General features: G+C 47.4%; 1 protein-coding gene across 3 annotated transcripts; it reads left to right on the plus strand.

The window, feature by feature from the left end:
- The first annotated feature begins 19,984 nt into the window (after positions 1–19,984).
- On the plus strand, positions 19,985–59,982 carry FXYD6 (FXYD domain containing ion transport regulator 6). Of its 3 annotated transcripts, none has more exons than XM_003253205.3 (8): positions 19,985–20,570; positions 54,201–54,263; positions 54,946–54,984; positions 55,108–55,182; positions 55,782–55,818; positions 56,577–56,626; positions 57,128–57,177; positions 58,681–59,982. In XM_003253205.3, the coding sequence occupies exons 2-7, from the start codon at positions 54,206–54,208 to the stop codon at positions 57,154–57,156; spliced, it is 288 nt and encodes a 95-aa protein (XP_003253253.1). In that variant the 5' UTR covers positions 19,985–20,570; positions 54,201–54,205; the 3' UTR covers positions 57,157–57,177; positions 58,681–59,982. The 3 variants fall into 3 exon arrangements, with proteins under 3 accessions (XP_003253253.1, XP_012351383.1, XP_030685515.1); XM_012495929.2 differs by having other exon boundaries at positions 54,949–54,984; XM_030829655.1 differs by lacking the exon at positions 19,985–20,570 and adding an exon at positions 28,799–28,983.
- Positions 59,983–68,500: the final 8,518 nt, after the last annotated feature.

Below are 68,500 nucleotides of genomic sequence, written 5' to 3' on the forward strand. Positions count from 1 at the left end.
CCTGGCAGACTCTGACTGCTCAGCCAATGGAGTTGGGCAACTCAGGTCTATGAGGGGCATTCATCTTCAGCCCCCACAACTCCTCAATCCACAGCCATCTCCTGCCCCATCATACCAGTATCTGGGAGACCTTCTTAGTCTTCATCTTCCTGGAACCCTTGCAGCATCTAACCATCGAGTGCTTCCTACTTTATGACATTGCCATGACCTCTGGGACATGGACTTTCCCAGGTCCCCTTCCTGCCCTCTGGCTGTTCTTTCTCAGTCTTCCACAGATTCCAAAATTGTGTTCCCAGGAGATGTCCCCAACTCTCTTCTTTTCTTTTGGTAAATGGTAAATGCTCACCCTGGGCCATCTCATCTATTCCCAGGGTTTCTAACATACCCTATGGAGCCAGGAGGAATTTGCTCCACGTCACTAAAGCGTAAAAAATCTCACCTTTCTTTTTAAAATCAGATGAATCTGACTTTGAACTGCTGCAGCCTAGCTGAAAAACATCCCTTGTCACCTTCTTCCCCAGAAGAACTTCTTGCCCATTGCTCTCCAGGTTGGGTACTCCATCTGCAGCCCTTGTGGGTACCCCTCGGAGTGCTGTACAGGTAAAGGGCATAGTTTCCAAACCTCTGTTCTCCATGCCCTCACACTGAGGGACCTCACTGTTCCTGGGTCAGACTGAGGCTGCTCCCCTATCTTCAACCCTCAAATCTTCTTCCCCTAGCAGGTAGTTCAGGCCTGTCTCTTTTATGAACAGTGCACAAAGGCTTGTAAATTCTCTATGGGATCAAAGCCATTCCTTCCTGATAAGATCATGACAGAAATCAGGATGAGTATAGAATTCAGTAATTGTGTACACGTTTTCATGTGAATGTAAGTTTTCATTCCTCTAGGATAAATTACTATCAGTGGGATTGTTGTATCCTCTGGTAATTGTGTGTTTAACTTCGTAAAAAACTGCCAGGCTTTTTCTATAGTGGCTATACAATTTTTCATTCCTACCAACAATATAAGCATTTCGTTTGTTCCGCATCGTCACTGGTATTGTCAGTATCTTTTTTTGTGGCCATTCTAATAGATGCAACAAGATACAATGCTATCTCTTTGTGGTTTTAATTTGCATTTCCCTAATAACTAATAATGTTGAGAACCTTTTTTATGTGTTTATTTGCCATCTGCATAACCTCTCTGGTGATGTGCCTGTTCAAATATTTTACCCATTTCTTTATTGGGTTGTTTCTTATTGCTCAGTTTTGAGAGTTCTTTATATATTCTGGATACAGTCTATGTTGGACATGTGATTTACAAATATTTTCTCACTTTGTGGCTTGAATTTTCATTCTCTTAATTGTGTCCTTAGCAGACCAAACATTTTTCATTTGGTAAAATTCAACTTATCAATTTTTTTCTTTTTAGATTGTGCTTTTCTGTTGTATCTAAGAACTCTTTGCCAAATCCAAGCTCAGGAAAATTTTCTCTGATATTTTCCCTTAAGAATTTTATTTTTTTATGTTTTACATTTGGGCCTGTGATCCATTTTGAATTAAATTTTGAATACTCTTGAGGTCTAGATTAAGGTTCATTTTTTTTTGCTTGCAAAAGGATGTTTAGTTGTTCCAGCACCATTTGTTGAAAAGACTGTACTTTTTCCATCCAATTGCCTTTGTATTTGTCAAAAATCAATTGACCATGTTTGTGTGGGTGTATTTCTTGACTATCTATTCTATTCCACTGATCTACATGTCTGTTCTCACAATTATACCATGCTGTTTTAATCGCTGTAGCTTTATAGTATGACAAAATTGGGTAGAGTGAATCCTCCAAATCCATCCTTGTCCAAAATTGCTTTAGCCATTCTGGTTCTTTTACATTTTCATGTAAGTTTCAAAACAGCTTGCCTATATTTACAAAGAAACCTGTTGCAGTTTTTTATTGGGATTGTGTTAAATCTATAGATCAATTTGGAGAGAATGAACATGTTAATTATATTGAGCATGTTGCTCCACCTATATAGAGCTTTGATTTCTTTCATCTAGGTTTTGTAGTTTTCAGCATACAAATCCTGTACCTATTTTGTGAGACTTACAGTTAAGTATTTACAGGTTAACATGACATTTTTATTAAAATAACTATGTTTTTCAAATCAAAACAAATACAGAATTTTACATTGTTTACACTGCTTTACATTTTTCTAATCTCTTTAATGTCTGGCTTCATAAAAGATAACTGGATTCTCATACTTGGTTCTATATTCAATCTGTTGTTCATGTTGTTTTTGTTGAAATAAATGAAGAAAATGCAATCTCACATAGATATAGAGGTGGAAAGTGGAAGGGTATTTAAATGGCCCTTTCAGATAATTCTGGATCCTTTTTTAAATATTATACTTAATCTTGAGAAGTGGCAACTTCTTGAAGTTTAGTTGCAATGTGGAATCAGAAACCATATTCATTAATTTTTTGTATTGGGTTAATTTAAAATCTAATTAGACATTGGTCTGTCTTGCACTCCAGAATGGGTCTTTTACACATGCCTAATTTTATACCATCATTCATTCATCATTTGGAAAATGTTGGCTCTCTAAGTTATAAATGACTTCCAAATGTTAACACATTTCATTATACAATACCAAAAACTACGTGTATTAGTATCACCACTGGAAGTCCTAGCCAGAGCAAACAGGCAGGAGAAAGAAATAAAAGATATTCAAATAGGAAAAGAAGAAGTCAAACTATCTCTCTTCCCTGATGATATGATTCTATACCTAGAAGACCCTGAAAACTTTGCCAAAAGGCTCCTAGAACTGATAAACAACTCCAGTAAAGTTTCAGGATACAAAATCAATGTACAAAAATCAGTAGATTTCTATACGCCAATAACCTTCAAGCTGAGAGCAAAATCAAGAATGCAATCCCATCTACAATAACCACACATACACACAAAATCTAGGAATACACCTACCAAGGAGGTGAAAGATCTCTACAAGAAGTACAAAACACTTCTGAATGAAATCATAGATGACACAAACAAATGAGAAAACATTTCGTGCTCATGAATTAGAAGAATCAATATTGTTAAAATGGCCATATCATCCAAAGTAATCTACAGATTCAATGCTATTCCTATCAAACTACCAATGCCATTTTTCACAGAACTAGAAAAAACTATTATAAAATTCATATGGAACCAAAGAAGAGCCGAAACAGCCAAAGTAATCCTAAGCAAAAACAACAAAGCGACAGGCCTCATATTACTGGACTTCAAACTCCACTATAAGGCTATAGTAACCAAAACAGCATGGTACTGGTACAAGAAAAGTCACACAGATCAATGAAACAGAATAGAAAACCCAGAAATAAAGCCACATGCCTACCGGTATCTGATCTCTGACAAAGTCAACAAAAATAAGCAATGCGGAAAAGACTCCCTGTTGAATAAATGGTTCTGGGATAGCTGGCTAGCCATATACAGAAGAATGAAACTGGACACCCACCTTTCACCATAGACAAAAATTAACTCAAGATAGAGTAAAGATTTAAATGTAAGACCTCAAACTATAAAAATCCTACAAGAAAACCTAGGAAACACGATTCGGGACATCAGCCCTGGGAAAGAATTTATGACAAAGTCCTCAAAAGCAATCGCAACAGAAGCAAAAATTGACAAGTGGGACCTACCTAACTAAAGAGCTTCTGTACAGCAAAAGAAACTATCAACAGAGTAAACAGACAACCTACAGAATGCGAGAAAACATTCACAGACTATACATCTGACGAAGGTCTAATATCCAGAATCAATAAGGGACTTAAACGATTGAATGAACAAAAAACAAATACCCCTATTAAAAAATGGACAAAAGACATGAGCAGACACATCTCAAAACAAGACATACAAGCAGCCAACAAACATGAAAAAGTGCTCCACGTCACTAATCACCAGAGAAATGTGAATCAAAACCACAGTGAGACACCACCTCACACCAGTCAGAATGGCTACTATTAGAAAGTCAAAAAACAACAAACGCTGGGGAGGCTGTGGAGAAAAGGGAACACTTACACACTGTTAGTGGGAACGTAAATTAGTTCAGCTACTATGGAAAGAAGTTTAGAGAGTTCTCAAAGAACTTAAAAACAGAACTACCATCACTGGACATATATCCAAAAGAAACTAAACAGTTCTACCAAAAAGACACATGCACTCATATGTTCATTGTAGCACTATTCACAACAGCAAAGACATAAAATCAACCTAGGTGCCCCAAAACTGTGGATTGGATAAAGAAAATGTGGTATATACACACCATGGAATACTACACAGCCATAAAAAAGAACAAAATTATGTCCCCTGCAGCAACATGGATGCAGCTGGAGGCCATTATCCTTAGCAAATTAATGCAGGAACAGAAAACCAAATACAGCATGTTCTCACTTATAAGGGGGAGCTAAACATTGGGTACTCATGAACATAAACATGGCAACAATAGACACTGGGGACTACTAAAGAGGGGGGATGGAGTGGGGCAAGGCTTGAAAAACTAACCATTGAGCACTATGCTCAATACCTGGGTGGCTGGATCAATTGTACCCCAAACCTCAGCATTACACAACATACGCCTATAACAAACCTGTACATGTACCCCCTGAATCTAAAATAAAAGTTGAAATTATAAAAATATTTAATATAAAAAATAAATAAAATGTTCATCATGCTTAACAAAAAAAAATCACTGCTGATCTCATCAGAAAAGTTTTTACAAATTGGGAAGCTGTCAAGCTCTTGGTAAAGAATGTAGATTCTCTAAAATTCTAATTTTTATTTACTATTTATTTATTTATTTTTTGAGATGGAATCTCTCTCTTGTCCGCCAGGCTGGAGTGCAATGATGTGATCTTGGCTTACTGCAACCTCCGCCTCCTGGGTTCAAGAGATTCTTGTGCCTCAGCCTCCCAAGTAGCTGGGATTACAGACATGCGCTACCACATCCGGCTGATTTTTGTATTTTTAGTAGAGATAGGGTTTCACCATGTTGGCCAGGCTGGTCAAACTCCTAACCTCAGGTGATCCACCCACCTCGGCCTCCCAAAGTGCTGGGATTACAGGCATGAGACCCCGCGCCCAGCCTGAAGATTCTAATTTTTAATTGAAAGCTTAAACTCTATCATTAGTAACAAATATTGTCGTTTGTTTTCCTTGAGGTGATAAGCTCATTTTACTAATTTCTAAAAAATAATTGCCAGTTCTCAAGTCTGCATAATTATAATTTGTCTGTTGATCTTTATTCAAGTAAAAACGGTGTTTCGTGAAAAAAGCAGTTAGCTTAGCATGCAGCTAAAAAATACAAGTCTTTTTCCTTGAGAGAAACTTAGCACTTTGGGATGTAGCAGAGATCCTCTATGCATGCTTCTCATTTTGTCACACTAAATATTAAAAAGACATGTGCTCAGGGTTGAAATTTAACCATATTAATAATTTTTAATAATAATTTTTGTGGCTTCTTCAAGGATGTTCTTAAGTGAAACTGGCAAGTATGTGGAGGTGAAGAACAGTCACTACAAGTACCGTGAAGGTTGGTGCCACTGTCTGATTCCTGCTGAGGAGATTCCCCCTTGCTTCTGTGCCATTGGTGCAGATGTCAACGTGGTGAAAAAGACAAATGACATCATAGCATCATTATGAAAATAGTTTTGACCCTGCTGACTCCCTGAAAATGTCTCTGGCTCCCCCAGGAGTTCTCAGACCCTACTTTGAGGACTGCTACATTAGACCATACAAGACAAAAAAGCAAAGTCCAGAGATATTGATTTGAACTGTACTTCCCGGAAATTCTATTGGAATCATATCTTTATCTCACCCTCACTACTTTTTCCTACTCTCGGGGAAAAGTGAACAATCTGTCGTCTGAAGAGGCCTAAGTCTAGTCATCTTTATGCTGTGATGTTGGGTCTTGTTGAAGAAGATGGATGAAAATTTAACTGCAGTTTAATAAAGAGCACAGTGGGTGGGAGAAAGAAGAGTGGTTGGGAATTTGCATTTTCTTAACTTCCTGGGTTTGATGCATCCCAGGTGAGCACTCAAATTCTAGTTAGAAACACTTCAATAATTCTCTCTGGGTTTCAGGAAGCATATCTGATATAGTCAATATCAGCGATGATGTCTGGATGGGTTCGGGTTTTGTGGTTGGGACTAGAGATCAGAATCCATCAGTTCCTCTCTGATAATCCCTCTAATTGGACTAATAGATGACCCAAATTCAATTGAATTCAACAAATTGTCACAGGCACTTATTAGTACCAAGGACTGTCTGAAACGCTGGGAACAGAGGCTGAGGTTGGGTTAGAGGACACACACCTATCAGTAATTCATCACAGTATTCACTTAACTGGCCCTTCCTACTCTGGTCTTTTTTTTTTTTTTTTTTTTTTTGCTTGATTGTGTTTGTAATTTTGTAATTTAGTTCTCATTTTAGGAGCATTTTAAAATAATCCCAACTGGCTGGGCACAGTGGCTCACACCTGTAATCTCAACACTTTGGAAGGCCAAGGCGGGAGAATCACTTTAGGTCAGGAGTTTGAGACCAGCCTGGACATATTGAGACCTCATATCTACAAAAAAATTAAAAAATAGCCAGGCATGGTGGTGTCTCCCAGCTACTTGGGAGGGTGAGGCAGGAAGATCTTTTGAGCTCTGGAATTCAAGATTGCAATGAGCTGTGATCCAACCACTGCCCTCCAGTCTCAGCGATAGAGGTCCTGTCTCTAAACCAAAACCAAAACCAAAACCAAAAAAAAAAAAAAGTCCTGAAAATTACGAAAATAATATAAAATGTGCCATTTATGTGTGCCAAGCATTGTGCTATAAACTCATCACATTGTCACATACCTTATCTCAGTCTCTCCAAACATTATGAAGTAGGTACTGTTACAAAAAAGAAAGTAATCAATCCCACCATCTAGAGGTAAATACTGTTAGCATTTTGGTAAAATCTTTCTGGAACTTTTTCTATACATCCATAGATAGATGTCTACAGTTTTATATTAATGGGATCATATTATATAGGTTGTTTTGTATCTTGATTTTTTTTTCTCAGCTATATGAGATGAACACCTTCCCCATGAGGTTAGATATTACAAGTAGTCCTCCTTCATCTGAGGGGGATATGTTTCAAGCTCCCAGTAGATGCCTGAAACTGTGGCTAGTACCAAACCTTATCTCTCTCTATCTCCATCTATCTATCATCTATCTATCTACCTATCTACACACACACTCTCTCTCTCTCTATATATATATATATACACTCTCTCTCTATATATATATGTGTGTGTGTGTGTATACACACACTGTGTTTTTTCCTATACATATATACTTATGAAAAAGTTTAATTTATAAATTAGGCACAGTAAGATATTAACAGCAATAACATAATAACCTAGAATAATTTAATAATATACAATAATAAAAGTTATGTGAATGTGGTCTCTCTCTCTCTCAGAATATCTTCTTTAACTGTCCTTACCCTTCTTGCTGTGATGAAGAAGGGACAGAGCTTGATGGCACAAGGTTTCATCACACTACTCAGGATAGTGTACCATTTAAAATTAAGGAATTGTTTATTTCTGGAATTTTTCATTTAGTATTTTCAGATCTTGGTTGAACACAGATAACTGAAACCATGAGAAATGAAATCATGGGCCGGGTGCAGTGGTTCATGGCTATAATCCTAGCACTTTTGGAGGTGGAGGTGGAAGGAACACTTGAGCCTAGGAGTTCGAGACCAGGAGACCAGTCTAGGCAACATAGTGAGATCCTGTTTCTAAAAAAAAAAAAAAAAAGAAAAAAATTAAATCGTGGGTTGGGGGGACTCCTGTACTCTCCTTTGTAATGGCTTCAGAATATTCCACGGTATGGATCTATCAGTTTACTTAATCCATAAGTGGACATCTAAGTAGGGTAGTTTCCAGTTGCTAATAGTATTAATATAAACAATACTGCAATAAATTTCTTCGTGCATTCTGAAGCAATGATCTCCAAAAGGTAAATTCCTATAAATAGGATTGTTTATATTTCTATCCCAAATACAAAACTGTTTTTTAGAAGAGTTGAATTCACTTCTATTCCTCCAATGGTGTCTACCGTAGCTTCAAAGAACCCAAAAGGCTGACAGAAAAGTGCATGTGAATGTGTTCTTATATGGATACCTGTGTGTATATGTCAGCTTTCCACATGTGTGAGGATTCATTTATTCATTTAACATTTTTGAGTATCTACCATGAGGCAGAGAGTCAGGGATTCAACTGTGAGAAACTCAACATGACTCTAGCTCTGATGGAGTCAAACATACATCTTTTTAAAATAAAACAACTGCCATCAGTGAATGAAGAAAAATTAGGTAAAGATATGACTGCCTGGACCAACGGTCTGCCCCGGTCTGGTGATGATGTAGGGGAGATCAAGGAAGGCTTCCTTGAAAAGGGAATATTAGAGCTAAGCTCTGAAGCATGAGAAGGCATTCACTAGTTGAAGAGTAGGAGGAACCGTGTTCCAAGCAGAGAGAAAATTTTTATCTCTTGTTCCACCCTCAGCAGGAATATCTTGCCAAGCAAATCTACTGCCATTCCACACACACGAGCAGTCCTGCCTCTCCGCCTTTGTTCGCTGTTCTCCCAACTCTTTTTCCTCCCAAGGCAGGAGGCCGATGACTCAATAAATGCAAAGAAGCCTGGAGAGGCTGGAGCCCAAAGAGAGAGCGGGAGAATGAGGCCAGCAGGTACTGAAGATGTGCCTGATCTTGCGTGTCTGAGTGTGTACATGCAACGGTGCATGTGTGCGCATCTAAGCGCTGTTGGTAGGGGTACTGGTCACTGGCTATCAAGATGCATTCCCCTGACCAGAAGTATAAACATTCCTTTGGGCTGGACCCAGAGATCTGTGTTTTAACAAGCCTCTCAAGGTCTGTGAAGCATGCCCAAGTTTGAGAACCACTGGTCTGGAGGGCGTGTTTGTCTGATGGCACCTGTGTGCAAGAGGCTTGGGGATATTTGACTTGCAGGTGGAGATTTGCATCTAGGCATCCTTATGGCAGACAGCCCACTCTATCTCACTTGATTTTGCCCTCTCAGAGCACTCCTGAGGTTAGGGCAGGCACTCTGGGGCACTTAGCACATATTAAATGTTGATGGTAATGACAGCAGCCAGACATGTCTCCAGCTGAGCCCCCGTTTCTTACCAGTCCCTGGGTAGAGCAGCCACAAGTTGCCCTCCTTTTATCACCATAGAAATCTAATCTCAACTGTGCAGAAAGCAGGAGGTTCGCACTGGGAGAGCAGGAGAAATGGCCAATTAGGAGTGGGAAAACATCTTAAGCAGATTGCAGGGACAAAGGAAACCATTTCTGCCCACCCCTGGCTGATGTCTCTGGGTGTGCAGAGAGAGACAGAGAGGGCAGGGGTAGGCGTCCGGATCTCAGCCCCACCTGGGGCAGGGGTCAGAGATGGCCGGTGACTGAGAGAGGCAGTCCTTGTGTCACAGGATCAGGCATGGTGGGCCTCCTGTGGAGCGGGATCTCCTCATGGGAAGAAGGCACCAGGAGTGCAGAATGCCTGAAGGCTGTGAGCAAAAGTCACATCTCCCTCAAACAAAATCCCAAGCAAGTAACTGCTTTGCAACCAGATTCCAGTCCTGGGTCTGCCACTTACCAACTGAGTGACTTTGGGAAATTTGCTTCACCTCTTTCAGGCTCGGTCTCCTTGTCTCTGAAATGGGGATAACAATAAAATCTACATCCCAGGGCTGTTGTACAGATTAAATGAGATGACAAGTGTGAACTGATCAGTACCATGCCAGGCATATAGTAAATGCTCAGTTAAAGTTGGCTGCTGTGTTTGCATTGCTTTCTTGAGTCCTCTCCCGCCGAGAGAGTTACATTTGGTCTTCTTGCTCCACTCCCTGAACCAGCTCCGTGATTTAAAGTGGTATGGCCAGGGTCCCACAGACATGGGGATGGACGAATGGCTCTTTCTTTCCTCCTGGGGCACTTAGTTTCTGGGCACCCTGTAAAGGTCTGAAGTAGTAGGCACATTCTCTGCCCCCCAGTTTGTGATGGCTTGCATCTCCTGCATCCACTATGACTTTACAACATAATGGTCTGCTGCGGGGTGAAGTTCACCATAAAGAGAGTCATGGGTGAAATGGGGATAAGTAATGCCCAGCCTGCTACATTGTCTAGGGATAAGGTGTGGGACATGCCTGGCTCCAGGCCGGGCACATAGTAGGTACATAATAGGTTGTTAAAGATTAAGTAGATTAAGTTCTATCTTGGGATGAATCAAAGTGGTCTGAGTTAGTATAAGAAAGTCAAGAGATGAATAGTTACTGAGCTACTATAGTTCTAGTTATTATAATTATCAGCCTGCAGGTCCCACCTAAGTCATTCCTACCTCTGTGCCTCAGCTTGCCTGCCCCCCCCCCAAACCCTCCTCCTCCTCCTTCACGGGTGGCTCTTCAGGAAGATGGCCTTGACCGGTCCCATCTCCGTTCTGATCCATCTCTTACTCTGGATACCTTTGGTAGTAAATATAGTTGTTAGAATTATCATTGCCAGGCACTGCAGCAGGTATTTTACCTGTGTTATCTTAACGAATCTTCCTAATTACCCTATGAAAGAGGTGATGAGTCTCACTGATATAATCTTAACAGAGGAGGAAACTGATGCTCAGAGAAGTTAAGTAACTTGTCCAGGACCAAAAGTAATTAAGTGGCAAGTCCTGGAATTCAATTAATGATTATTTGCGCTCATTCTGCTACTGCCCTACCGCCTTCCAAAAGAACCTCATTCTTTGGCATGGAAACTGCAAACAGCATTGTTGATCTCTCTGTTGAGCAAGAATTATTTGCCAAGGAAATAAATGTACCAACCTGGCTCATTTTGCCCACTCTGACCACAGGGTGAATTCTTCCCGCTACCTGAACTTGACCCTTCCTACTACAAGCAAAATCCCTTCTCTCTTGTTCAGTTCTCAGCAGGACAGCTGGAAAGATTTAAACAGCTTGCTCCATGACCAGCGGTTCTTTGGAGAATGGAAAACTAAAAATAAACTCTGTTGGGTGGCGTCTCCAAGGCCTCTTCCAATGACAAAAAGAGGCTGGACTTGGAGGGGAGGGGAAGGCAGAGAGCAGAATCTGGACACCAGGTTTGGAAGCCCTCCGCCTCGCTGATTTAGTGCCTGGATCTGGTCCTCTTCAAGGCCCTGGTGAGATTTCTTATCAGCACGTGGGGCCCAGGATGGCTGTGTTAAAGGCCCTCCCACTTGGGCGCCAGCCAGTCCTCTCCCCTCTCTGCTGGTGGAGGAACCAAATAAGACAAACGGACTTTGTCTTATTTGGATGGAAACTTTGAAACCCCTGTTCCTTCCCAGTAGAACTTTCTGAACCTGCCAAGTAAGCAGCCTGCAGGTCCCACGCAAGTCATTCCTACCTCTGTGCCTCAGCTTGCGTGCCCCCACCCTAAACCCTCCTCTCGTCCTTCACGGGTGGCTCTTCAGGCAGACGGCCCTGACAGGTCCCATCCCCATTCTGATCCCTCTCTTACTCTGGATACCTTTGGTAGTTTCACCTTGATTGGGACATTAATAATCAGCACTCACAAATACATAGGTTAGCTAATATTTCTTAATGTTTTGAACATTTAGGAAACTCCGTGTTTTCTCACTCCTCGGTTAGGATGCAGAAATCACAAGGGATGGATGGGGCAAGGGAAGGGGGACTGAACCGATACTCAGGAGATCTTGCTCTAGTCCTGACTCAGCCACTGACAAGCTCTGTGTGACTCTGAGCAAGTCAGTTCCCCTCTCTGGGCCCTGGTCTCCCAGTTTGTAAAACATTCTCAAAGGTCTCATCCAGCTCATACATTCCATGGCTCGGCTTCCTTTGACTCACCTCGCCGTGTCTGGTTCAGGGCTTTGCACACAGAAATCTCTTATGCCCCACGTCTTCCAAGCTCTGCTTTTCTGAGGCTGCCTGGTCTCTCTTACCACATGTCCCTGGCCCAGGCTGCTGTGGCTCAAGCTCACTGCATGTTCCAAGACTAACGCTCACTGTGCTGTCTGCGAGTCATGCATGAAGCAGCCCAGGGAAGAATTCAGTGGGAGCCTCAACTCATGTTCCCAGGGAGGGTCTGCTAAAATACAGATGCCCAGGTCCCATCCCTGAAGAATCATGGGCTTGAGGTGGGGCCTTATCACCTTGCTTTAGTCATCTGCTGCTGCACAACAAAATACCTCCTGATTTTGCATTTAAAAAAACAACAACGAACTTGCTCATTTCTGAGGGTTAGGAATTAGGCAAGGCCCGGCTGTGTAGTCTCTGGTCAAGGTAGCTGGAGAGGCTGCCTTCAGCTGAGAGCTGGGTTGGGAATGTCCCAGAAGACTTCAGGTCTCTCCCCACATGGTCTCTCTCTCCCCAGTAGGGTAGTCTGACTTCTTGTTTGTTTGTTTGTTTTTTCTGGAGATGGAGTCTCATTCTGTCACCCAGGCTGGAGTGCAGTGGCACAATCTTGGCTCACTGCAACCTCCGCCTCTCGGGTTCAAGCAATTCTCCTGCCTCAGCCTCCTGAGTAGCTGGGACAACAGGAGCATGCGCCACACCCAGATAATTTTTTTTCTATTTAAGTAGAGATGGGGTTTCACCGTGTTGCCCAGGCTGGTCTCGAACTCCTGAGCTCAGACAATCCTCCCGCCTTGGCCTCCCAAAGTGCTAGGATTACAGGCGTGAGCCACCGCACCGGGCTAGTCTGACTTCTTAAGAGGCAGCATTCAAACAGTGGAGGCAGAAGTTGCAGGTTTCTTAAGGCCCAGTTAAAAGTTATACAATGATAGGCCTGCCTCTTTCTGTTGCTCAGAACAAGTCACAGAGCCAGCCCAGATTTTCGAAAGAGAGAGGAAACAGACCCCTCTCTCAGTGGAAGCAGTGGCAAAGCTTCATTGCAGAAGAGCACAAGGGAGGAGGACCTATTGCTGAGGACATCTTTGGAAATATAACTGACCACAACCTTAAAAACACTTTCCAGATTAGTCTGATGTGCTCAAGGTCTATGAACCATGTCCCGGGAAGTCTGGTCCCACCTCCCCCTTTCTCCTTCCTGTCAGATGATGAGCAGCACCAGGCTGCCCCCAAGGCTGATGGGGAACTAATTATTGATGCATCTTGGTTTTCTCTGTCTATATCATTCCTATCTTTTGCATTCAACAAATATGCATCATACACCCACTATATTGACATGGGGGGAGGGGAGGGAGAGGGTTAAAAACACCAGCCAGACAGCTTTCCCATCCTCGGGTTACTTGCCATCTAAAAGTAAACAACTTAGCCAACTCTTGGGGCTGAGTCATTACATCCTTCTCCTGATTCCTAATTAGAAATTTCCAAGCTAAACTTAAGAAGATAACTGCGCATTCTCTTTTTAACAATGTGCTGGGAAGATGTGGAAGATGTGTTTTAGGGCTCTATAAATGTTTAATAATAAATAATAAGTGGCCAGAATAGTCAGTGTTTTACAGCCAGCACCTCCCACCAGCCATATCTAAAGTCCTTACAAGGTCTGAAAGGTAAAAATCAATAGAGATAACGTTTTAAATGGTGGACATCAAACATGCCTCTGGTCTGAGGAGCAATTACACTAACAGTATCATCAAAGAGATCATTAAATTACAGGAGGGTTGGGAGCGTGGAGAAGTCAATGGACCTAGGAGTCCATTAGAAACAGACAAGAGAGACAGTGCCTCTATGGCCACAGTGTTCTGCTGACCTGCCCAGCGCTCCACTTGAGCACCCAATGTCATCAGAAATGAGCTGCTTCCCCAAGACAGGCCAGGCACAGCCCTGGGATGCCAGGCCTCTGGCCACTGTTATACCTTCCTTGGAAGAAATGCAAGTTTGTCTACAGGCACTGAATTTTCCCTACAGGGAAGGTCCTTTCTATCCTCCCGGCAGTTAGACTGCAGGCTTCATGTGACTTCCTTATAAACAAGTTCAATGATCTACCAGCCCCCAATCATTTTTATTGTTTTTCTAAACTCCAGTTCAGGCTTTGGGGTGGAGGTGGGAGTGGGAGATGCCAAAGAGAGTAAGTGGATTCAAATCAGTCTTATTTGCCCAGCAAACATGATTGGGCAAGTGGGTTATTGTCTAGTTGCAAAGCTGTTCTCCAGACTGAATGGAGGTGCCTACTGGGTCCCTACAATTCCTCCTTGCTTAAAAACTCAGCTACAGCCTCTGTTCTGAGCCTGGAGCCAGTGGGCTGGAAGAAAGTATATGATGATAAACAGGTGCCTCTCCCCACGAACGCTGGCTCCAAGCACTCAGGGAGGGGCGGGGAGTTCAGGCGCCTGCTTATGCTAACAGGCTGTCAGCTTCTCCGTGCAACAGGAAAGCAGAAATACGAAGCTATTCTGGTCTTGTCTAGGGAGCCATTATGTCTTGAATTTCCAATGTCATCATCTCCAAAGGGCAACATTGCTCCGTTTTTCTCCCATTTGCATTCACTGGGAAAAGACAAATGGGTGCATATTTGCAGAGAGGAGGGGCTTGGGGGAGGAGTGGTCATGTGCTCTGATTTGGATCACCAACAGCTTCTGGAAGATGCGTGTTCATAATTAGAGATCCGCACCTCGAGGTGACATTTCACACTTATAAGACAAGTTTAAGTTAATCAGGCAGCAATTGGTTCTCTAGACTAATGGGACTGGGGTGGATTTTTCACTTAGAAACAAATCTCATCCGTGCCTTGGCATGCCTTGAATAATGCTTTTTCCTTACATATGTTATGGTTTCCCTGAGGGAAGACAGAGTGAAATTTTATTTCAGACTTCCCTCACTCTGACTGCCTTTGCTTTCTCCCTTTCCCCAAAATCAAGATTCTGATATAAAGGTATCTAAGTAAGGAAACAGACTGTGTAGGACCCATTCTACGAAGAGGGATGCCGGTGTTTATGCTTCTGCTGTGTGGGCACGTGTCAGGTGTGTGTTACTGGGCTGCAAGTGGCAGGTCAAGGACTTTTAGAGGAGAAGGACTTGTGCTGAATTTCTGCTTTCTCATGATGAAAGCCTGTCCTCCCCAGCTGTTCCAACCCACGTATATCAGTTAGGCTTGTATTGGCTGTATGGAACAGAAAACCAGCTACGGTCGCTTTATGTAATAGGAGTTGAATTTGCTCACATAACAAGGAATCTGGGGTGAAGCCATTCGATGTTGTTGATGGCTCTTACAGCTTCTTGCCCTGCCATCCTTACTCAAATACTTATTTTCTTCATGGTTGCAAAATGGCTGCTTCATCTCCAGGCATCACATCCATGTTTCTGACAAAGAAGAAGAATGAGGAGGAGGAAGACAGGAAAGAACAAAGGGTGGAAGGCAAAAGAAACACACCACTGTATTTTTCTTGGAGCAATTCTGTTCTAATCTCCTTGGCCAGAACTGGGTCATATGGACACCCAGAGTTGCAAAGGAGCCTGAGAAAGTGAGTAGTTTGAGTGCATTGCTGCTCAGTTAGAAAAAACGTTCTGATAGAAAGGAAAAAGAAGAGAACTGAAGCTGGCTAGGGACCGAGCAGTGTCTGCCACCCTATCCTGACAGCTCTGTGCGTAGTCAGGGAATACCTGCTTTTCATTCCCCAGGTCAGTGCGATGGTTACCTGCTCTTCCTCTGGAGGCAGTCTGGCCTGGGAGGTCCCCAGGACTTACCATTCAGGAGAAGGCCTTCATTTGGAAATGATCACAGCCCTGTGAGGCTCACTATCCATCTCTCCTCTGGCTGTGGCCTCGAGCACCAACTACTTCCGCTCTTCATCTTGGCAAGAGAAAGCAAAGCTAATGAATTTCACAAGTGTGGTCTAGGCACAGGGTATCAGCACTCAGGGAACAATTCTGAAGACTCTCTGAAGACTTATGGCTAAGACCTTTGTTTAAGCCAGGAGGTTGCTGGCTGGAGATCAAAGTGATGGTGGAGAAGTTGGTTGGAGCAAGACCAGGCAGAGTCCTTCAAGTCAACAACTACGATTCACTTAAATTCAACAAGTTATAAGTGGGTCGCCACACATGATAGTAGGATCTATAAGTGGAGTGAGAGGCCAGGTCTGACCTTAAGGAGTTCTCATTCTATTAGGGCAGCAGACACATGCAAGTAAACATAGCAAAGTTTAGGCTATGATAAGTGCAATTATAGACGCAGAGACACAGTGCTGTTAATTACAGCATGGATAAGACAGCTTTCATTTTTAATAAGGTAATATTTGAATTTAACTTTGCAGCGTAGGTAGAATTCTTGTAAGTAGAGAAAATAGGCAGAGGATGTAGGGGCAGAGGATGTTTCAAGCGGAGAAAACTATGTAAACAAAGATCTGGGGGTAGGAATCAGGCAGCATATTTGGATAACTGTGCATGGCTCTTTTGGTCTGGGACACGGCATTTACAAGAATTGGAGTGACAAGGGTGATGAGGGGAAATAGGGCAGGGAACGGGTCACAAGATGAAGCAGGAGAGGCAGGTGGGTGTCAGGTTGTAAAGGCTGAATGTCGTATTAAGAATTTTGACTTTAACTTGCAGAAAATACGGAGCCATTGAAGTTTTGAATCGCATTGGTATTGTGGAAGATAACTCTACCTAGAGGTAGGGGGACTGTGGCAGAGTCACCAGTGGGAATCTGGTGCCAGAGCCCTGACCTAGAACAGGAGTGATGGGCAGGAAAGGAGGCACTGGGAGAGAGTTCTGAGTGTGGCATGTGTTTTGCAGGGTAACTGGATTGGGGGCAGTGCCATTCATGAATTCAAGGAAGATATGAGAGGGAACGGCTTCAAGCCGTGAGAGGATGGATAGGGAGTGGACTGGGAGGATGGATTGGGAGTGGGCAGTGCTGACTCCCTGGGATTACTTGCCTGGGTCTCCTGGGGAGAGGACTGGGCTGGAGATTGCGGACTCATTCAAGCCTAAGTGGGTGGTAAAACCCTGGTTGTGGATTTAGATTGTCCAGCAACTGCATAAGATGACCAAGGACTCAACACAACTGCTTGAGGGAGAAGTTGGAGGAGTTTGACAAAGAAAGGTTGGAGAGAGAGGAAGGGACCCAGGATCAAGGAGTGGTTTGGAAGTGAGCAGAGCTGTTTCAGCCAAGGAGTTAGGAAACAGTTCTGTCCTAGGACTTGGGGGCTTGGCATTTGGCTGAGTGGGGAGGACGCACATTCACACCTGTGCAAAGCCAAGTGGGTATGCATGGACACAAAGTAGCAGTCAGATCTTGGGCAAGATCGGCTCCCTTCTGCAGCCCCACCCCAGGATGAAGTGGCACCCCAATTGCCTTCTGTGTCTATCTAGAAGGGATACCTACTAGGAGGGGTGAGGGTCTCTTCTAAGACTCCTGGTCTCTCCCCTTTAATTTCCCCTTCAGGCCTTCCGTGTCCTGTGTGACCAGGACACAGGAGGTCACTCTGTGACCTGTCCGTGGCTGTGTGATCAGGGCACTGACATGCGGAAGGGCTATTTTGCTGCAATACAAGGGGACCGGTGCAAGTGCTCTCCAGATGGGATTTTAGCTGCACATTTGTGAGTTACTCAGCCCAGAGCAAGCTTCAAAGCATGGAGCAGTCCCTGATGCTCCCAGCAGTGACACTGTCCTCTCCAGCTCCAGGTCTTCCCATGGTTCCAGTTCCGGCGGGTGGGGAGTGTTTCAGGAATGGTTTCCATCCTTTCTTATCCTACTTTCTCCATGGCTGCGCAGCCCTGCCCTGGATCTTTTTTTGCTCCTTGGGCTTGTAAAGAAGCAGGATTCTTTAGTGGGGATCAGGCTCATTTCTCAGCTTCATGTTAGTGCTGCCCCCACACAGCCCCCTGAACCCTGACTTGCAGGGTCCACCAGGAACATCTCAACCCAGCCTGTCACCAATTCTTGCTCAGAACAGTTTTCTTGATGCCCATCAGTGGCTTCCCAGGATAAAAGCTGGAATCACCAGGAATTGTTGGGCCAGTCCCAACCTGGCTCCTTTCACACCATGCCCCTTCGGCCTCAGGGCCTTTGCACATGCTGCTTTTGTTCCAGAGGCAGAATCATCTTCCCACCCTGACATCCCAATTGTTGGCTCTTTTACTTCATCTTCTTAACATCTCCTGACCTTTCTCAAGTGCTATATCTTCAGGGCTCTGAACTGTGTTTTAATTACACGTTTATTCATGGGAACATTTGCTAAATCTCTGTCTCACCCAGGGACCACATCTTTCCTCTCCGCAGTATATCCCCAGGTCTTGGCCCAGGTCTCAGAGAAGAGTAGCTCCTCCTGTCCATACGTGGTTGAAAGAATGGAACAGCTGGTGACCTCTTTTTATGAATGCCCACATTTTTCACGGGGGGTAGATGTGTTTCTTTTCCTGCTAGAAGGGAGACGTGACTCACCCTCGAACAAGCTTGCGTGCTGCTTTGTAGCTGTAACACCCCAAATTCTTCCAGCAGTACCCCTGGATGGAACGTGATGAAGCACTATTTGAGAGTCAAGCCATGGCGGTTTCTCATGCACATTTAATTCCTGTTATCCCTCTGCAGCCTGGGTTGGTCAGCATTAGGTAGGGGGACCTGGGAAGTCACTGGGCCAAACACTTCAGAACTCTCTGGCTGGAAATGGGGTTGAACCAAAAGGTGGAGTTCTGAACTAAACTTTCCCAAACAGGCTTGCAAAGCCTGGGCTTGATGTGTCATCACTAGTAAGTGCTCTAAAAAGCAACACAGAAAGGTGGCCAAAAGGCAGGATTCAAGGGCATTTGGAGGGATGAATGTACCTGCCTAAGGACAGGGGCCTAGAAAGGGGTGTGGTTTTAAATCTGCCACCTAGAACACATGAAAAGGGAAAAGGACAGTTGTAATGCTGTCCTCAGTTTATAGAGGAAAAGACAGGAACGGAAAAGGGTTAGGCATGCAAATGGGCAAGATTTGAGTCTGGCTTTGGAGAAGGAGCTTTAGCATTCACAGGAACCCCAGAGACTTCAGGACTGGGCCAGAGTGGCATCCATTCAGCCAAGTCCCATGATTAAGGGGCCAGAACTATCCCCTGAGGGGAGGCTCTTTGGGTGCTCTTTCTCGGTAGCTATTTATGGTTCCTCTACTGGTTCCAAAGTCTTCTTGAGTTCATGTATATTTCCTGCCTTGGGGTTTTGAGACCCAATCTTTTATTAAAATAATTAGATCATCTAGGGTAGAGCTGGAAGAGACCTCAGGATCATCTAGTCCATCTCCCTATTTTCACAAATGAGAAAACAGGCCCAGAACTGAGGGCAGCAGAGGCAGGGCTGGGTTTCTTCCTAGCAGTACCCATCATCCCCGGCTTGGGGTTTGTAAGGAAGTCTCCGTGGCCCTACCTAGGCTTGGACAATCACAGCCTTTCTCAGTAGCCCATCCCTCCACTCTGCTCGGCCATACACACACCTTAACTGAGGCTGGACAGCCTCCATCTCAGCATGGCTCCTGGCTACTGACACTTGTGTTTCTTTGGTTTCCACCGGTGCCTGGCCCCTGTCCCTTCCTACAAGCTCTGCCCCTAATAGTAAGAGCCAATTTCTTGAGCACTCACCATGAGCTAAGCCTCCCATGGGGTCAGTCTCTAATCACCATTTTCCCATGTGAGGAAATAGACTCAGGAGCTGAGTGCAGAGATATGCTCCAAGTCGCGTCACAGGCAGGGTTGCCGAGCCAGGATTTACATCTTCACATTCAAAGTTCGTCGTCATGAATTTTGACTCTTGGGGACTGGGCTGAGGAGGGAGTGGTACTGCTCCTGCCAGGGCCAGAGTTGGATGGGGCTTGAAAAGGGGGTTCATGGCAACAGATCTATGGTTCAGGTGAGGACCATCCCCCCTAGCTCCCCACCTGGCTCTAGCTGAAAATGACAACTACAACTGGAGCTGGCTCCTGCGCCCACGACACAGCCATTCATGCTTTTGGTGCACATTCCCCTTAATTACCAAGGCTACCAATTAACGTGGGCTGCTGTGTCTGGTGCTGGGTTATTTTCTCCTATTTTTCCGTTCCTCGGGGTTTACTATTGTAGAGAGACACCAGGTCTGTCACTGTGTCTGTCTTGCTCCCTTCCCACCCTAACCAGAGGGAAACCGAAAAGCAACAGCTGATGGCAAATCCGCTCCGGCGCTTGCACGCCCCCTCGGCCGCAGTCTCCTGTTGCTTCTCGACGCTTGACCGCCCTTTGGAAAAATCTCTCCGCCCCTCGAGAGGAGAGAGGAGCAGAGGACGCGCGCGAGCACGGAGCGGGAGGACGGGCAGGGAGAGGAGGAGAGGGGGTCTGCGCGCGGCCGCTACCCGGAAGCCAGCGGACGGCAGCACGGAGTGGGCTGTCCCCGAGCCCAGCCCCGAGCGAGCCCCCGCCCCCGCCCCCGCAGGACGCGCCTCCCAGCCCGCCCGACTCCTAGGAGGAGGGGAGGCGGGAAAGGAGCTCAAGCCTCACCCACCGCCCTGCCCCCAGCCCCGCCACTCCCAGGCTCCTCGGGACTCGGCGGGTCCTCCAGGAAGTCTCGGAGGGGACCGGCTGTGCAGGTAGGCGGCTGGGGAGGTGGGTAAAGTTGGCTCCTTTTTCCGAGGAGGGGCGAGGCTCGGTGGGGACCCATCTCTGGAGCGCCGGGAGCGCCGGGTTTTGTTTGTTCAGTGGGTGTGTGCGGTCCTCCGCGGTCAGCTGCGCCGCGGTCCCCGCCTGGGCAGCGGGAAACCGGGCTGGGGATGTAAACAAGGAGATCGGCGTCGGAAGAGAGAGGAACCTCTAGGGGAGGCAGGCTGTGGCGCTGGGGGTGACGCTGGTGGCTGGGAATTGCTCTCGGTGCTGCCTTGAGCTTGGGGTCAGGGTTTTCAGGAGAAGGGGAAAGGGCTGCGCCCACCCTTTATCCATGAGGAGTTTTCCCTTTGTTACTTGGAAGCTGTGGACACTTGGTGGAGCGTGGGGAATTACGGACGAGGGCGTGTGGCTGGGTGTGAGTGTGGACATATGAGCGACACAAAATGGAACTTGCTGGTTTGGTGCTTGGGGAAGGTGGGGCTGGGCAGTGGGCACAGGATGGGGGCGCAGGGAAAGAAGGATTCTAGCGCTCAGGGATTCATGAGAGTGCATCATTTTTTTCCCTCCTTCTTGTCTATCCATCCAATCCTGTTTCCTTTCCGGGGGGCCCTGGGGTCCGCCATTGCCCCCTTTCCCCAGCAGGGCTGGCCCTGGCAGAGCCTCCCCTATTGTGTCTCCCGGGCTTCCGTGGAGAGTTGGGTGTGCAGCCTGGGGCTCCCAGCGCTGGCTTCTGGCTCTTACAAGTGGTGGCTAGTAGAGGAGACACCCGAGGGTGGGAGCTGGGAGCAGCCTCGCTGGAAACATGGGCCTGCCTCATTACCTGCTGCAAGCCTGCACGTTCGCGGGACCGTGGCCACTGGAGGCTTCTCCCCACCAGTGTGCCCTCTGCCACTACTTCCTTTGTCTCTGTGGCTTCGTACTCTCTGGCTGGGCTAAGATTTCCAGCTTTGAAGATGGATCAGTGGGCATCTCAGGCCCTCTCTGAAAGGAGCCCCCTCTGGGGATCCAGCCACCCTCATATTATGGACGTGTATGTCTACGTCCGCAACTTAGCCTTTTGCACGTGACTTGCCTGGTCGTTGCCATGGAAACTCCTCCATTTCTCAGCCTCCCTCTTTCTCCTGCCCATTCCTCACCTCCATATCTCCTCCCCTCCCCCCAATATGGTTGCCTAGATACTGGTTATCCCTGGCTAGGAGACCTAGATATCTGGCTCCTACACGCAATTGCAGTGGCCCCTTACTCACACCACCCACTTCACACACACTGCACATCACCAACACCACAAACACATACAGACATATACCACACTATGCAATCAACACACCCTCACACTCACACCACACATACATGTACATCATACCTATACACACATACACACCAAACACACCGCATATATACCGCACCACCACAAACCACCTACAATGCTACACTGACACCCTACACTTGCACTGTGCATGCACACACACACACACACACACACACACACACACTACATCTAAATAAGTCTCAGGCTGGGCTGAGGCAGGGGAGAGAGAGGGCAGTTTCCTTCCTTATCCAGCCACCTCTCTAGGGGTGTAGAGGGGAAGATATGGAGGCTCAGGAAGCCCAGAAGGAAAACCCTAACATCTCCCTGGGAACCCTGCAGAGGAAGGTGGAGGGAAAGGCACTGTCAGATTCCCTCAAAAGAGGAGCCCCTTCCCTAAACCTGGAAGGGAAGGTTGGATAAAGAGTGGGCGCAGCCCTTTTCCCTTCTCAAAGCCCTAGTCCGGAGCTCCAGGTGTTAACGAGAGCCATTCCCAGGTGCTGGGCTCCAGAGGCTGGGCACTGACCAGAATTTCAATCTGTCCACTGCCGCTGCTCTCCTCCCTGACCCAGAGAAAGCCTGAGGCTCTGGGAGTCATCCTCACCAGCAGAGGATCAGGCCAGCTCTGGGATCATTGGAGGCTCTGAGCCCCCACAAAGGAGAGAAGGAAAAGTGGTTACAGTCCCAGGAAGGCCGAGGAGGCCAGGCCAGGGAGGCAGGAAGGGGAGGGAAACCAGAAAGAGGGAAGGAGAGGGGCCACAGGAGTCAAGAAAGCGAAAGTTAGGGCTACCCGCCCTTGCCTGGGGTTCAGGCCACCCTCTCTTCCTGGCATGTTTTCCTGCTTGCCCCTTGGCTCCTCCAAACAGATCTGTGCATCTAGGAGAGGAAGCGGGTGTGCAAAGGGCTCTAGGCTTGCCAGGGTTCTCCCAAGACGTGTGGCTTCTATGGTTGTCAGACGGTAGGCGCCTGGGGGAAGCATTTCCTTCCTGGCTTCCAGCGGATCTTCACACTGACCTGAGGATCTTCACACTGACCTGAGGACCGGTTTCATTCAATCCTTCAAAGAACTGTTTGAAGTGTCTACTGTGTATTAATTGCTGGGGACATGAAGGTGAGGAGGGAGACACAGTCCCTGACATCGAAATCCTAGGTTTCTCAGAGCCGGAAGAGGCCTTGAGGGAGCATCCAGTCGGAACACAGTGGGGGAAACTGAGGCTCAGCAGTCACATGGCCAGTAACTGAGGCCTTCTAACTCCTCAGCCAGGATTTTGGCCTTCACACTGCCTGTCCTGCATCCCTTGCTTTCTTTTCTCAGTCACCATCAGACATGGTGGGTTGATGGAACCCTTTGGAGGGAGAGCCTTTGGTCGGCTGGTGACTGGGACGCCCTTCCAAAATGAGGGTCCCTTAGTGGGCGGGTACAACTGGGAGCCTACTTCACTATGTTTTCTTGGAAGGCAAGGCTGGAAGCTGTGGCAAGGAGACGGGGGAGAAGGGGCAGTTTCCTAGACCCTGGAAATTCCCTGACAGCCTTGGGGGAGTCAGCCCACCCCGATCTCCCCTAAATAAGAACACCTCATCTCTTCCTCCCAACCTTGTTGGACTTAGTCGGCTGCCATCTGGATGGCAGACTGTGCCAGGTAGCCCCCCAAGACTCCCCTTCGAACAAATCACCTTCTGAGCACCCTGGAGGAAGCAAACCAGTCACAAAAGGCACAGCCCCAAGGAGGCAGGCGAGCCTGAAGTGGAAAGGCTGGGTTCTAGCCCCAGCTCTGCCCCTGAGCTGCTGTGCTACGGAAAGGCAAATGTGTTTATTGCGCAAATAACCCTTTGGATGCAAACTGGGCTTCTGGTGAAATCCAGAAATGGCTTAGACAGCTCTTCAGCAACTGAAAGCCTTTCAGATTTTAGACCTTTGTTTCCGCATCTGTCAATATGGGGTTTAGATTCATGATTTCCAAGGCATGTCTTCCTCTAAATTTGTGTGGATTATACAATCTTGAAATAGATCCCTTGTCTCTCCAGGTACCAAATAGTACTCATTATTTCATAATACAGGGCTGCAGCTGAGCTGAGCAGGAAGGGGCTGGGCTCTGGTTACCCTGGAGAAAGTCTCCTTTTCACCCAGTGTGGCAGAAGGTGCCCAAGAAGCTGAAACCAAGTTTTTCCTTTAGGGCCGAGGGAGCCGGCTCCTCCTGGACGCTGTGGTCTACCTCGCCTTTTCTACCAGGCTGCACACTGGAGGCGGAGCGGGGGAGGGGTCTTTAAAGAGTTGTTCCGTGGAGGAGACAACTGGAGAGGACTGGGCTGTCATTTTGGAGGTCCGTGAAATCTTATGCAGGGAGAACCCCTGGCCAGCTGGAGAGTTGCAACGAGAGGAGCCGGTCGGGAACACAGTGCTCTGACACTGTCCCTGATGAGAGGCAGGACATCTCCGGCCGAAACAAAAGCATGGAACCAATTTGGCAGCGTCGTCTCTGCTCCAGAATCCGGGGAGGGAGAGGTCCCGACCTGGGAAGGGATGAAGCCAGCTTGGAGGCTGCGCAGGAACATGTTTGTTACAAAGATGTGGGAGGGAGTTCACAGCCTGGGAAGGGGGCTGGGGCCCCATGGACCAGACTGGGGCCATGGGAATGGGGCTGCCCCAGCTCAGAATATCTGATGTGGGCAGAGAGGGCCAAGGATGAGGGGATGTAGGTAGAATGACAGTGACCCCCATGCAGCTGGAGGACAAAGCCAGGCCCACACTGAGAGACCAGGGGCTAAGGTTTCAAACTCCCTCGTTCACCCTTTTAATAAATGTTCCCCTCATATGTCAGGCAGGCCCTGTGGGCTTCTGAGGTTTCTCCTTCTCTGGAGCCCTCCTGCTCAGGTAGATCAATGGGCTTGTCCTGTTCCGTCCTCTCCCCCACTGTCCACCTCATGTCCACATCCTACCAGGAGGCCCTGCGACCTTCTTCCTCCATAGGAAGAGCCTCTCCATGCAATCACAGGTGCACTTACACTCTCACACACGTTCCCTTCCTCACACATACATCATCTCCCACACCCGACAGGGAGGCAGGGGCTCACACATTCCCACACGCCCTCTCACCTCGCCCGAAGAGCTGCAGTCTCTCAGACCATGGTGATGGCCTGTGAACGTCCACCCTCTCAGCCCACTCCATTTTACCCATTGATGTTACAGCTCAGGTCCAGCTTTGCCACTCCTCTGCTCAAAAACCTCCCTAGGCTCACCAGTGCCTATTAATAAGCACAGGTACGTGGTGCAGGCACTCCAGGCTCAGTGTGACCTGGCTGCAGCCACCTCTGTAGGCACCTTCTTCAGATGGTCATCCGAAGCCTGGTACTGTCTCACCCGCTGCCTGAGCTCAGGCCCTTGCTGGAATGTGCCGAGTAGAGGGTGACAGTCTTTGTAGACACACAAACTTGGATTCTAAACTGGATTCGGATGCTTCCTAGATTTATTCACTTTCCTAAACCTCGGTTTCCTTACCTGTCAAATGAGTGTGAGGACAGTATGAGGTGAGCTGTGTAAAGGGCTCAGCATGCTGCCTAGCATGGAGTAAACACCCAGGAGATATCAGCTGCTGTAATAATGATAGTAATGACACATTATTAGGATTATTAGAATGGCATTATTATTGTTATATCATCCTTTGCGGCTCCTCCTGTGTTTATTCTTTCAAGTAATTATTCCATATTCCCAATAAACAGGCATTAAAATTCCCAATAAACAAACTCATATACCGTGAATGTCCTGTCAGTTCTTCCTTGAGAGCTCACACCTGCATTTTAGCTGCGGATGGACACGACCCACCTCCCCCCACCCTGCCCGCTCCACTGCGCCTCCTCTCAATGGCAGGTCTGTTCTCCCCACAGTGCCTGGCACGGTGTCAGACACGTGGAGAAAGCCCAGTGAGCAGTACGTGTGCTGTGACACGCATGGGGAAGAGTCCTCACCACCAGGAGGTGTGGACACCCGGTTGCCCTTCCCGGCTGTCTCCCATACCCCGGTGCACACCACACATTCCCAAGATGCACATCCCTTCATTACCATGCGTCATCTCAGTCTCCCACTTGCTTTGGTAGAGTCTAGAAACTAAGAATTTGACCTCATCTGAGGTCTGAGAGATGCTTAAAAGCTGAAGTCAAAGGAGAGAGGCTGATTCGTCACAGCATTTTGGTAGCTGGGATTTGACAGAGACACAGAGATTAGAAATGAGGCAATGGAGGACGGAGGATGCTGAGAAAGTTTTAAATGCCTGAAAAATTCCCTACAGATCCTTTGGTTGTTCTGAGCTTAGAATGGATTCGACGTAAAGGGATAATGATGCTGAAGTGTCCTTTCATTCACACATCAACATTTATTGAGCGGCTGCTGTGCTCAGTGCCAGGGATCCAGAGATGGCCAGGGTGTGCCTGTGCTCCCAGGGAGCTATGGTGTGATGGGGACATACACTGGTGACAGCCCTATGTGGGAAGGGGTGTAGGCCTTGGCTCTGTGGGGATGAGGATGCACTGAGGGGAGGGAGGGGATAATGTGTTTCCTGAAACAGAGACAGAGTCAGGTCAACAGCCCCCTCCTCTAAAGGCAGGGCACATTTCTGGGTATCCAGGCCTGTGGGTCAGGGTTCATCTTCATGCCACTTCTACCCCTAAAAGGGAGACAATATGAAATTGTGCAAAGTGCCCTGTAGGCTGAAACATGCAGGCCAGAGCTGTCCTTCTAAAGAGGTAGGTAGAGAGAGCAAAGGGGGCTGCCTGGTGCTGTGGCCTGGCTGTGGGCAGGGTGGCGTGGGCCTGGCTTCTGGGTTCCTGGCCCTGGCAGCTGCTCTGGGTTTCTGTGTCTGCTGCTGGGACTGCTGTCTGTCCTGTCTTGAATGGGCCTTTGTCAGCAGGTGTGTGGGGGAGGTGATCCCATCCTGGCCTGACTCCATCACGCCCTGCTGGGGCGTGCAGCCTGCTGGGGCCCCAGCCTGTGGCTTCTGTGCAATACCACTCACCACTGAGACTCTCTGGAGCCAGACTGAGATCTCCTGGGGAACCAGAGGGGCCTCAGCCCCTGTGCTGGCAGGCAGGAGGCCTGAATCCCACTCTGACTCCCTCTGGGCAAGGCGCGGCATTGGCCTGTGCCTGAGTTGGCCTCGCAGTACTGTTCTGTGTGCCTGCTTCTGAGGGCTGTTGTGAGAAGTCCATGGGTAATGGCTGGGATGCCACAGTGTCACGGCTGTCAGTGACGGTGAGGTGACAGCAAGACCTGGGAAGGGGGCTCGGGCCGTGAGAATGGGGCTGTCCCAGTTCAGAATATCTGATGTAGGCAGAGAGGGCCAAGGATGAGGGGATGTGGTTGGAATGACAGTGACCCGCATGCAGCGGTAGGGCAAAGCCAGGCCTGCACTGAAAGACTGGGGGCTAAGTTCTCTCCACCATGCCTCCGCTCATGGTCCAGCTTGGGATCTTTCCAGGGAGACTTCCAGAAAACAGGCCTGGGTTTGTGATTTGTGAATTCCGTTTCTGTTTCTGAGGAAGAGGCCTTATTTCTTTTCACAGTCAGTTATTTTCTCACTCTCTCTCTCTCTGTCTCTCTTCTTCTTCTTCTTTTTCCTCTATCCAAGTTTCTCTTCCCTAGAAAGAACTTCATGTTTTCATGTTAAAGATAAAGGTGCCTCCAGGTTAAAAATAAGTCCTGCTATATGACAAGAGAGTTTTGCCCCTCCTGCTCTACCCTGTGCAGCCGGGCTGAGTTGGGTCTGGGCCGGTTGAGTCCAGGGGACCTGACGACTCAGCCTCCGGCACCCTAGCAGTGGGAGTGCCCCTCTTCCATGAATAAGGGATGGAGGGGCAGCATTCCAGCCATTGGGCTACTGAAGGCGCCTGACTGGAGAGGGAAAGGCCACCCTGGGAGGTGTCAGCCACAGTGATGCTCTGGGTGGAGGTGCCCTGTCATGCTCCTAGACTGTCCAGCTGCCTTCCTGGCAGCTTGGGGAATTCAGCAGTGTCTGCAGCCTCCTTGAGCTGTGGACTGCTGGAATTTCACCACCCTCTGCTCTGTCCTTTCCTTTGCCAGTCTCTGTCCAGTCTCCTCATCAGCTCCTCTCTGGAACATTGCTGGCTGGGCGGGGCAGGCAATCATTTCAAGTTAGGCGATTTAACAATAATTGATGCTTAATTGTTTATTTGATGGGCATTTAAAATGCAAATTGAAGGAACTGGGTGCATTTTCCACTGATGGATCTGTGGCCTCTGGTCAACCCAAAGCACTTGTTTTAAAAGGCAGCTTTAAAAGCCCTTGATGGTTGTTTGTTTGCTCTGTGGCTCTGAACCAGAGAAGCCCAGCTCCTGTTACAGATTCACCAAACGCCGGGAAGGTGAGCAGGAGCCAGAGTGCTGGGATGGGGTTGAGGATTGCTTTTAACTGAATTTTTGAATTTTTATTATTTTTCTACGAATAGACTATCTTTTTAGAACAGTTAGATTTACAGAAAACTTGGGCAGATTGTATGAGTTCCAATTTTCTCCCCTGGCATGCAGTTTCTGCTATTGTTACGATCTTACATTAGGGTGGTACATTTGTTACAATTAATGAACAAATATTGGTACAATAATATTTACTAACATTGACACTTTATTAAAATGTCGTTCGTTTGTACCTTATGTCCTTTTTCTGTTCTAGGATCCCATCCAGGATACCACACTCCATTGAGTCGTGCCTCTTTAGGTGCCTCTGGGTGGTGACCATTTCTCAGGCTTCCCAGGACTTTGACAGTTCTGAGGGTCACCGGTCTGGTGTATTGTAGGATGTGGTCCTGTTGGGATTTGTCCGATGCTCTCCTCATGATTAGACTGGAGTGATGGGTTTTAGGGAGGAAGATCACAGAGGAAAAGTGTTGTTTTCATCACATCACACCAAGATGATACAATCAGCATGATTCATTGCTGTTGACATTGACAGGACTGGGTTTTCCATCCCTTTCATGCCCCCCACGCAGCACAGTTTCAAGGCCTGGTGACTGGAGCTGTGTTCTCTCCGCTCCTCGAGACAAACATACCAATCCATCAGCCAGCAGTTTCGGCCGTCCTAACCATCCCAGGTGAGGACAGATCATGGGGTAGCACAAAGACTTTTCTGATAGGAGAATCTTAATGAAGTGAGCATGAAACAGAATGTGCTATGTGCCAAATTAGTGCCAACAACAGGCAATAGGCGCTCTTGGAGTCTGGAGAAAGGGGTCTACGTGGAGTGGCAGCTGGACAAAGGTAGCATTTATTAACCTTGGCTGCACATCAGAATGAGTGGGGGAGATTCTCAAAATTACCGATGTCTTGCCCTTGGCTATACCGCCCAGGTTTAGAGCTGAATGTGGCTGAGTTGATATCCAGGCATCTTTTTTCTTTCTTTCTTTTTTTTTTTTCTGAAGCTGTTCATGTGATCCTAAGGTACAACCAGAGTTGAGAACTGGAATAAACAAGGAAGGGAAGGGCATTGTAAGTAGAAGGAACAGAATATACAAAGGCACGCAGTTAGAGACACACGTGGCAGAAGATGGAACATAGACCATCTTAGCGGAAAATAATGAGAAGACACTGGAGGGGTAGGAGAGAGGTACACTTAGAGGTTTTCATACGCCAAAAATAAGTTTGGATTTTAAAAAACTAAATAGGACATAGAGGCACCACTGAATGCCTTTGAGTTTGGGAGGGAGGTATTGGGAATACACTTTAGAAAGGTTACTCCTGCAGTAATCAGTGTCCAGGACAGAGGGGAAGGAGGAGGTTAAAGATGCATCCAGCTACTGCATTATTAGGTAAGTTACCCAGAGGAGTGATGGAAAGAACGTTCTGATTAGAGAGATACTGCAAGTGCGAGCATGGCTAGGACTTTGCCACAGATGCAGTGTGGAGATGGGGAAGGAGAGAGGAACCCCTGGAAACTTGGTGAGGCCGTAAGCTCTGTCAGGCAGGGAGGCAGGGACTGTGTCTGTCTTGCTCACTGCAGTGCCCTCAGTGATGAGTGAAGTGCCTGGAAAAACATTAGGCCATCAATAAATATTTGTTAACTTGGTTACTGGAAGGATAAGGGTGCCATTGTTTCCAAAATTACACCTTGTTCCAAAAGTACTCTCTTTCTCCCCCAGTTTCTCCACCTAAATGCAGGCAAATTTCTCTGCTGTGGAAAGCAATCTGATTAAATAACTCAGGGCAGGATATAAATGACTGTTAGGACTGGGAGTATTTCTCTTGTAGTGATGTCGTGACATTTAAACGTCTCTCCTTGGGAAGAATTGTTGTGGAGGCAGATACATTTTTGAGTAGGGGTGGCCTTTATTTCGATTCTACACCCTCATCTAATTCTGAGCCATACCAGAAAAAAAGGTGATCTGCAGCTTTGCAGCCCACGGTGAAAGGCTGCCGGCTAGTAGTTCTGTTGGCATCCACCCTGAGCTGAGCTCTAGTGGACAGAATAGCCTACAACTGGTCTGGGACTCCATCCAGTACTCAGCATAAATGCACTGGTATTCTGCTAGGCAAAGTGCAGCAGGGCATTCAGCAGCTATGAGATGGACAGAGGCTGAGAGGGACACAGGAGTGCCTGTGCTGATGCCAGAGCTCAGCGGGGACTGATGGGGCATCACTGGGAACAGCTGGGATCCGACAATGGGTAACAGACATGCCACGACCTCTCCTCTTAACAGGCCCCAGGGTCCCAGCCTTACCCCAACCTCAGTCATAGTCAGCAGAACACAGTTGGGCAAGAAAATGTGAAAGGAGGAAAAAGGGGATAATGCTTGCCAAAGTTTGAAAAGCTGTATTTTGGGTTATTCTTCCCTGGCCTGGGTAAGAACACCCTCAAGTGAGCCCAGCTTAGGGTCAACATTTTTTTTCCCATCACCTATACCCATTTTCCCCCCAGTTTTTTTTAGTATGGTAAAATACACATAACATAAAATGTACTATGATTTTTAAGTGTACATTTCAGCGGCGAGGTAAATATATCCATATTGTTGTGGAACCATCACCACCATCCATCTCCAGAACTCCGATCGTCTTGTGAAACTGAAACTCCATACCCATTAAACACTCACTCCACATTTCCCCTCCCCAGAGCCCCTGGCAACCACCATTCTCCTTTTTGTCTCTGATTTTGACCACTCTACGGGCCTTATATAAGTGGAATCATATGGTACTTGTCCTTCTGTGACTGGCTTATTTCACTTAGCATCACGTCCTCAAGGTTCATCCATGTTGTTGCTGGAACCAATAAGGACATGAAAAGATGCTCAGCCTCACCACAGGCACTCTTTTTTGTTTTTTGAGATGGAGTCTTGTTCTGTCACCCGGGCTGGAGTGCAATGGCACAATCTCACTGCAACCTCCACCTCCTGGGTTCAAGCAATTCTCCTGCCTCAGCCTCCTGGGTAGCTGAAACTACAGGCACGCACCACCACGCCTGGCTAATTTTTTTGTATTTTAGTAGAGATGGAGTTTCACCATGTTGGCCAGACAGGTCTCAAACTCTTGACCTCAGGTGATCCACCCGCTTCGATCTCCCAAAGTGCTGGGATTACAGGCATGACCCACCGTGCCTGGCCAGGATGTTCAACCTCACCACAAGCATTCTTATGTTCCTCCTCAGTCTCTGTCCATCTCACAGCTGCTGGGCACAAGATTCATCCATGTGTTGGAATTTCTTTCCTTTTTAAGGTTGAATAATATTCCTTTATGTGTATATACCACATTTTGCTTATCCATTAATCCGCTGATGAACACCTGGGTTGCTTCTGTGTTTTAGCTGTTGTGAATAATGCTGCTATGAACATGGGTTTACAAATATCTCTTCAAGGCTCTATTTCCAATTCTTCTGGGTATATATCCAGAGGTGGAATTGCTGGATCATATGGGAATTCTATTTTTAATATTTTAAGGAACCACTCTACTGTTTTCCATGGCAGCTGTGCATTTTACATTCCTAGCAACAGTGCACAATGGTTCCAATTTCTCCACATCCTCATCAACACTTGTTATTTTCTTTCTTTCTTTTTTTTATAGCAGCTATCCTAATGGATATGAGGTGGTACTCATTGTAGTTTTGATTTGCATTTTCCTAATTATTATTGAGGTTGAGCATCTTTTCATGTGCTTATTGGCCATTTGTATATCTTCTTTGGAGAAATGTTAGTTCAAGTAATTTGCTCATTTTTGAATTGGATTGTTTGCTTTTTTTGTTGTTGAGTTTTAGGAGGTCTCTATTAATTCCTTATCAGATGTATGATTTGAAAATATTTCCTTCCACTCTGTGGTATATTTGATCTGTTGATTGTGTCTTTTGATGCACAACATTTTTACATTTTTATAAAGTCTAATTTTTCGGCCAGGCGCGGTGACTCATGTCTGTAATCCCAGCACTTTGGGAGGCCAAGGCCGGAGGTCAGGAGTTCCAGACCAGCCTGACTCACATGGAGAAACCCTGTCTCTACTAAAAATACAAAAATTGGCTGGGTTTGGTGGTGGGCGCCTGTAATCCCAGCTACTCAGGAAGCTGAGGCAGGAGAATTGCTTGAACCCCGGAGGTGGAGATTACAGTGAGCCGAGATTGAACCGTTGCACTCCAGCCTGGGCGACAGGGTGAGACTCCATCTCAAAAAAAAAAGTCCACTGTGTCTATTTTTTTCTTTTGTTGCCTGTGCCTTTATTGTCATATTCAAGAAACCATTGCCATATCCAATGTCATAAAGCTTTTGCTGTGTTTTTTTCTAAGAGTTTTAAGTTTTAGGTTTTACGTGTAGGTCATGGATCCAGTTAGGTTAAATTTTGTGTATGGCGTTAAGTAAGGGTCTACCTTTATTCTTTTGCATGTGTACATCTGGTTTTCCTGGCACTTACTTATTGAAAAGACTGTCTTTTCCCCATTGAATGGTCTTGGCACCCAAGTCAAAAATCTTTTGGCCACATCTGTGGGGGTTACTTCTGGACTTTATCCTACTCTATTGGTGTATATATGTCTGTTCTTATGTCACACACTAGTAAATTTTGAAATCAGGAAGCTTGAGTCCTTCAGCTTTGTTCTTTTTCAGGATTTTTTTGGCTATCCAGGGTCCCTTGAGATTCCATATGAATTTTAGCATATGTTTTTCTGTTTCTACAAACAAATGTCATTGGGATTTTGATAGGGATTGCATTAAATCTATAGATCATTTTGGATAGTATTAATTTCTTAAAAATATTAGGTCTTTCACTCTACAAACATGGACTATTTTTTCCGTGTATTTACATCTTCTTTAATTTTTTTGAGAAATGTTTCTATTGCATGAGTTTCTCATCATCTTGGTTAATTTCTAAATATTTTATTCTTTTTGATATTATGATATGGAGTTGTTTTTTTAGTTTCTTCTTCAGATTTTTAATTGTTAATGTATAGAAATACAATTGTTTTTTGTGTGTTGACCTTGTGTCCTGCTACATTGCAGAATTTATTAGTTCTTACAGTTTTTATGTGTGATCTTTAGGGTTTCCTATGTATAAGATGATACCATCTGTGAACAGAGATCATTTTACTTCTTCCTTTCCAATTTGGATGCCTTTTACTTATTTGTTTATTTTGCATAGTTGCTCTGGCTAGGACTTCCAATACTGTGTTAAATAGAAATGGTGAAAGGGGATATCCTTGCCTTGTTCCTGATGTTAGAGGAAAAGCTTTAAGTCTTTCACCATTGAGTGTGATGTTTGTTGTGGGTTTTTTTTTTTTTTTAAACTTATGGCTTGTATTATGTTGAGGTAGTTTCCTTCTATTCCTAATTTGTTGAATGTTTTCCTCATGGGAGGATGTTGACGTCAAATGCTTTTTCTGCATCAATTGAGATGATCATGTGGTTTTTTACCCTCTGTTTTGCTAATGTGGTATATTATATTGATTGATTTTCATATGTTGAACCATTTTTGCATTCCAGGAATAAATTGGGGCCTCCAATTTTATTTCCCGTAGTTCCTGCCCATTTCCACATGTGCCAGGGAGGCAGCAAGAAAGAGTGGAAGGTGCATGGCACCAGCAGAATTAGTGACAGTTCCAGGTATGCTTTTGTTAGCTGTTGGGCCTTGGGCAATAGTATAAGCCTGAGCCTCTCCTTTTCTAATCTGTAAAATGGCAGCAATAACCAACATCCCATGGAGTTGTGATGTTTCTTTGAGCTAATGGTTGTAATGTTGTTTGGTGAATAAGGTGTCTTATAAATGATTGGCGTTATTAACATCATCACATCATCATCATCATCATCATCCCCTTTGACCAATGTGGGCAGGGAACAGGAATATGCAACATGTAAGACACAGCAGCTCCCCTTTCTCTTTTGACAGTGACAGATACACTGAATGGCCCAGGGCTGAGGGACAAGAGTTCGTATCTTGATACATCTTGCCGTGACCTCCTCAACCCAAGGAGGCTGGAGGAACAGGGCCATCTTAGGAACAGCACTTTGATTTTGCAGAAGTCCATTTGGCCCTGCCTGTGTGTCTCAGGGCCCAACCCTTCTAGAGAGATACCCTGAAGGGGCCCTTTGTGGGAGGCAGTGGCTTCTCCTCGAATGACCTTGGTGAAGGAAGAAGATTGGACATGGTGACCAGAGGAGGTGGCTGAGGACCTTGTGGGCTGGGCCTCAGTCTGGGATAGCCGCAGGCTTCTGGTCTCTTTCCAGCAGAGACACTGTGTCTTCTGGGCAGCGGCCCTGTAGCCAGGGAAGGGTGTGAGATGTTTTCTCCCAGGAACAGTAGCTGTCTGTTGACTTTTCCTTCTCAGACCCTGCCCTGGTGCATTTTCCTGTCTCTGCTTTTTGGCGCATCTGTGTGAGTGTGGCACGCAGGGCATGGTGGAGGCACCCAGGGCAGCCGAGGCCTCAGAAGGAGGAGGATGACGTGAGGGCTTGCTTGATGCTTCCTCCAAAGCCAATTCTCTTCTCTCAGCAGCCTCCACCTCTCCTGGCTTCACCACCTGTGTCCCTCCTTCCCATTTTCCAGCTCAGTTTCTGCGGGGACTTGGCCCCTGGGCCAGCCTCTTCCCGTCTTGAAGCCTCTTTCTTTCTCTTTCCTTTGCCTGCTTCTGCCACTTCCTCTGGGGCATCGCCTTTTCAGTTTCTCCTCCTCCGGGTTTTCTGTCCTCTCCTGCTGCCTCATGTCCTCTGCCTGTCTTGCTTCTGTGTCTCTCATGGGGGCGCCCTCAGTTTGGGCCTGGGAAGATATGTCCCTTGCTTTAGCTGTCCCAGCCAGATGTGTCCTCCGTGGGCCACATGTCTGCAGCTCTGGATGACATAGGCTGTTTGTCTTGAGGCAGGAAAAGGCAGTGGCTGGGAGCTGGTGTCAGCTGTGGGCCCGAGGCCCCGCCACACCCTGTGACCGCACGAGGCCCCTCCACACCCTGTGACCACACAAGGACCCTGGAGCCTTCCAGTGGTTGGAGGACAATGTTAAAAGGAAGGGAAGGGGGAGGAAGTAACTGGGGCCCTCTCCCTAGCCCCCATCTCTGTTTATCTTTTCATTTTCCTGGAAAAGGTAGAAATGAAGGAGGAAGCCAAGGACAGAGTTGGGGAGTGATACAGTAATGATACTAACAGGTGATGCTTCACCAGCGGTTACTATTCGCCAGGCTGTACTCAGCTCCGTCCACAGGCCGTCTCTTTTCATTGCAAATGACAGCAACAGAACTCCATCTAGTTGAGTCGAAGCAGGGGTATCAGTTTACAGAGCCAGACTCAGGAAGGGTGTGGCCCTCTGGTTTGGGAACACAGGAGCCTGAGGCACAGCTAGGAAGCTCTCTGGGCCCCTCCTCCCTGCCTCTCTCCCCTGCCAGCTCTGTACCTGTCAACCTGTCAGCTGTTGGCCGACTTCTCCCCCAACAGACTCCTCCTCCTAACATCCGGCAAGACACTGAGGTCTTTCCTACCGTGTCTTTTAGCTACAGGGGAGGAGCTGAGATTGGCAGTCTCCCGTAGACCAGCCGGGTTGGAGTGGGGGCAGAGCAGCTCCCTTCCAAAAGGGGATGCCATTCACAGAAGAGGAGACTGATGTGGGCACAAAGGACACCTCATCTGACCCTCACTGCTCCCAAGATGCATGCTGTTATGCCAATCTTGCAGTTGCAGAAGCCAAGACTCTGAGAAGCCAAGTAACGCTGCTGAGGCCACAGAGCCACTGAGTGGCAGAGAGGAGGGAGAGCTGAGTGCTCAGAGCAAGGACCCTGGAGCCAGGTTGCTTGAGGTTGAATCTAGGCTCTGCTACTTTCTAGTTCTGGAATTTTGGGCAGCTTACTTAATCTTTCTGGCCTCAGTCTGCCCATCTGTGTAAAGGGAATGATCGTAATAATAGCTGCTTCTTAGGACTATTATAAGGGTAGAATGAGTTATATAACCATTTGAACAACACTTGGCATGGCATTAGCACCTTACGAATGTTACATGTTGTTATCAGGGTGTTTTACAGTTTGCAAAGAACCTTCACACGTGTTATCTCACTTGACCTTGGTCATAGCCTTGGAAAGTGGACAAGGGAACGGACTGGCAGATTCTGCACTGATTCTGCGCTGCGCGCACCCCATGCTCTCACCCACGGCCTAATCAGCTGCAGAGTTCTGTAGCCTGTTTTTAAAAATCCCCTACCCAAGTAAACAGCTCTCTGTCCAACAAGTGAGTATCAGTGCTTTCTCAGGGGTGAGCCGGCAGGACTGTACATTCTGCTGTCTCTCTAGCGTGCAAATATATATGAAGCTAGAGCTGCTGGAAGCTTAGTAAATGTTCATCCAGAGGTGGGAGCCCCTGCATTGTGGTTCTCCGCGCAGAGCTCTCTCAGGTAGCTGTGTCTTGCTGCCTCAGCCTCCTGGACTGGGATGGGAATGAGAAAACAGGGTGGCAGCTATCTAGAGAAGGTGGGCCCTTCAAAGAGCCACAGTGCAGGTGGCCCCTCATGGCTCTTTGCCCCCAAGTGGATGTGATCCCTCCCGGTGAGGTGGGGCCTGAGGGCTGGAGTTTGGGGCTGGCTCTGGGATAGAGGGAAACCTACTCATAGCAGGAAGACTCCCTGCCCTCCACCAACAGCCAGGCAGACAGAGCAGGGCTGAAGTCCAGAATCCTGCACTTATTCTCCAGGGCACCTCTCTTTCCCTGCCTCAGTTTCTTTCCCTGTAAAATGCTTTTGACGATAACAAAAGGCCTTCGGCAGACACGGAGCCCAACTCCTCACTCTCTCACACAGGGGAGCAAGCAGGTGATGAAAACAGGCCTCTCCCATGACCCCAGCTGTGCAGTGAGGGTGAGCTTGGTGCAGGTGGCTATTGCTATAGTGTGGATCTGAGTAGTGTACGACCAGACTAAGGATGCAAACAGGGAAGCTCCGGACTCAAAATTATCACAGACAGACTGGACAGTACTGGGAGAGAGGTGGGATCTTTATATTCCTAAGACCTTAGCAAGTCTTACTGTTTGGAAGGAAAATAGGGGGAGGACAGTCTGATTTATTTGTGCTAAGCAAGAGCTTTTGGAGACAAGGGACTGGCTCCGAAGGCTTTTTAAGGCCTCCTTAGGTCTTGGATTTCATGAAAGGGCCACACGTGCACATTATCAGTGTTACCATCGGGTTATATTTAAGGATTAAGTGAGAATAAATATTTAAAGCACTAAGAATAGTGCCTGGCCTGTATCGTTTGTCGTGATTATAATTATTACCTCTTGTATCTAATACAGACCCCCAGACTGGGCCTCAAGTGTGGGTTTTCATCTCAGAATTTTTAATTCCTCTAGTTTCTTCTGTGGCAGCCATAGAAGGGCTCCTATGATGCAGGCTGACCTCTGTGTCCAGCCTTCTGGTTCAAGGCTGCTGCCTGGGAAATGTGCAGTGTGAGTCAGGGGTGTGCTTTGTAAAGGCACAAGGAGCTCCAACCCCGGACCTCCCTCCTCAGGGGATTCACATTCGCCCGCCAGTGGCTCCACAGTGTCCTGCCAAACTGGGTGTGGCTGGACCTGGGGTCGGGACACACTGGCTTGGGGCGGGGGTCTTGTACAGTGTCTAGGAGGCAGGAGCTGTATCTCATAGCCACATAAGCAAAGGGACTTTTGAGCAGCCTCCCAGAAGGGGTTGAAAATGATGCAGAATCGTCAGGGTGTGGTGGCTCACATCTGTAATCCCAGCACTTTGGGAGGCTGAGTTGGGCGGATCACGGGAGGTCAGGAGTTGGAGACCACCCTGGCCAATATGGTGAAACCCCGTCTCTACTAAAAATACAAAACTTAGCTGGGCGTGGTGGCTCGCACCTGTAGTCCCAGCTACTTGGGAGGCTGAGGCAGGAGAATCGCTTGAGCCTGGGAGGAAGAGGTTGCAGTGAGCCAAGATTGCGCCACTGCACACTCCAGCCTGGTGACAGAGCGAGACTGTCTTTAAAAAAAAAAAAAAGAAAGAAAGAAAGAAAGAAAAAGAAAATGAAGCAGAATCGACCCTCCGTTTTACAAAAACAGAGGACGAACCTGGGCCATGACTCTGGGTCCCTGTGGCTTAGGAACTTTGACAGGAGAGTGTTTAGGGCACAGACTTGGGGGTGTGAGGCTGAGTGTGGTCCTTACCCCTGTTTCCAAGCTGGTGGTCACATGAGACCCAAGGTGAGAGGAGAAAGCAGCACTGACATGGAGAAGGAGTGAGGGGTGCCGGGCTCAGCCAGGAGGGACCCTGGGAAAGCCCCCCTGGAGCTCTGCTCGCCATACATCCCCCAAGTGGATGATGACTGTCCTTTTGTCCTTCATTTTCCTTTTAATCCTGCAAGAGAACTTCAGCCAAAGCATCTGAGACAGGAAGCAGAAAAAGGAGGGACAGTTTGGAGAGGAAAAACGCAGCTGTGTGTGAGTGGGGAGGTACTTTGGTTGGATGCCAAGGGCACCAGGATGCCCCAGCATGGATGGGAAGCAGGGGAATGCTGGAGTGGGGCTGGGGTGGGGTGCCAAGGAAGGTCAAGGAGAAGAACATCCAGCCTCTCTAGTACTGAGGCCTCTCTGGGATTCTTTATCTTTTGTCTGAAAGCATTATGAGGCTTACATTCCCATAAAAATAAAACACATTCCAAAGCCAAGGCCAGGGTTTGGGCATTCTCTGCTGGTTTGTACTGACCACTCCCCCAAGTCCCATTCATGAGCATGGAGAATAGAGAACTAATGGTAAAGCTGATAGTCTGCAGGCATGGCCCTTTCATGGCAACAGAGGGCTAAGGAGGCCTTAAAAAGCCTTTGGGGGCAGTCCTTTGTCTCCAAGAGGTCTTGCTTAGCACAAATAGATCAGACCACTCTCCCCCTATTTTCCTCCCGGACAGTAAGACTTGCTAAGGTCTTAAGAATATAAATATTCCACCTGGGCTGGGTGTGGTGGCTCACGCCTGTAATTCCAACACTTTGGGAGGCTGAGGTGGGCGGCTCATGAGGTCAAGAGATCGAGACCATCTTGGCCAACATGGTGAAACCCTGTCTCTACTAAAAATACAAAAATTAGCTGGGCATGGTGGCGCCTGCCTGTAATCCCAGCTACTCGGGAGGCTGAGACAGGAGAATCGCTTGAACCCAGGAAGCAGAGGTTGCAGTGAGCCAAGATCGCACCACTGCACTCCAGCCTGGGCTACAGAGCGAGACTCCATCTCAAAAAAAAAAAAAAAATACGCTTCTTTCCCAGTACATCTGACCAGTTTGTCTGTGACCTCCCTGTTTTCATTCTTAGTCTAACCTTACACAACGCAGATCCATGCTGCAGCAATAGCCACCTGCACGAAACTCACCACATTACCAGGGGATCATGGGAAAGACCTGTTCTCATCACCTGTTTACTCCCCTGTGTGAGATAGTGAGCATTTGGGCCCCATGCCTCCAGAAGACCCGTTCTAGACATGATTCCATCCCTCGCCTTCCCTGAAGCCAGCACTGTCACCTCCCATCTCCAATCCAAGGAGGCTGTCAGTGGCTTCCCTCCTGCCCTCTCATGTCCCTGGCCACCCCATTCCTGCAGGGCCTCACCTTCTGTGGCCCCAGCCGGGCTGCCCCATTTCCCTTTGGCATTGCTCAGCCTTCCTTCCCTCTGTTCCTGGCCGCTGCTCTGCCAGCCCTGTCCTGCCCACCTCCCAATCCCAGCACATCAGAACAGCAGTCAAGAGTGGGAAGTGTATATTCTGAGCCCTGCCCTGCCCCTAAATAGCTGGATGAATCAGGTACCTCATCTCTCTTTGGGCCCCAATTTTCACAAATAAAAAGCAGGAGCCCAATCACTGTAACCGACTGTGATGAATTCTGTGATGCTAACTCCATCTGGCAGACCTCACATCTTGGTTATACTCAATATATACACAGTCGAATCTTTTTTTAATAGACTTCTTGGTTGCAAAGATCTAGATACGTCATAGACTAAATCATATCCCTTTGCATATAATAATAGTCTAGGGTAACCGTTTAGACTAAACTGTGGGACCCAGGCATTCTGCGACCCCATAAAAGGCCCCATTCCGGGACGTTCTGTTTAAAGTGAGACCTCATCTTTCTTAGAGGGCATCCTGCTAAGACCCAGGCCTGGTGACCCCTCGGGGCTTGTCATCCATGGGCTGAGCCTGCAGGAAGGCAAGCAGGTGGGATGCCAGGGGAGGCGAGTGAAGCTTCAGGAGCAGGGGGAGGGAGGGATGAGGGTGAGATAATGAAGTTTCACTGTAATTTGGAGCCTCTGCATTTTCAAGAGAGGTTGTTTCTGAGTTATTTTCACAATGGAACTGGGTATTCTGATCTATCTCACTGCTGCGTGGAATCAAAAATAATAGAGCATGTTGCTATATCATCAACTAGTGGCTTCTCTTTCTGAGCAGTTTTTACCCAGCAATTAAGTGAAATTATGTGACTCAGTATGGGAAGATAATTGCCGGAGAAACTCTTCTGATTGCTTTCTCCCGCACATGCAGCCAGCAACCAAGCAGGAGGATCAGAGAGGAAAATTAACATGGAAGTGCTGCTTCCACCCAAAACCCCAGCTGCTTGCCAATGTGGAGATAAACGAGAGCACGGAAAGGAGAGGAAAAATGAACGGAAACAGAATTCGTTCTCATAATACACTCTAGAGGAGGCAGCAATGTGTGATTGGTTCCATTCTCCAGATGGGGAGAGTGGTCCAAATGGTCTAGAGGGGAAGAGTTGGGGAGCAAGAGAGTGAAGCAGCCAGGGAGTCCCCCACTCCAGCAGTGATGATTTCTCAGGGCCCCTGTGCTGGCAAGCCAGGTCCTCAGGCCCCCAGGCAAAGGTCCAGGGCCCAGTGCACATGTGGCGGTGCAGGCCCTGTTCCTGTGCCCTCTCCACTCACTTCAGCCTTGGATCTCCTTCCCCCAGTGACTCCTCCTTCCTCTCTTCCATCCACTCCTTAGACTCTCTCGCCCAGAACTGAGATTTATCACCACCCAGCCTCTTACCCTCCCCACCCCAGCCAGCCTCCAGCAGCCCAGCTTCCTCCCTGGAAGGAGGGAGAAAGGAATGTGTGGTCACTGGGAGGGTGGGAGGTGCAGAGGGGTGGTATATGAGATGGAAGGGAAGCCAAGCTGGGTGCAGCAGTGAGACAAAGGCATTCTGTGGCCCTTCAAAGGTTCTGTGTATGTACTTGGCCACTCGACTCAGGGGCAGCGCCAACAGTACCACCGATGAGATTTTTAAAAATGGGTTTAGGCCCCCCTCCTCCCCCTTCCTGCCACACCGAGGGGGCCGATGCTGAGGTGTGGTTGATGTAGCCCAGGCTGGGACAGCAGCTTGCAGGAGTAGAGAATTGGTCACTTTTCAAATTTGTGACAGTATTTCTTTTCACACTGTAACTTGATCAGAAATGTTTTCTTTAGAATACAAAGGCAGGTCTTAACTCTTTAGCTTGGCACTCAAGAGCCTCTGCAATCTGATTCCAACCATCTTATCTGAGTTCTCACCACCCATCCCGTCATGCTTTACTCCAACTGGGTTGTTCACTGTTTTGGAAGGTATCTTACACTAGAAATGGCAGCTATTTTGTAGGTTCCTGTCACAGCTCCCTTCTCGGCTAAGCAGACATTACTGGTGGATGAAGGCCATCTCCTGTCGGACCTCATTTGGGGAAGCCACTTTGGACGGCTACTACTGAATGAAATGCCTTAAGGCTCAACTTGAACTGATCTTGAACTTGAACTTGAATCCCATTTGTTATTCCTACTTTCTTTTTCCCCTCTCACTGCTTTTGCTCATGCTGTCTTCTCTACCAGAATGCCTTTCCTCTACTGTCTCCCTCCTCCTGTCTATCAAAATCCTACCCTGCTTTTAAGGTTCAGCTGGAATGTCAGCTCCTCCATGGAAACTTCCCTAGCTCCCTGTTGAGCTCTCTGCTCCCCTTCTCACTGTCTTTCTGGACTATTGTTGCATGGCGTCTGTACCTCTTGGGAAGTTCTCTTCATATTTGCTGGTGTATCAGAGCCCTTTGCCGCCAAATCCTACCTCTCCTTGGTAGCTGAGGCTGTATCTTGTTCACCTACTTATCCTTTGCAGAACCCAGAATAGTATGGCCCTTTCCAGGAGTTCAGTGTTTGCTTGTGTAATGGATTTGAACCTGAGCATCAATGGAGGTGATTGTTGGGGTTTGAAGGGAAGGCACAGCAGCAACCTGAACTGCTGCCCATTGTGCCTGGTGGCCCAGAGCCGTTGACATGTGCTTTCCCTATTCCCAGGGGCAGGAGGAGCCCTATTGCAAACACTGCAATCCCTCTTCCGGCTAGAGTTGGTCAAGAGGCCACTGTGGGAAGCCTGGTCCATTTGTCCTTCCCTCTCTCACCTCACATCCAATATTCACACCATGGCCCCTAAGATTTGAAGGCCTTAATGTGTTGTTTCATCTTCCTTCCACATCTTGACTCCAGTCTCCCTCCTCACTGGCTAAGCAAGGAGCAGGTGTAATTTGGAGATGGGACTTGGGCTAGGAAGCAGCAGTAAACTGGAGAAAGAAAGAGAGAAGGAGAGAGGGAGGGAGGGAGGGAGGTGTTTTACAGATAGCAGATTCTCAAAACTTACCTTATTTCATACTTTGATTGAAGATATTTTAGGACTGTATGACTGCCTGAATCATAAGGGGACTTTCCACTATAAAATAATTAATCCCAGGTTTATTATTACACAGCTTGGTTTAAAGAAGGAATGAAAATCATCCAAAATTAAGTCACCATTACTCTCCCCACACCTAACACTACCAAAAAGACAAAACAAAACAAAAACCCCATGAGATAACTGGGCCAGGCATGGTGGCTCATGCCTGAAATCCCAACACTTCAGGAGGCCGAGCCAGAAGGATCACTTGAGATCAGGAGTTCGAGACCCAGCCTGGCCAACATGGTGAAACCCTGTCTCTACTAAAAATACAAAAATTAGCTGGGCATGGTGGTGCATGTTTGTAGTTCCAGCTCCTAGGGAGGCTGAGGCAGGAGGATCACTCAGGAGGTGGAGGTTGCAATTGGCCGAGATTGTGTCACTGTACTCCAGCCTGAGTGACACAGTGAGACTTTATCTCAAACAAAACAAAACAAAAACTAGCACTGGAGTATGTGAAGCTTAGCCAGAACTTAAGCCATAGTTACTCTTAGAATGAACCCTCATTGACATTACTGCATTCTGTAGGCTAATCAGCATTGAGCCCAGCAAGGTTGCGAAGCCAAACCTGAGACTACCTGCATGAAGCCAAGAACCCTTGAGAGGGGCTAAAGTGATCTCAGATTGGTATCTGCTGCCCCCAGCCTCCATGAAAAAGCAAAGCAAATGCTCTCTGAAAGAACGTGTCCCATTTTAGGACTGCCAATTTCCCACAGATTAAAATCTAGCAAATATGAGCTCATAATCAAATATATTACCAAACACAGGAAAAAACAAGTCACTGTGATTGACAGGCACAGAAACAAAAAGTAGATTTTGACCCCCAAGGATTTAAGAGTTTGGAATTATCAGATACAGAATATAAAATAACTGTAAGAAATGTTGAAAGAATAAGAGATGAGAACACAAAATGAGTGAACAACAAAGACTCATTTGAAATTGCCTTTCAAAAATTTCAATTTCAAAAAGAACCAGATAGAACCTTTAGAAATTAATAATATGACCATTGAAACACAAAAGTAAATGACTAGGCTAAGCAGCAAATAAATATAGTTAAAAAGGAAGTCAGAAAATGGAAAACAAATATGAAATAATTACCTGGGATGTAGCACAGAGAAACAAGGAAGTGGAAAATATGAAAGAGCAGTTAAGTGATATGGAGAATAGAATGAGGATGTCTAACCTGCTTCTAGTCACAGTCTGAGAAAGAGAAAATGGGGAGAATGGAGGAGAGGCCATATTTGAAGAGATAATGGCTTAGAGTTTTTCATAATGATGAAAAGGATGAACCTATAGGTAAAGGACTTTCAAGTCTGATGAAACCCACAACAATCAGTTCTATGTTGTGTTTCAGACTTGTGATGAAACCCACAACAGCAAACACAAGAAGAAGAAACTAAAAGGAGGCAGAGAACAAAGATAGGGCATCTATAAAGGAATGATGATATAAGCAGCAGACTTCTCAACAGCAATCATGGAAGCCAGATAGCAGTGGAATAACATCTTAAAAGTGCAGAGCAAAAATAATTATCAGCCTAGAATTGTGTACATAGCCAAACTACCTTTCAAGGATAGGATTGTATTAGTTTTCTATTGCTGCATAACAAATGGTCACAGACCCAGCAGCTTAAAACAACACACATTTATTATGTCATGGTTTCTTTAGCTCAGAGGTCTGGCAGCACAGCTTAGCTGAATTTTCTGCTTCAGCATCATACCGAGCTACAGTCTAGGTGCTGGCTAAGGTTGTGGTCTGATAAGAGAATTGACTGGGGAAAGATCTGCCTCCAGACTCCCTCAGGTTGCTGGCAGTGTTCATCTCCTTGTGGCAGAAGAACTGAGGTTCCCATCTTCTTGCTGGCTTCTGGCCAGGGGCAGCTGTCAGCTGCTAGAGGCTTCCCACAATTCCTTTTCCTGTGCTCCTCTCCGTAGCCTGTCTCATGACATAGCAGCTTGCTTTTTCAAGCCAGCAAGGGAGAAAATTCTCAAGCTCCAGCCTGCAAGATTGAGTCTTATATGATAAAACATCATCATCTGAGACCTGTCCTTTTGCTACTTTTGCCACGTTCTGTTGGTTAGAAGTATGTTGCAGCTCCTGCCAGTGTTCAAAGGAAAGAGATTACTCAAAGCCTTGAACACTAGAAGGCTGGAATGACTGGGGATCGCCGTAGGGTCTCTTGCCACAAAGGTGAAATGAAAACATTTCCAAATAAACAGAAACAGAGTTTCTAACTAACAGATCTTCATTAAAGAAAATTTTGAAAGATGTTCTTTAGGAATAAAGAAAATGGCTTGAAGGATGACTAACGTTCAAAAACAATGGTGAACAAATCAGTACATATGTTGTAAATTCATTATCTATTGCTGCATAGCAAATTACTTCCAAACTCAGCAGCCTAAAACAGCAAACGTTTGATATTTCACACAGTTTCTGAGGGTATGGAATCAGGGAGAATCTTCAGTGGGTGGTTCTGGCTCAAGGTCTTTCATGAAGCCGGAAGATCTGTTTCCAAGCTCACTTATGTGGTTCATGGCAGGCTGTATTTCTTAGCAGGCTTTTGGAGTGAGGCCACCACATGGGCCTCTCCACAGGGGTGCCTGAATATCCTTAAGACATGACAGCTAGCTTGACTCAGAACAAGCAATCCGAGAGGGGGGAAGAGAGAGAGAGAGAGAGAGAGAGAGCCAGCGAGCAAGAGGCTGTGTTGCTTTTTATAACCTCGTATTGAAAGTGACATACCATTACTTCTGCCATATTTTACTGATCATAGAGACCAACCCTGGTGCAGTATGGGAGGGGACTGTACAAGGATCTGAATATCAGGAGATACTGGGAGCTGCCTTGCAGGCTGGCTACTACCCACATGGGTGAATCCAAACAAACAGTTTTCATGAAGTACAAATATTAGTATCTATTTTATAGAATTTTAAAAAGAACTGAAATATTCTCCAATAATTACATATGTATCAGGAAGGGGATGATTTGTATTTTTGTATTTTCAAGGAGGGTATTCTCCCTAATAACTATTATAGGTATTAACTCTGATTTTTTTAGTTTTTTTTTTACATTGAATACACATGGAAAAATTACAAAGATAACCACTAAAAGATTAAAATAGTTTCTATAATTTCTAAACCAGTAGAGGGAGAAAAGGAATAAGAAAAGAAAAATAACTAGGCTAGGGGCAGTGGCTCATGCCCATAATCCCAGCACTTTGGGAGGCCAAGGCGGGCAGATCACCTGAGCCCAGGAGTTCGAGACCAGCCTACGTAACATAGACCGCTCCCCAAAAAAATAAAAATAACTAATCCAAAAAAAAGAAAGGGCAAGGAAAGAAAAAGAAACAAGCACATTCCTGTAGGGAAAAAACAGATGGCAGAAAGCAGACCAACTATATCAATAGTCACAATAAGTAACTTAAATGGGGTAAACTTGACAATTAATACAGAAAGCCTGACAATACAGAATTTTTCAAAAATCCAGCTCTTTGCTGTTTATAAGATGCACACACAACACATAAGGACACAGAAAGGTAGAGAGTAACATAGAATTTAAGACACTACATAATTCTAAAAGACCCAACTCACAGGACAATAACAGTTTTAAACTATCTGTTAGAATATTCTAAGAGACATGTTATCGGCCAGCTTCAGGTCTGTTCTGCCTACGCTCAGTAAATCTCAGTAAATCAATCACTGTGACACAGATTTTGCAAAGGAGAAAAGATTATTCAGAAGGCCACCAGGCAAGGAGGCAGGAGAACAGCTCTCAAATCCACCTCCCCAAAGATAAGGCTTAGGGATATTTACTGTTAAGGGAAGTGTGGTGGCACAGGGAAAGGGGATTGGCAGTGGGGAAAAATGAAATGGCCGATTCTGAGCAAGCGTAGTCAGGGTTCGTGGCATTCCATAGGACATATATACAGGAAATGGTGGCGTTAGTGTGACCCGAGGGTGGAGTTTTTAGCTCTCTGATGTCAAAAGGCTACCCTTCGGGGCACTTGCGCACGCCCCGTTGAAGGGTGGGTGGTCTCATCCTGTTTGAACTGGACAGGAGCTAGCCCAAATTCCTGAAAAACAACTGAAGTAACCATTACCAGGGTGGCCTGTGAGTGTTATCTATAAAGTAACCAGTGAAGGTTAAGTTTCAGCATGCAGTGGCAAGGCCTTCAGCTACCACGGCCTTTAGCTTCAAGGAAAAAGGAAAAATAAAATAAAATAATAAAAAAGAAGCGACCAAAAGCAAGCAGTGCAGGCAGAACTGATCAGATTAACCCCTCAGTTTCAAATATGGGGATACATTTATAAATCCTTCCACTTAGTGGTAGATTTTAAAGTGCCGATCTTGATTTTTGGTAGGATAAACAGTCAAAAAAAAACAAAAAGAAATTTAAATGCAGTCGATAATCTTAATTTATAGGCATATAGAACTTTCTTCCCAACCATGAAGTAATTAACAATTTTCCAAGCATGTACAGAATATAATTCTTTTAATAACTGACCATGTACTAGGTCATAAAGCAAGTCTCAATACGTTTCAAACCATCTGTACATCGTACAGACCATGTTTTCTGACCTTGGTGCACTTAAGTTAGTCAATAACAAAAACAAATAAAAATCACTATATATTTGGATATTTAAAACACATATTTCTTAATGCATAGGTAAAGTAAGAAATTGTAATGGAGGTTTAAAGTATACTGAGAACTAAACAACAATCCAACTATGATGGAGTACTTTCACCCCATTATAGAAGCTTTGAAGTGTGGTTTTTGATTATTGTTTAGTTCTTAGTATTATACTTTAAAAGCACTTAGAGGGAACGTTACAGTCTTAAATGCTTATATTGGAAAATAAGAAAAGCTAAATATTAATGAACTAGGTATCCAACATAACAAGATAAACATAAAAAAGAACAATAGAAGAAACCCAAAGATTGTATAGGGCAGAATTAAGAAAATTTTAAAACATACAATAAAAAGGATTAATAAAACCAAGAGTTGGTGTCTTCGAAAAAACTATTAGCATTGTTAAACCTCTGGTGAAACTGACCAAGAAGAAAGGGAGTTGTCACAAGTAACATTAGGAATGAAAAAAATGGGCATAACTTTATGGCAAAATATTTGAAAGCAGAAAAGGGAAAATTCCTTTAAAAATTATAACTCACAAAATTTATTAAAGAAGAAATAGATATTTGGAGAGTGCCATAACCATTAATTAATTGAATGGGCCATTTAAGATATTCCCACAAAGAAAGTCCCAAGCCCGGATGGTTTTACAGGTTAGTTCCACCAAACACTCAAAGAACAGATTATTCAAATCTGCAAACTCTTCCAGGGAACTAGCAGCAGAGTGGATACTTGTTCTGTGAGGCCAGTACTGCCATCCCCAAACCAGGCAAGGTTAATACAATAAAATAAAAACTGCAGACCAAACTCATGCACATAGATGCAAAAATCCTAAACAAAATGTCAGTAAGCCAAATCCATCTGTTTATTAAAACAGAAAAAACATTGGTTTCATCTCAGAAATGCAGGGATGATTTAACACTTGATAATCCATACATACAATTTACTTCACTGGTAGATTTAAGGACAAAAACCATAGAAATAGAACACTCGTTCATAATTAACATGAAACAGAAACATCTTGGAAACCAGGATTAGAGTTTAAACTCCATTAGATTAGACTCCATTAGATTAAACTAACTCTAACTCCATTAGATTAAACTCCATTTAAAATCAGTAGTAAGACTGTGTGTGAGTGTGCACGTGTTGTGTGCATGTGTGTTTGCTATTGTTTTTATTCTGCATTTCCCTGGAATTCCTAGCCGGTACACTAAGACAAGAAATAGAAATAACCACAATGAGATACCATCTCACACCAGTTAGAATGGCGGTCATTAAAAAGTCAGGAAACAACAAGTGCTGGAGAGGATGTGGAGAAATAGGACGCTTTTACACTGTTGGTGGGACTGTAAACTATTTCAACCATTCTGGAAGTCAGTGTGGTGATTCTTCAGGGATCCAGAACTAGAAATACCATTTGACCCACCCAGCCATCTCCATTACTGGGAATATACCCAAAGGATTATAAATCATGCTGCTATAAAGACACATGCACACGTATGTTTATTGTGGCACTATTCACAATAGCAAAGACTTGGAACCAACCCAGATGTCCAGCAATGATAGACTGGATTAAGAAAATGTGGCACATATACACCATGGAATACTATGCAGCCATAAAAATGGCTTTCTAATTCTCACACTGTTTATGTTTTGAGTTCATGTCCTTTGTAGGAACATGGATGAAGCTGGAAACCATCATTCTCGGCAAACTATTGCAAGGACAAAACACCAAACACCACATGTTCTCACTCATAGGTGGAAATTGAACAGTGAGAACACATGGACACAGGAAGGGGAACATCACACACCGGGGCCTGTTGTGGGGTGGGGGGAGGGGGGAGGGATAGCATTAGGAGATATATCTAATGTTAAATGACGAGTTAATGGGTGCAGCACACCAACATGGCACATGTATACATATGTAACAAACCTGCACATTGCACACATGTACCCTAAAACTTAAAAGTATAATAAAATAAAATAAAATAAAAACTATAATTTTCTAAAAAAAAAAAAGAAATAGAAATAAACAGTGTGAGAATTAGAAAGAAGGAACATATCATTTAAAGATGATATATCTACAGAGAAAACCCAAAGGCATCTCTAGGTAAGTTATTACAAATAATTTGAGAGTTTAACAAGATTATTAGATTTAAGATCAATATGTAAAAATCAGTTGCTTTTCTCTCTACTGGCAAAAATTATAAAACACACACAAAGTGACATTGAAAGCAGCAATAAAAATGATAAGGCACTTAGGAATGAATCTAACAGAAAGTGTGCAACACCTGTATGAAAGCATTTATGGAACTTTATTGAAAAGGACCTAAACAAATCAAAAGATTTATTTATAGACAGGAGACTCAAGATCAGAAATATGTCATTTCTCCCCAGGTTGTTCTATAGATAGGTCCATTGCAGTTCCCATGAAAATCCTAACAGTTTTAGATGAATTTGAAAAGCTAATTCTGAAATTTGAGAGCAAAAAACCAAGAATAATGAAGACATTCCTGAAGAAAGAGGAGGAGAGGGAAGAGGAGAAAAAAGATGGGAGCTTCTCTTACCACGTGGCAAGATTACTATGAAGCTATCATAATTGAAACAGCGATTTTAATGCAGTACAGACAAATTGACCAATAGACCCAAAGAGATAGCCCAGAAACTGATGCACACCAAATAGAAATCAGATACGTGACAAAGGTGGTATAGCCCATCATGAGCAAAAGGGGAGGCAGTCTGCCACTGGAACCAGGTTACAGTACAAGTTATCAGTATGGGAAAAAGTAAAACTAGACTCCTACCTCACACCATACACAAACATCAGTTTCGGATGTCAAATGTAAATGTAAAAGACAAAACTTTAGGGTTTTTAGATGAAAACTCTGACCTCGGTGAGAACGGATGTCTTAAGACACAAAAATCACAGCATTCAAGTATGTTAGAATTAAGAAATTCTGTTCAAAAGAAGATGATTTTTAAAAGTGAAAAAATAAGCCACAAACTGGATATTTGCCATACTTAATGACAAAGGTTTAGTATTCAGAATAAGAAATTAACAGCAATAATTATGTCAACTCACTTGAAAAACATATCATTGATGAAGAGACAGGAATGACAAACACGGAGAAAAAAGTCCATTTCTATTACAGTGTAATCACATTATAGCCATCTTTTACCTCTAGATTGGCAAAAATGAAAATATCTGACAACAGAAAATATCCACAACAGGTTGGAGAGTAGTGGGGACAGTGATATGCAGCTGGTGAGATATTATCATGGAGATGACCACTGTGGAAAACAATTTTAAATCATTGTGTAAAGTGGACAGTTTGCATATTATACAACCCAATGAATGATTTCAGTCCTAGGCTCATGTCTAGAACATAACTGTTCAAACTGCCGAGTGTGACCCATTAAGGAGCCTGGAAATGTTTTTTGTAAAGAAACAGAATAAAATAGAAAATAAACTATCTCATTCATACTAAGTATTATTTTGTGATAATTGCTTCTGGTATACATGAATATATGTTATGCTGGGTTGCAATGTAAAATGTATTTCTTATGGGAGTGGTGATCAAAGAATCGAAAAACTGTTTCCTCAGAATTCTTGCATGTGTGCCCTGAGCAGTATACACAAATATGTCCACAACTCCATTGTTTGTAATAGCATAAAATTGAGGGAAAAAAACAGACATCCATTGGCAGGAGACTAGAGCAATACGTGATCATTTACCTGCACAATGGAATATTACACCACGCTGAAAATGAATGCACTATAGCTAAATGTGATAATAAGTCAGTGAACCACAGAAGCATAATGTTGAACAGAAAAAGCAAGTTTCAAAAGACTATAAACATGATATCATAATTATAAAGTTCAAAAAAGCTGCACTAAACAACATAATATTTAGATATATGTATGTGTTAAATATATTTTTTAAACAAAGAGCAAGGTAAGTATCTATACAGTGGAATATTATTCAGCCATAAAGAGAAATAAAATACGAATACATGCTACAATGTAGATGAACCCTGACAACATTATGCTAACTTGAAAGCCAGACACAGAAGTCCATGTATTTTATTATTTCATTAATGTGAAATGTCCAGAATGGGCAAACCCATTGAGACAAAAAGTAGATGAATGGTTTCAGGGTTGAAGGGAAGGGGAGTCGGGGGTGACTGTCGATGGATACAAGTTTCTTCTTGGGATGATGAAATGTCTTGGAACCTGAGAGTGGTGACGAATGCACAACTTTGTGAATGTTCTAAAAACCACTGAATTGTACAGTTTAAAGTGGCAAACTTCCTGATGTGTGAATTGTATATTTTAAATTGTGGAAAGAACACTTACTATGAGATCTACCCTCTTAACATATCTTGAAGTGTGCAATTCAATATTGTTAATTATGCTGTACAATGTTATACAGCAGAGCTCTAGCACTTACTCATTTTGCATAACTGAAATTTTATGTCTGTTGATTGGCAGCTTTTTAAAAGAAGAGCAAGGGAATGATTAAAAATACATATTTTCAGCCAGGCGTGCTGGCTCACGCCTGTTAGTTCCAGCGCTTTGGGAGGCCAAGGCGGGTGGATCACCTGGGGTCAGAGTTTGAGCCTGACCAACATGGTGAAACTCCGTCTCTACTAAAAATACAAAAAATTAGCTGGGTGTGGTGGTGCATGCCTGTAATTCCAACTCCTTGGGAGGCAGAGGCAGGAGAATCGTTTGAACCCGGGAGGTGGAAGTTGCGGTGAGCCGAGATTGCACCGTTGCATTCTAGCCTGGGCGACAGAGGGAGACTCAGTCTCAAAATAAATAAATAAATAAATATATATATATATATATTTTTTTTTTTGGGGGGGGATACTGGCCACCTCTGGGAGAGAGGCAGGGGGATGGGATGGAGGGAAAATAGAGGTCACTGCAGCAGTCTTTGTAAAGCTCCATTTCCTAAGCTGCTGGTTTATGGGTGTTTCTATTATTACTATGCCTCATTATATGTGTATGTTACATATATTTTTATACATATAAAATACAGTGTAGCATTCAAGGAAAATACAAGTGTGAAATGAGGTAGCGTTAAAAGCAAATTACCGCTTTTTGATAAAGGCTTTTTGAATCAAGGTTTGGGCCTTGACGTGGCTGTGGATGCGGTCGTTCTGACCCCTGGTGGCCGAGAGGTGAAGTGCAGTGGCGGCTGCTTGCTCAAGGCCGGGGGAAGGTAGTGACCGTGCTGGGGGCAATCAGGGTCCCGGACTGGACGGATGTCCAGGGGTTCAGGCCACTGCCGGTTTCACCCCACATGGAAAACAGCACCCAGCCTTGGGCTTTCCTGGTTCAGGAAAAGCCTGTCTCCTCTCTGGCTCTTAACCATGTTCCTTTAAGCCCAGGAGTGAGATGTGTGTCCTGCCACTGAAATCTATCCCTGGGTGCCACCTCTTGGCCCTGCCTCCTGCTTCCACCAGGATAGCCCACCTGGGACCATCCACCCAGAGACCAGGACTGATAAGCTCCTGAGCAGAGACCTCATCCTCTGGGGTAGCAGAGGCTGGGGTGCTGAGGCTCATGGAACCAGCCTTCAAACTCCTTTTGTTGAATCAAACCACCTTTCTGGAGGATTCTGAACCAAAGCCTGTGGGAAGAGCTGACTTGGGGACTTTTGAGGTGGGATGTGAGGGGTACCTGAAGGAGGGCTGTCAGTGCTTCAGGGCCCAGGAAACCACAAGTCTCCTCCCCACCCAGCTGGCTAGACTAGAGGGACATTGGTTTACTAATCCCATTTAATCTGATATTAAGAGACATTTCTGACAGGGGTATTGGCTGTCAGAATGAACTAGAGATGGCCACAGAAGGGTGGCCTGGAGAGAAGGACACAGATGAGATCACCAAAGTCACGTCCCAGAGGCAGCATGATGGAAGAGTTACTATGCTGGGTTAGGATCTAGGCCCTGCTACTCGCTCTGGTGCATGTGAGCCTTGTTAAGCTTCAGGTTCTCAGCCTGCGTTAGTTGTAGTGCTTGCTAATTGTACTAACTCAATTGTGCCAGTTGAATTAATACACGCAGAGCATTCTCTAAGAGTCCAAGAAATGTCAACTGGTGGTGGCTCACGCCTGTAATCCCAGCCCTTTGGGAGGCTGAGGCAGGTGGACCACTTGAGGTCAAGAGTTCGAGGCCAGCCTGGCCAACATGATGAAACCCTGTCTCTACTAAAAATACAAAAATTAGCCGGGAGTGATGGCACATGCCTCTAATGCCAGCTACTCAGGAGGTTGAGGCAGGAGAATCGCTTGAACCCGGGAGGCGGAGGTTGCAGTGAGCCAAGATCATGCCGCTGCACTCCAGCCTGGGTAAGATAGCGAGACTCTGTCTCAAAAAAAAAAAAAAAAGTCAACTGCTTGTGCTTAGGTTGTTTGAACCCTCACCAAGTCGTGAGCGCAGAGTAAAGCTGGGGATTTGGCTTGGCCCCTGGTCAGGCTGATGCTTGGAGCTGATGGATGGAGGCTTCTTAGCCAGAGAATCATTTTCTTCTCCCTCTGTCCCCAGACACCATGGAGTTGGTGCTGGTCTTCCTCTGCAGCCTGCTGGCCCCCACGGTCCTGGCCAGTGGTAAGTACCCCTCTGGGACCTGGCTGTGACAAGATGGCAACCCTGTCCGGCCCTCTCTGCTGGAAGATTCTGGGCCCCTTGGGACATTAGGGCTAGGGGACTCTCAGGTTCTTCATGTCTAGTCAGGGGCCTCTCCCTTCAGTCAGCAGAGAAAGTTGTGGAGGTGGCAGCTATTTATTCACAGACCTCAACACAGCCTGCCCCCTTGCCCCCTAAGGGTCTGGCAAGGCGTGGTTTTTAAGCCCCGCAAGCTCACTGGGCCTCTGGACTTGTGGCCTGAACCCTGGAAGTCAGACCTGCACGTCAGTCTCTAGACCATATTAGCCAGTGCTGGCCTCATGCAAGTCATATGTCCTTCCTTGGTCCCGGTTTCTCTGTATGTCACAAGAGGAAAACTGACCCTGCCTTCTGGGGATGATGTAAGAATAAAAAGGGGCAATGAATGTGGGTGTTGCATGACTCAGAGCCTCACTGAGTCTTGATGCCTTCACTGAACTCGGCCCTCAGGGTTCCCCTAACCCTCTAACTGGCAGGCCTGCCCTACCGTGCACCTCTAGGCATCTCTGCTTAATGGGCTCCTCCGGAATCCCTTTGTGGAGACTGAGGTCTGTGAGGCAAGGTAAGATATTTGGGAACAGATTGTGTAGCTTTCTTTCTCTTGACCGACTGTTTGTTTTTACAGCAGCTGAGAAGGAGAAGGAAATGGACCCTTTTCATTATGGTGAGCGATGGCAACCCTGGGTGCAGGGGTCGGGGGAATGCAGCCCTGCCTGGCAGGAGGGATGGGGGGAACAGACACCCTCTCCCTGGCCCCTTCTTCTCTCACCCTTGCTTCCTCTGGCAGATTACCAGACCCTGAGGATTGGGGGACTGGTGTTCGCTGTGGTCCTCTTCTCGGTTGGGATCCTCCTTATCCTAAGTAAGTTTGTTCTTTTGCTCACTCTATAAGAGCAATGACTGAAGCTGCTAAGCAGGTGGGGACAGTGTGAGAGCCTGGTTGGTCCCTCTCCTGGAGAGGAAAGGAGGCTGCCTGCCCTCCATGTTATCTTCACAACCCAGTAGAGTGCTGGGCACATAGTAAGTGCTCAGTAAAACAGTGAAGCGGGAACAAAGAAAATGTCATATGACAGTGAGCGTAGATAGGAACGAGCAGGGTGGCTTCCCAGTGCTGTGTCTATAGGGCGTGAATGGGGCAGTCATGGAGGAAGGAGACAGGTGCTGCCCTAGTGTGCGAGGGATGTGCCCCTGAGTTTGTTGTTCCCACATGAGCCTGATCTGCACAGATCCCTCTTTACTCACATGATCAAGAGGGCTGTGGGGTTGTAGCCATTCCAGCTATAGAATGTATTTCCTTTGCCCCAGAAGAAGCTACCCCATCCGAGGGCCACTGTGTGCAGCTGTGCAAATTGTCCCAGGTCTAGGGGGTGCCATTTACATAGTCCCACAACCTGCACAGACCCTTGGCCCTGCTGTGGCCAAGCCAGGAGCATGACCTTGGATGGTTTCTTTGCTTTTCAGGTCGCAGGTGCAAGTGCAGTTTCAATCAGAAGCCCCGGTAAGGATGCTGTGGCAGCGGACATGGGGGGTGACACTAGGTGGGACAGGAAAGGACCCCTGGTGTGTGACCCCCAAATGGGCATTCTTTTGGATTCTTGTCTCAGAGGCAGAACATGTGTGTTGGGGCATAGGGCTGGAAGTTTGAGGACTGCCAGGTAGACTCTGGGGCAAAGGAGAGGTCAGAACATTGAAGGTCAGCCCATCCTGTCTCTTCTGATATATGTGGGGGAGGGGAAGTGGACAAGAAAGTACTGGAACCTTTTCTGGAGGCCCTTGGGACAGCTGAGTTTGGGAGAAGGGAAGCAGAGGGCTTCCTGGCCTCTCTTGATGCCCAGGTCCTCTCTAAGGGACCTGCCACACAGTCCCCACTTGTCACCTGTTCATGAGGCTCTTTGAGCTGAATAGACACTTGGACCTTCTTTCTACTCCCACATAGAGGTCATACCCCATTAATTTACTACAATAGCCAAGGGTAGCTTGGACCCCAGCAGTCCAAAGCCTGTGGCAGGACACACCCAAGCCCCCATGTGGCCCTAGCCTCCCTTGAAGGGCACCTGTAAGTTCCTTCCGAGTCTGACCCTTCGGTCCAGACCTTTCCCTCTGCCCCATGCACCCCACAGCAGAGTGAGCTCCAGCCCCTCAGGGCACTGGAGGAGCCTGACCGCAGGCAGCTGTGCCCCAGTGAGGAGCAGAGCGATGTTCTCTGGGTCTGCCCTGGAGATCTCTGATGGGGCTGTGTGTCTTTTTCTCCTGCAGGGCTCCAGGAGACGAGGAAGCCCAGGTGGAGAACCTCATCACCGCCAATGGTAACTGTCCGTGACCACCTGCCCAGGTGGAAAAGAGGGAACAGAGAGACCCCTCTGTGGCTCAGGAAGGGACTGTTGCCAGGTGCATGGCCTTGCTACAGCCAGCCAGACATGCTCCTGCAGTGCCAGGAGAGTGGGTCTCCAGGGCCTCTGCAGCATTGCCCCCTCACTCCACCAAACAGGCTACTACTAGTGTCACCTGCTATTTACAGAGCATCTGCTTGTGCCAGGCACAGACCCCATATCATTTAATGTGCACACAGCCCTGTGAGATAGGCATCACTGTCCCCATTTTGTAACCGAGGGACTGAGAGAGGTTACCAGGTTCCTGCAAGCAGTAAGTAGCAGGGCCAGGATTGAACCCAGATCGTTCTGACTCGAAATCCCATGCCTGTCACCTCTTTGCTCCCCCAGAGTCAGGCAGAGACACAGTTGCTGTTGGGGGTGGCCCACGGGGGCGAGGAGTCTATACACTATAATCCATTCTGGTTTTCTTTCCAGCAACAGAGCCCCAGAAAGCAGAGAACTGAAGTGCAGCCATCAGGTGGAAGGTGAGATGCTCACTGCCTGGATTGGCCCCTGTCGCCATCACCATCTGCATCAGGGCCTGGACAGGGGTTCAGGCGGGAAGGATGGGGCTGGCTTTTGCAGTGGGCACAGCTTTTATTATGGGCCCTGCCCTGAGGAGCCTTCAGGAGTCTGAAAGGGGCCGTGAGAGAGACCAGGACCAGAAACACCCGAGGTGTCCCACACACATGCATGCCAACACCAGGAAATGGGGCTTCCACACAGCCCACTGGTCGAGTACATAGGGCGTCATCCCAGGTGCAACATGGGGAGAATTAGAGTTAGCAAAATGCTCCTAATCTCAAAGTAGCATAAAGAAAATGGCTTTCCGTGATGACTCAGAAAGTACTTTAGGGCCACTTCTTTTTTTTAAACACCTTATTATGAAACTTCCCAACCTTACCCAAAAGTAGAGCAAATAGTATATGATCCTTCCCTCTCCACATTTAGCGGCACTGATTTTAGTATCTGTTTCCATTTTTCATCGTAGGGGGCACAGGAGAGTAGTAACTGGCAAATGCTGTACAGTTTTCAGAGTGCAGCCACACACACAGACTCACTCGAGTCTGCCAGAAAAAGAGGATGGGACAGGTGGGGTTTAGCCCATTTTATAGGTGAAACCAAGGTCAGAGGGAGTAGCCCCGTGGAGAGTGACAGCCGGACTGTGAACTCAGGCCTTTGTGGCTGTGGTTCAGCGCCACTGCTCCCCTCTGTCCTGTGCGTCTTGCTTTATGACATGCCCTGGAATATCCTAAGGGAAAAGTTTTGTCTTTTGTCAGCTCACTTCTGCCTTTTTTTTCCCCCCATACAAATAAGGCATTATGGAAAGGTATATAAGTTTATCTTAGATTGTAAGTTAATAGAGGTTTCTGGATGATGAAGTGCCCGATGCACCAGCTTCGACTGTGCGTGACAATATCGTGTGCCTGTGTAGCATTTAAATTCTTTCCTAAGTGCTTTTGCATCCTCATAGCAGCCTGTGATGGGCAGAGCAGGGCTCATTACTCCCATCTTCTGGATGGGGCTCTTGAAGGCAAGTGATCACCTAAGTGCGAATGGATGAAGATTCCGATCTAGGAGGCAGGTGCCCTTCCTGGTAGCTTGGTGTTCTGTCTATTTCATCACAGACTGAGACTCTGGGAAGGCTCAGAGGAGGCAGCCTGGAAATGAAATGTCTTTTCGTTTTTTTCCCAAATTAGTTCTTTCTCAGAAACCTTTTATCCTAAGGCTCAGGACTGTGAGCAACCATTGGGGAGGTCCTGGGTTTCACAATTTCCTTTCCATGTCTGCCAGGCTCCAGCCCACCTGGGAGAGGCTTCCTCTGAGGTTCACCCGTCCCCTGTGTCTTCGTCTCCTTTCTGTGCATCTCAGACAAGGCTGTCATACCGGGAATTTCAGTGGGCAGGTGCTCAAGGAAGGGAGAGAAGCAGATAAGGACACCAGAGGCTAGCTAAAGTGTTTTTAATTTAAATTATCCTCCTCCTCAGCCTCTGGAACCTGAAGGCCGCTGCCTGAACCTTTGGTTGCAAATGTCGATGCTTAAGAAAACCGGCCACTTCAGCAACAGCCCTTTCCCCAGGAGAAGCCAAGAACTTGTGTGTCCCCCACCCTATCCCCTCTAACACCATTCCTCCACCTGATGATGCAACTAACATTTGCCTCCCCACTGCAGCCTGCGGTCCTGCCCACCTCCTGTGATGTGTGTGTGTGTGTGTGTGTGAGTGTGTGTGTTTGCTAACTGTGGTCTTTGTGGCTACTTGTTCGTGGATGGTATTGTGTTTGTTAGTGAACTGTGGACTCGCTTTCCCAGGCAGGGGCTGAGCCATGTGGCCATCTGCTCCTCCCTGCCCCCGTGGCCCTCCATCACCTTCTGCTCCTAGGAGGCTGCTTGTTGCCCGAGACCAGCCCCCTCCCCTGATTTAGGGATGCATAGGGTAAGAGCACGGGCAGTGGTCTTCAATCGTCTTGAGACCTGGGAAGGTTTGCAGCACTCTGTCATCATTCTTCATGGACTCCTTTCACTCCTTTAACAAAAACGTTGCTTCCTTATCCCACCTGATCGCAGTCTGAAGATCTCTTAGCAATTGGAGATACAAAGCAAGGAGCTGGTGAGCCCAGCGTTGACTTCAGACAGGCTATGCCCTTCCATGGTTAATTTCTTCCTGGGGGCTTCCACGAGGAGTCCCCATCTGCCCCGCCCCTTCATAGAGCGCCCGGGGATTCCAGGCCCAGGGCTTCTACTCTGCCCCTGGGGAATGTGTCCCCTGCATATCTTCTCAGCAATAACCCCGTGGGCTCTGGGACCCTACCCCTTCCAACCTTCCCTGCTTCTGAGACTTCAATCTACAGCCCAGCTCATCCAGACGCAGACTCCAGTCCCTGCAATTGGGTCTCTGGCAGGCAATAGCTGAAGGACCTCTGTTCCGCTGGGGCCAGCACACTGGGATAGATGGAGGGAGAGTAGAGGCCTTTGCTTCTCTGCCCACGTCCCCTTGGATGGGCAGCAGAGACAACTCCCACATCCTTTGCTCTGCCTGTCGTCGGTGGTCAGAGCGGTGAGCAAGGTGGGTTGGAGACTCAGCAGCCTCCGTGCAGCCCTTGGGAACAGTGAGAGGTTGAAGGTCATAACGAGAGTGGGAACTCAACCCAGATCCCGCCCCTCCTGTCCTCTGTGTTCCCGTGGAAACCAACCAAACCATGCGCTGTGACCCATTGCTGTTCTCTGTATCGTGATCTATCCTCTCAACAACGACAGAAAAAAGGAATAAAATATCCTTTGTTTCCTAGTGGCTCAGAGGTGCTTTCCTTTCTGTGAAAGAACTTGAGTGTTTGTAGGGTCTGTGGAACTTAAAGGGCTAGAGGGAGGAGGAAGGAGTGGAGAGCCAGCCAGGTAGGCACAGAGCCCCTTCAGCTGCTGTCACTGTTGCCTCCTCCCCACTTCTCTTCCCTCCCTTTCCTTTTCTTCCTTCACTTTCCTCCCCTCCTGCTCAGCCCTTCATCCTGCACCTTCCTGCCATTTCTATTCCTCCCTCCCTCCCTCCTGCCTTCCCAGGCCACTGGGCTCAAGCCACATCCCATAGCAGGACCTGTACATTGCACACTGTCTTGGAGCAAAAAAGGAGTCACAATGGCTTCTCCCAAGTACTCAGTGGCCTGGAGTAAAACATCCTAACATTTCTCTTTGGTCAGTTCTGGGGCCACTACCTAAGGACTTGAAAAGGGAGCCAAGGGTGGTGACTCACACCTGTAATTCCAGCAACTTGGGAGCCTGAAGCAGGAGAATTGCTTGAGGCCAGGAGTTCAAGACCAGTTGGGCAACATGGTGAAATCTTAGCTGGGCATGGTGGCATGCACCTGTGGTGACAGCTACTCGGCAGGCTGAGGCAGGAGGATTGCTTGAGCCCTGGAGTTCCAGGTTGCAGTGAACCGTGATTGCACCACTGCACTCCAGCCTGGGCAACAGAATGAGACCTTGTCTCTAGAAAGAAAAAAGGAAGGAAGGGATCAAGGGAGTGACAGGGTGGGTGATGTGGATTATGAAATACCCCCTCCTGTGTGGAGCCTTCCTGGGCATTAGGTAGAATTGAATCTCTTTTTTTTGAGATGAAGTTTTGCTCTTGTCGCCCAGGCTGGAGTGCGGTGGCGTTATCTTGGCTCACTGCAACCTCTGCCTTCTGGGTTCAAGAGATTCTCCTGCCTCAGCCTCCTGAGCAGCTGAGATTACAGGTGCCCTCCACCACACCCGGCTAATTTTTATATTTTTAGTAGACATGGGATTTCATCATGTTGGCCAAGCTGGTCTCGAACTCTTGGCCTCAAGTGGTCCACCTGCCTCAGCCTCCCAAATTGTTGGGATTAGAGGTGTGAGCCACAGCGCCCAGCCGAATCCCTTTCTTGTGCTCCAGTCACACTCATTTGCTGCCTTTATGTTCACACTTCATACTTGGCATCCAGACTGTAGAGAACAGGCAGGTAATGCCAATATGTGAATCTGCTGGAGTGATGATGGGGCATGGCGCCTGCAGTCACCTACAGTGTCCTCCCAAAGACACTCTGACTCAACTTTCTAAAAAGCACTGTTGGCCGAACCAACACAGATGTGGGCAGATTCTGCGTGGAGGTTTCCCGTGTGCAGCTTCTGCCTCTAGTGTTTTACGTCTTTATTGATACAATTCCTGGAGGGCAAGGACTGTGCCTGCTCTGCAGAAGCCTGGAACATCTTAGGGTCTTGAAAAAAGAATCGAACCCTGGAACATCTTAATATCTTCCATCTTGAAGCCAGCACTTAAGGAATGGGACCCTCTGGGCCCGCCTCCTTCCAGTCCCACCTTCTAAGACCCCAGTGAACCTGGCACCTGAAGCTATAGCAGGAGACAGAAGCCAGTGCTCCTTGGGGTTTCGATGGGCCTGGGAACCACCACCTTCCCTGCCCAGTGGCCACACAGGCCCTGAGTCCGCCTGGATTCCGCAAGTTGTTCAGAACCGAAGAACCACACAGATCCGCTTGCTCGGTGCCTTCTCTACGTGTGCTCTTGCTTCTGCCTTCGGTCCCCCAGGCCTTTGGAAAGACTCATGCTTACGGTGGAGCTCAAGCTCAACCTGTCAACCCAGTGATCGTGGCGATTAAAAAATATCTGGTCACAGCTAGACCTGGTAAATGAGCTTATTGTTCGGGAACACTCGTGATACATCAGGGAATTGGCAGGCCTTGCAGAAATTTCAGAGCAAGGCCAGACTGAGACCCCTAGAGGCCCTAGACATGCAAAGCATTGTGTGTGCCACCCCCCATACCTTAGGAAAAACAGAACGTTATACTTCAGCATAGGAATAAGGAAGTCCAATGAGGAGGTTCTGAGTTTTCTCATAATAATTACGTTAAGAGTAAGGAATGATGGTCAGCATCTCCAGCAAATCATCTACAAATGGTTATCCTTACTTTGCCCGCCTCTAAGCACTCACTTAGTTTTCCTCCTGGTAATCCAGCTGTATTCTGAGATCGGTCAGAGATACAATCGTCCTGGTCCAGGTTACACAGCTGGGGGATGGAAGAGCTAGGACTTGACCCCGGGCTGTCTGTCCGTAGTGCTTTTCAGCACGTGGCCTCTCCTCCTTCAGAAGGCAGATGCTCGGATGAAGGGACAGTGACCAGATGGCTCCCAAGACTGCACCTGGAGCATGGCTGTCCCTTCAAGACGTAAACTAGCTGGACCGTGCTCCAAGGAACCTCCTGTGGGAGTTGAATGGTCTGGAAACAAGACACATGAAGAACAATCGAAGAAATGATGGTCAAAATAGTAATAATTAAAAAAACAAGAGCAGCTGACATTTATGGAGCACTTACTATGTGCTTGTCTGAGGACTTCACGCAGATCAGCTGGATCAGAGCTCAGAGTACTGTATATCTCCGTGAGGAGGACCAGGAGTGTCCACTCAGCCTCCAGGCACGTGGCACTGGTTTGTAGCTGTGATTTGGTTTAATGAGGCAATGTAGCTTGACTGAATAGGAAGGACACCTGCCATGCTGTGTCATTTCCCAGAAGGGAATCCCAAGTTCCCTGTCTCAGTAACCTCAGGTGTCCCACACCTTTTGCCTCCCAATGACTCCCTCCACCCCCTATTCCATTTTGAAGATCTCCATGTCTCTTTGCCTGGAGGTTTTCTGCGTTACTTACCCCCGCTGTAGGAATAGGTCAGTCTGCCTTCTGAGACCCCAGGTGCTGTGGCCCTCCTACCTCTCTGTTTTTTGTCTTTGTTTTTTTTTTTTTGCAAGATGTAGATTAGAACTTGCCAAATTGTTCTTGGACGAGAGTAAGAGGCAGAGTGCACGCTGTAGGGAGCGGTGTGAGGGGAGTGCCAGGCGAAGCACACTCCAAGGTCACCGGGCTGTTGGCCCCTTCCTCTGGGAGGAGGGCCTTACCTTGCTTGGAATCATGGGCTTGGCGGGGAGGCTGGGCAAAGCAGGGGTGGGAGAGCACTCCAGCTCTGTCTGGTTCACCCCACCTTGTTCCTGGCTGCTCTGCCTCACCCTGGGCCCAGCGAGACAAAGGTCAGGTGTGTTTGCCTGAGCCAGGGGAGGAGCTTTGGGAAAACCTGTCTCCAGGCCACAGAGAAGGAATGGCCACCTCTCTCCATTAGTGTGATTCATTGCTGTCACAGCTGAGCTCCAGGGGGGCAGACTCAGCCGGCTCAAGCCAACCAGCTGTTGATTTGATGGGGCCAGCCCAGCCCCGGGCCTGGTTGCACAACAGTGGGGCACCTGCCAAGGCAATGATGGCAGAGCAGGTGATGCTGTGATCACATGTCCTGAAGGACCTGGATGGCAGGGACTGGAGGGGGTGGGCCCCCCTGCACAGTCCAGAAGAATGGATTCCTACCTCTGAGCTGGGCTTGGAGACAGTCTGGTAGAGCCTGAGTCTCAGAACATCCCCGAGGTCCCTTCTGCTCTAACTGTGTGAGCTTGGGAAGACACCAGCCTCTCTGTCAGTTTCCTTTTCTGAATAATCAAGTCTTTCCTAGCTTTGGGGTAAGCTGGGCCTCCTGCTCGCCGTGTAACCCTGGAAAAGCCACTTAAGCCTCAGTTTCATCACCTATAAAATAAATGCATCAAGATCTTTTCTGTTATCTCACAGGGTCAAAGTGATACAATGGACGTCGAAGCACCGTGACAGTTCTCCATGTAGCCATTATGCTATTAATGTTGGCATTCCTATCCATTTCCTTGTCTCCTCATTCTCTGATGGCCGGGTTCCTCTTGTCTCTGTTAGACTTGGGTTCATGTTCTGACCTGTTTGCAGACCACCTGCAGTGTCCTCTGTAAAATGGGCATTGCACAGCCTGCCTGGCTGAGTTGTTGGGAGGCTCTAAGCAGCTCTTTGGAACCATTGAGACCCTGGAATAGGGTGCAATTGCTGCCAAGTGTGGAGAGTGGGCACCAGGCTCAATGCAGGTACAAACATTTAACAGCTTACCCGACCCGAGGCCTCAGGGAGGCCAGGGACTTGGCAATCTGTGCTATAAATGAAGAGAATGGTGACGTGGCCACATGCCGGCCATTCAAGCCATGTCAGTGGTATCCGGAAGGTGGTGGAGGGAAGGTAAGAGTAACCAGGGGTGGGCTTGCTCCGCGAGGTCTTCCCGGAGGCAGCGAGCCTCAAGCTGCTTTTCAGAGGTGAGAGGGAGTTTGGTTACTGGGAGGAGAAAACCAAGAAAAGCTGGAGAGGAATGGGCTCTGTTGTGGTTCAAGCCTGGACGTGAGTTCTGAGAACAGTCAAGAATGCATTTCTCTCCAAGGTATTCACTGTGGGGGAGGTGGGTCAAATGGGTTTGCCCTCGTCACCAGCTGGTGACCTTGACTCTTAGAGTACATTGCCCTTTGGCAGTTCTCAGAACCTCTGTGCACCATGGCTCAGGCCATCTTGAAGCCAACACTTAAGGAATGGACCCTCTGGGGCCCACCTCCTTCCAGCCCTGCCTTATAAGACCCCACTGACCTGGCACCTGAAACCATAGCAGGAGACAGGAGCCAGCATTTCTCAGGATTCAAGACCTCTGAGTGGGACAAATGGGGCTTGGGAACTGCCACTTTCCCTGCCCAGTGGCCATACGGGTTATGCAGCTGAGGACTGACCTGGGCCGGGGGTCATGGCTTTCTAGGTGCTTCTGGCTTCTGCTTCACTGGAGCCCCTTTCCAGCTGCAAGCCAACACCAGGAGGAACTGATTTGAGGACCTGGAGTTGAAGGCTGTAAACTCCCACAAAGGCCAGAGCCGGTGGAGCTGGAGAACTCATTTTGGGAAGCTGGTGGTGAGGGCCTCTGCCTTTGATCACCAGGAAAACAGAGGTCAGCTGGATTCCAGCCTATTTCCTCCCTGCCCCACCATCCCAGCAATGACCACCCCAAATGACTACCCTGAGACTTAGGAGTCAGGAGACAAAAGGGAGGCCTGCTTGGGGGAGACAGGGGAGATGGAGGCCTCGCCACTGAGGGCACTGTCCCATCAGCTGTGACAGTGCTGACACACCCAAGAGTGGGCGCTGCCTCTCCCTACCTCCCAACATCTCCCAGAGCTCTGGGTCTTGGAGAGAACAGGAGAGCACTGCTGGATGCTCCTTTGTCTCCAGCCTGGAACCATCAGACAACGGAGGTTTCTTGGTTTTGTGTGGAGAAGAAAGGGAGGCTGGAGATGCAGGGTGAGTGGTGGCCAGCAGGATCATGCCAGGGCAGCGTGCTCCCAGGGGCCTGCCTTAGAGATCACCGCAACTGGGGACTGAGCCAAGGGAAGGGATTACCGTGAGTGTTCTTGCCTCCTGGGGGCCAGCTCGGAGTAAGGAAAACACAGCCATCATTTTTTAGGACCTTCTCTGGCCAAACGCTTGACCTACCTTGTCTCTGTTCCCACAACAACCCTGCAAGGTAGGTGTTATTACCCCATTTTACAGGTGGGAGGAGACCCAGAGGGGTGCCCTTGCCCAGGGTCAGGCAGTCCTCAGCAAAGTCTCAGGATGAAAGGGGAGTTATGCATGGGTGTGTCCAGCCCTCAGGGTGCCTTGCATGGAGAGGTCTAGGAGGAGAGACCCTCCTGAACTGAGCTGCTCTCAGGAACATGGGCCACAGGTGGAAGGGCCGCAACCTCTCTGCAGGAGAGCAGGTGTCTCAGAAAGGCGCTCCCTGTCCCCAGTGCTAACTAGGACCTGAGCTAGCTGGGGGAGGACAGGAAGGAAGTGTGAGAAGGACTTAAACGTGAGTGAAGCGAGAGGGATGGGACCTGCTTGACTTAACAAATGCCTGGGCTTCCCCCAGAGAACAAACAGGACAATTTCTGAAAATTACTGCAGGGCTAGAGAAGGAATGGGAGGTTAGGGGAGGGGGGTGATGGGGTGCAAGAGGAGTGAGAGAGAACCCCCTGAGAGGGACTCTGGGGGAGCTGTCAGCAAGGTGAGGGTTGCTGCCTCTGTGAGGGCAAATCGGGTCTTGTGACTCCTCACAGGGCAGGCGACAGCATGGAAGGAGGCTGCCTGAGGCAAGTACTGGGTCTGCCTGCAGCATGGGAGAAGTGATTTCCCCTCTATCCTGTCCCCATTTTTGCCTGATTTTTGCCTGGGACTGATTCATTCATTTAATAAAACTGGGTCCCACGATGCGCTGTTCCAGGCACGGGGGAATGAACAAACAAACAAAAATCCTTGCTCTCCTGGTGCTTAAATTTTAGTTGGGAGAGGGACAAACAAGATAAGGGAAATACATACCTTAGGTAAGAATAAGTGCCACAGAGGAAAAGCCAGGCTGAGGCGGTGGGTGTGGACGTTTTATACAGGGATGCCCAGAATCGGGGCTTTGAAGAAAGCCCTGAAGGCAGTGTGCGCTGAGCAGGAAGCCCTGTGGAGGCTGAGCATTTAGGAAGCGGAAACAGCCCATGCGGAGGTCCTGGAGGGTGAGGGGCGTCAAGAAGGCCAGCATGGCTGGAGCAGAAAGCAGGGCGGGGAGGTGAGGGACCAGCTCACAGGTGCCTAGAGCCAGAATAAAAAGGGCTTCTTGGCTAGGTGCGGTGGCTCGCGCCTGTAATCCCAGCACTTTGGGAGGCCAAGGCGGGCAGATCACCTAAGGTCAGGAGTTCGAGACCGGCCAACATGGGGAAACCCAGTCTCTACTAAAAATACAAAAATGCAAAAATTACTGGGTGTGGTGGTGGCTCCTGTAATCCCAGCTACTTGGGAGGCTGAGGCAGAATAATCGCTTGAACCCAGGAGGCAGAGGTTGCAGTGAACTGAGATCGCGCCATTGCACTCCAGCCTGGGCAACAAGAGCAAAACTCCATCTCAAAAAAAAAAAAAAAAAAAAAAGGGGGGGGGCTTCTTTTTGGGACACACAAAGATTTTATGTATCATCCGAGCCCTCTCTGAGGATTTTGAGCAGGAGAGGGAGCCACTTTTAAAGGGAGGGGTTTGGATGGGATGGCTTTGGTGTCCTTTCTGGTCAGGCCATCAATCACACAGGGCTCTGAGATAGAGATGTCTTCCTTCACAACACTGGGGCAGGCAGGGAACAGAGTGTGTATAATGGCAGGGTGGGTGGGGGGGATTTGGCTGAGAGCTCCACTTTTCTGGACCACTTAGAATATGTTTGGACCAGGTACCTCTAAGTCTTACCCAGCCCCGAGGTTTGTCAACTTCTCTAATCCCAGCTTGGGGAATTTCCACTCAGCCGCTCTGGGCTGAGTGGGCAGGTTTCCACTTGGGAGCATGGGACAGGCCCGCCCACCAGCCGAGCTGTTACCCACCCCAGGGCAGGTCTGGCCCTGCCTCCAGGGTGGTCTGGAGGGAAAGGTGCAGACAGCCTGGAGTCAGGGCTGTGCTCAGGGGCCCCAGCGCCGATCTCAGCCCATCCTGATAACAAATAGCACCTCTTAGACCTCCTGGTCTCCATTTCAGCCCTAAGAGGGCTCCCTGGGACATCATGAGTCCTCCCCTCAGGACAGGGAGTGTTGCAAAGGAGGGACAGAGAGGCGGAAGTCAGAGTGACCAAGAGCCTGGGTCAAAGGCTGGGGCCAGAGCCAGTCCCTCCCAACTCTGCTTCTCAGTGTCCGCGTTGGGGTGGCCGTGCCAGGGCGGCTACAGGAACCTGAGGGAGACCCTGTGGTCCCAAGTCAGCCACACAGAGACTGCTCACTGTGGCTTTGCTGTGGGCAAGGCCTTGGTGGCTGAGGAACAGAGACTGCCTGGGCAGTGTCGTGGGCTGCCCTGCGTGGTAGGACACCCTGCCTAGTGGGCTGCCCTGCCTGGTGGGGCTCCCTGCGGCTCCCTGCTGGCTTCTGGCTCTGACCCTGCCCTGGACCTAGCAGTGCTGTCTTCTGGCCATTCCCCTCTGATACCAACCAGCAGTCCCCAGAGGCCTCATTAGGCTGCTGGCGTCTCCAGCTGAGCCCTCTGAGGTGTGGCAGGCAGGCCTGACATCACAGCCTGGGTGAGTCACTGCGGGCTGAGTGAGGGGGTCCCAGCTGAGGAAAGGGCAGGCCACAGGAGCGGCCCCCATCACAGCTCCGGCTCCCAGCCCCCCAGCTGCTCCCCATCTCTCTGCCAACTACCAGAATGACACAGGAAGCTGGGGCCGGTGCCTCAGGTCCCAGGACAGGGTCCTGGAAACCATTCCCACCCCTCTGAGAGGCTGCAGCTGTGCCTCCCAGTCTCAGGGGATGCCTAGCTACAGACTGGGGTCTTGGGAAGGATACCTCTGGGCAATGGCCCAGCTGGACTGGAGGATGGAGGTGCAGCAGAGTAAAGCTCAGGGGACCCACACATGCCCCTGAAAGTC

The sequence above is a fragment of the Nomascus leucogenys genome, chromosome 15 (genome assembly GCF_006542625.1).
Source record: "Nomascus leucogenys isolate Asia chromosome 15, Asia_NLE_v1, whole genome shotgun sequence".
In the NCBI taxonomy this organism is placed as follows: Eukaryota; Metazoa; Chordata; class Mammalia; order Primates; family Hylobatidae; genus Nomascus; species Nomascus leucogenys.

Bases quoted from the DNA above. Each gene is read 5' to 3' on its own strand.
- FXYD6 (XM_003253205.3), top strand. From the start codon at position 54,206: ATGGAGTTGGTGCTGGTCTTCCTCTGCAGCCTGCTGGCCCCCACGGTC. The intron at 54,985-55,107 runs GTGAGCGATGGC...TTCCTCTGGCAG, and splicing joins AATGGACCCTTTTCATTATG to ATTACCAGACCCTGAGGATT. The intron at 55,819-56,576 runs GTAAGGATGCTG...TTTCTCCTGCAG, and splicing joins AGTTTCAATCAGAAGCCCCG to GGCTCCAGGAGACGAGGAAG.